General features: G+C 37.9%; 2 protein-coding genes across 2 annotated transcripts; one reads left to right on the top strand and one right to left on the bottom strand.

Annotated features, from left to right (window-relative positions):
• Window positions 1-13,957: 13,957 nt before the first annotated feature.
• Window positions 13,958-14,626, top strand: LOC145121568 (protein CANDIDATE G-PROTEIN COUPLED RECEPTOR 7-like). Its single transcript, XM_079057293.1, has one exon. The coding sequence runs from the start codon at window positions 13,958-13,960 to the stop codon at window positions 14,624-14,626; it is 669 nt and encodes a 222-aa protein (XP_078913419.1).
• Window positions 14,627-29,594: 14,968 nt separating this feature from the next.
• LOC145121374 (peptidase uncH-like) lies at window positions 29,595-42,959 on the bottom strand. The gene is made up of 19 exons (XM_079057130.1): window positions 42,657-42,959; window positions 42,285-42,571; window positions 42,145-42,216; window positions 41,973-42,068; window positions 37,288-37,339; window positions 37,068-37,150; window positions 36,896-36,951; window positions 36,691-36,821; window positions 36,517-36,607; window positions 36,367-36,432; window positions 31,441-31,663; window positions 31,257-31,358; window positions 31,082-31,167; window positions 30,852-30,974; window positions 30,650-30,719; window positions 30,451-30,542; window positions 30,264-30,368; window positions 30,066-30,181; window positions 29,595-29,984 (listed from the first exon to the last, which is right to left on the bottom strand). The coding sequence occupies exons 1-18, from the start codon at window positions 42,827-42,829 to the stop codon at window positions 30,068-30,070; spliced, it is 2,022 nt and encodes a 673-aa protein (XP_078913256.1). The 5' UTR covers window positions 42,830-42,959; the 3' UTR covers window positions 29,595-29,984; window positions 30,066-30,067.
• Between the last annotated feature and the right edge of the window lie 29,130 nt (window positions 42,960-72,089).

The following is a 72,089-nucleotide window of genomic DNA, read 5'->3' as shown; positions in this document are numbered from 1 at the left end:
GGATGAAGACGAATCGGGTGATATGTTCGATTTGTTTTCCGATGATTCCTCCATATTTCGCCGGAGATCCGAGTAACAGTATACAATGATAATCAGGAGTTGCAATGACAAAAAGCTAAAGGATATGTTGAATCACAAACGAGATAATTCGAGGAGGGATTAGACTTACCAGTTGACGATAATAGAAACAAAATAGCGATAATGACGAAAGCATTGCGAGAAGACGATGGAGAAATTTTCCGAAGCTTCTTCTTCAATTCTTCAGGGATTAGACGATTGAGACGACATGAAGGGAATATAATCGATCTGTCGATCCAAATCACATTGTCAGTCTGTTGTTTCTTCGACTCATCATCGACGAGCTGGACATTAAGGAATGTTCATGGTTGGAGGTGGGATGAAGGTAGGAGAGATGCGAGATGATGGGATAGAGAGAGAACGGGGGAAGGGGAAGGGCTTGATATTAGGTTATCTCTAAAATGCCCCCAATTCATGTGAAATAAGATGCCCCCGCCTCTTTTTTCCCCTAGTTATTTACAAAAATGCCATAAATCATCCTAACCTTCAATTATTTTGATCTAACGGCCTTCGTTTGGTTCTCGGGAAACTTTGAGTTCTCAAATGATCATTCCTCTCTCTCTCTCTCTATATATATATATATATATATATATATATATGTATATATATATATATATATATATATATATATATATATATATATATATATATATATATATATATATATATATATATATATATAGGGAGTGGTTCAAATGAGAACCAAAAAAAATTAAGAACTCTAAAAATCTCCATTTCATAGTTAATAAACATGTGAATTCATATTAAATATGTAAAACTCATGATTTGTTTTTGTCTTTTTGGTAAGAAAATTTTAAATTCATAATTTTTACAGTTTAATATTTTCATTTTTATTTTAACACAAAATATTTATTTATTACACAATTGAATACAACCCATTACAATTTAATACATAAAATTCACAATCTAATACATTCTATTTTACAATAATTCAAAAATTCAAAGAAGTTGAACTCAAACTCTACCACCACCACCAACTACAACACGCTGCTAACAACCACATGTGTCATCGTTGCAACCTCATTCCTTCCAAATCATATTTGTGTAGAAAATCGACATCTTAAATACTATATTCACAATTTAATAAACCTATTAATTCACTTATTTAGAGTTTAATGCAAAACAATTACAAAGCTACTACATTCTTAGATATTTGTACAACACAAAAAGTTTAATATTGTCAGTTCATGGACCTCATGAACCGCGTGTGCAGACCGATGCTGGATCGGTCTGTGATAGTTTTCATTGACGATATCTTGGTTTACTCCAAGACGCAGGAGCAGCATGAGGAGCACTTACGGGAGGTGTTGGATACCCTGAGGAGGGAGAGCTTGTACGCCAAGTTCTCCAAGTGCGAGTTTTGGTTGCGCGAGGTGCAATTTCTGGGGCACCTTGTCAACCAGAACGAGATTTTGGTTGACCCGGCCAAGGTAGAGGCCGTGATAAGATGTGAGGTTCCGAAGTCTCCATCTGAGACTCGGAGTTTCCTAGGGTTAACAGGCTATTACCGGAGATTCATTCAGGACTTCTCCAAGATAGCAGTACCCTTAACCCGGCTGACGAAGAAGGCCGTTGTATTTCGCTGGGGGCCTGAGTAGCAGACAACATTCGAGACGCTGAGGCAGAGGTTATGCGAGGCGCCGATCTTATCCCTGCCTGAGGGCGTGGAGGATGTCGTAGTATACTGCGATGCGTCCATTTCGGGATTGGGTGCAGTATTGATGCAGAGAGGGCACGTCATCGCCTATGCCTCAAGGCAGCTGAAGCCTCACGAGGCGAACTACCCGACGCACGATCTAGAGTTGGGGGCGGTTGTCTTCGCCCTCAAGATTTGGCGACATTACCTCTATGTGGTCCGTTGTACCATTTATACGGATCACAAGAGTCTGAGGTACCTCGTGGATCAACCGAATCTGAACATGAGGCAGGGTCGGTGGCTAGATGTGATGAAGGAATACGACTGTGAGATCCTCTACCACCCAAGGAAGGCTAATGTTGTGGCCGATGCTCTTAGCCGCAAGGCAGCCCAGATCAGAGATATTTGCTTGCCGATGACAGTAGTGACTCCGCTTCTGGAGCAGATCCGAGAGGCCCAGCAGGAGGCTATGAAGGAGGAACATTGGAAGAGTGAGCGTATTGTGGGTCAGATTTCCTCCTTCGACTATGATAGCCGTGGGTTGTTGACACTACACCGTAGAGTGTGGGTTCCATATCATGGAGGTGTGCGCCATGTTTTGATGGAGGAGGCGCACAAATCCAGGTTTTATATCCATCCCGGGGCGACGAAGATGTACAAAGATCTTCGTCCTGATTACTGGTGGCCCTGCATGAAGCGGGATGTAGCCTGGTACGTCGAGAGATGCCTGACCTGCAGGAAGGTCAAGGCCGAGCACCATAGGCCTCACGACAAGACACAGCCGTTGGATATCCCTACGTGGAAGTGGGAAGTGATGGGTTTTAAGCATAAGAACAATCCTATGTGCTCATACAAACCCTAATGCTTGGATCTAGGTTTCTCTATTGTACATGCTTTGAATCCAAGACTTGCAAACCCTAATCTAGCATACATAATATCAAAATAACATATAACATCAGATTTAGATGTTTACCTCTTCAATAGTAGCTTGAATCTTCTTTTCTTGAGCTTAGAATCACAATTGTAATTCCTCTAATGGATCACAAACACCACACAAGAAAGAAGGCAATTATGAGAGAGGAGAGATGATGCTAAAATTGGCCCTAGGGTTTCTCTTGGAAGCAAGTGGCCGAAAATTGGAGCCTTGTGGTCTTATTTATAGTGTAGGCTGCTAGGGTTTCAGTCTAAACCCTAATGGATACCTTAGCCACCAAGTAGCCCAAGGAACCTTCTGGAATAAGGCCCTTAGATGAAAATAGGATGATCCTTCATCATAATTTCGTTCCCCTTTAGTCCATTAGGTTTCCCAGCCCAAAACTCAACTATCACACATTTGACAGTTTATGCCCCTTTATTTAATTAATCTCTTTTAGTCACCAAATTAATTCCTAATTAATTTATGACTAATACTAATTAAATAAATATGATTTCTCCTTTAATATATTATTCTTATAATATATTAATAAACCATAATATCCTCTCTCTCATATCAAATTACCTTGTCAAGTTGCTTTGGTGAAGGCAACCCAAAAGGACCATGCATAACCGGGTCAAGTACATATCAAATATAGTTACGGGCTTAGACACTAATCCAACAGGAAGATATTACTATGGATTTCATCACAAATATTCCTAGGACCGCACGAGGGGTGGATTCGATTTGGATCATCGTAGATCGGTTGACCAAGAGTGCTCACTTCATACCGATCCAGGAGAGCATCTCGACCGAGAAGCTGGACGATATCTACATCAGAGAGGTAGTAGCTCGACACGGAGTGATAGTTTCCGTTATCTCTAACCGTGGCGTGCGATTCACTTCCAGATTTTGGAAGAAATTCAATGACAAGTTGGGTACTCATCTGCATTTTAGCATGGCTTTCCACCCTCAGACGGATGGTCAGAGTGAGCGGACCATCCAAACCTTGGAGGAAATGTTGTGAGCATGCGTATTAGACATCGGTGGTAGCTGGGATACCTACCTTCCCTTGGCAGAGTTTTCCTACAATAATAGCTACCACGCGAGTATTGACCGTCCTCCATTCGAGATGTTATACGGGAGAAAGTATAGAACCCCGATATGCTGGGGTGAGGTTGGACAGAGGGTCATGGGGAGTACCGAGGTGGTACTCAAGACGACAGAGAGGATCCAGCAGGTCCGGAGTAGGCTTCAGACTGCTCAGAGTCGGCAGAAGATCTATGCCGACAAGCGCCGATCGGACCTGGAGTTTCAGGTGGGAGATACGGTTCTCCTGAAGGTGTCACCTTGGAAAGGTGTCATCCAGTTCAGGAAGCGGGGCAAGTTAGGACCCAGATACATTGGTCCTTTCAGGGTTGCAGGCCGGGTGGGCAAGGTGGCGTATAGGCTAGATCTGCCAGCCGAGCTTAGTCAGATCCACAGTACCTTTCATGTCTCCCAGCTGCGGAAGTGTTTGGTAGATGACTTTATGGTGGTGCCTCTAGAGGATATTCAGGTTGATGACAGCCTGAACTACATCCAACGACCAGTATCCATCCTCGACAGGAAGGCGAAGGATCTGAGGAACAAGAAGGTCGATTTGGTGAAGGTGCAATGGCAACACCGCAAGGGCTCAGAATGGACTTGTGAGTCGGAGGACGAGATGAGGGAGCACTACCCCGAGCTTTTTCCGGATGCAGCAGCAGAATTCGAGGACGAAGTCTAAAATAAGTGGGGGAGATTTATAACGCCCGGTTCCTGGTATGTAATTTAAATAATAATTATTCATATTTGCAAAGGGACTCGACGAGTTGGAGGCCCCAAACTCGTCGAGTAGGGATTTGATATGTTGGACGCGGGACTTGAAGTCTACTCGACGAGTAGGCCTGCCAGAGTGAAACCCTAATTTTTAGGGTTTGCACCCTACTTAAAGGCCTTATCACTCCATTTTGGCTTCCCTCATCGCCTCCCTTAGTCTAGAAAACCTTAATTCGAAACCCTAACCCATTTTGAGTGTTCTTGAGCCATTGTTGTGTGTTTTGGTGGTTTTGAAGCTTGAGAAGGAAGAGGAAGCTTGGGAGTTCAAGAGGAAGCAAGTAGATGCAGAGGTTGTGTTCTATTTCCAGCTCATTTGAGATATAAAGTTTATAGCTTGTCCATTCATCTATTAGATCTCTTTTTTTAGTAGTTTAGGGCTTTAAGGAGCCATTTTTTGAACCATTCATGGATGCAAGCATGTTTTGGGGTTTTGACTTCAGATCCAGGGTCCTTGAGGGACTCCATGGCATAAAGGTGCCAACTTTATGGCCATGGGAGTCTCATGCATCCTATGAACCACTTTTTAGGGCTTTTGAGCTAAATAGCCCAAGCATGAGCGTAAAGTTTGTAACTTTACGTGTTATATCGACCCTAGGAGGCCAGATCTATGTTTTGGATGTGTTAAGCCCAACTAAAATCAACTGGATAGATTTGGATCATGGGGGACTCGACGAGTCGTTCTTAGGACTCGGCGAGTTGGGTCGTGGTTCCCTAACCTTCTCTATTACTTCGCAAACTTGTTGAGTCTAGAAGATGACTCAGCCAGTTAGACGTGTTTGTGGACTTAAAGGTCAGGAACTCGACGAGTCCAAGGATGAACTCGACAATTCAATGACCAAATGTCCCGAATGCATGAAGGGAAACTCGACGAGTTCAAATGGAAAGTCCTGATTCTGTCATAAGGAGAAAATCGACGAGTTAGAGGGTAACTCGACGAGTCAGATCGCGAATTCGAGATTCCCTGAATTATGGAACTCGACGAGTTGATGGACCAACTCGGCGAGTTGAGTCAATCATGATGTTGACCTTGAATTTGACTTGGCCATTATCCAATATTGACCCTTAACGGGTTATGAATATGAAAGAGTAACTGAAGGAGACTGTTATGTATAGGAGTTTGAGGATGGTTGATCCCAGCACCGAGGACAGTTCATTTGTTGCACGATATTGAGGTGAGTTACCTTCCACTAGAAGTGGGTCTAAGGCCACAATGTCGGCCCACTAGTAGGATTTATTTGTCAGATAATTGTCTTTGTAATAGTTATCTGGGTTTGACACTATCTTTTATGTTTATGTGCTAGCCTGGTATGATGTTATGTGATAGTGGTAGTAGGGGGGATAGTCCCCGTATCAGATCGAAAGGACAAAAGGGGTAGGCCAGGCACCCCGATTTGCCTAACATTATGTTTATGTTATGTTGTTATGTGGTAGTGGTAGGGGTGAAATAGTCCCCGTAACCGGTTGAGATACACCGAAGGGTAGGTCGGGCACCCAGATATGCCTGACATGGGGTAGGGTAGGCACCCCGGTATGCCTAGCAGGGGTAGATTGAGCACCCCGGTATGCTCAGCAGGGTAGGTCGGGCAACCAGATATGCCTGACAGTATGTTTATAGTATGGTATGTGGTATGATGGGGGAACTCATTAAGCTTTGTGCTTACGGTTTACAGTTTTGGTTTCAGGTACATCTTCTTCGAAGGGGAAGGAGACGGCATAACTGCAGGCATCACACACATGATTTTCCACACATGAGATTCTTGGGCTTTATACTCTGACATTGTTACTATTTGATGATATGGTTTTGGACACGTGAACTATGGTTTTATGAAATAAATTACTTGATGATGTTTTCTTACAAATTGTTTTATAAATCGTTATATTGAAAATGAAAATTTTGGTCTTAAATTTTGGGTTGTTACATTAGATATGGAGGCTAATGTTTCTTTTAAAGTTTAATTTACATAGTATTCACAGTTTAAATTTTATATAATTTATTTAAAGATAGAGAAAACCATATATATGTATAATGATTCTTTCTTCTCATATTTCAGAAGAAAACACAAAATTCTTAAAAAAAGAATCACAACTTAATACAATCAGTTCACAATTTAATATACAAAATTCTTCGTTTAATATAATAAATTCACAGTTTAATACACAAAATTCACAACTTAATACAGTTAATTTATAGCTTAATACAGTCAATTCACAACTTAATACAATCAATTCACAGTTTAATACATACAATTTAATACATATAAAATATACCTTAACAATCATATTCTCAGCTTAATAGACTAGCTTAAACACTAATTCACATCTTAAAAAATATAAAAACTCATGAATTCACAACTTAAAACTTATATTTTCTATATAATAATAATTAAAACTAACATTAACACAACTAAAAAATATTAACACATCAAAATTCACAACTTAAAAATACTGAAATTCACATTATTTGAGAAAAAACATTAACATAATAACACACATTCAAAATTCATTTCACAGCATAACAACTATAAAGCATAGTTTAAAACATTAAATTCATACCTTAGCAAATAAGAAAACAAACTAGGATTCACAATTTAATAGCATGTAAAACTAAGATGAAAGATATTATCTATATCTAAAATATGAGAAAGATGAAATGAATAAGTAAAATGAGTGGGTTTGTTTTTCTAATGTTCAATTTGAAATAGACAAAAAACCCTGAATGAAATTGGTTCTTCAATTGTTTTTAACATTTAGTGATTCTCATTTGATCTTTTTTACCTCTCTCTCTCTCTCTCTCTCTCTATATATATATATATATATATATATATATATATATATATATATATATATATATATATATATATATACACACAACAAGAAATATACGCTTTAGGGACGACACTTGACAATACCTGTTTTTGTCGTCGCTAAAGAATCATGTTGTCGCCAAAGGGTTTGATCGGCGATCCGTGTGAATGCCTCTGGATCAATTTTTGTCCCTACGATTGCATCCTGATCCAACGACTGGGGTGAGCTACTGTTCACACCAATAGGGATGACGCAATTTGTGACGACATTGTCGCCGTTAAAGGTCGCGAAAAATGGGCGCGTGAATTTTCCTCCAAATTGTCGTCTATAAAGATTCAAAAGGCGTCCCTAAAGGTGTTGTCCCTAAAGGATTCCACTTTTTGTTCCCCTCCAGGTCGCAGAACCTGATTACTCTTCCATTTGTCTCTCATTTTCCGGCGACAATAACTGAAGCGTTTTTCCGGTGACTTTGTAATTTCCATCGCAGAAACTGCCGACACATACCACTTCTTCCGCCGGAGGGATTCCAGCTTCTCACCGGCGTTCTAGTTGCTCCACCAGAGACTATCAGTACCTCAACTCGCCACCGTCTCCGACGAACTTCTCCACCGGCGAAGGTGTGTTTCCCTTTCTCATTTCCACCGTCTTTTCTCTTTGTCTTTCTGTTTCTTTTCTTTCTTTTCTAATTTTGCTGATTTTAGTGGTTTTAAGGAGATTCCTATAATCTCCGGCTATTAGAACCACCACATCACCGCCACTGTGTCTCCTGCCGCTTGTCTCTGTCTCCGGCGACGATCACCACCGCAACTCCACTGTTTTCAGCTATACAACCACATGTGTGTTCATTTTTTGTGTGTATGTGTATGTATGAATTTGATATATGTTTGTATGTGTATTTTGTATAAGGAATTTGATATATGTGTATGTGTATTAAAAATGTGTTTCAAGAAAATGTGTTTGATTATATGTTAATTTAGTATAATCAAAAGTATGTATATGTGTATATGTGTATTTGTATATGTGTAATTGGTATTTTGTATATGTGTATATGTATATGTCTGTTTGGAATTGGAATATATATGTGTATTTGGTCTATTTATATGTCTATTTGGTATGTGTATATGAGTATTTGGAATTTGAATGTATGTGTATTTGGTCTATGTATATGTCTATTTGGTATTTTGTATATGTGTATATATATATGTTTGTTTGGAATTGGAATATATATGTGTATTTGGTCTATGTATATGTCTATTTGGTATGTGTATATGTGTATTTGGAATTTGAATATATGTGTATTTGGTCTATGTATATGTCTATTTGGAATTTGTATGTGTATATGTATATGTCTGTTTGGAATTGGAATATATATGTGTATTTGGTCTATGTATATGTCTATTTGGTATGTGTATATGTGTATTTGGAATTTGAATATATGTGTATTTGGTCTATGTATATGTCTGTTTGGAATTAGAATATATATGTGTATTTGGTCTATAAATAGTTTGTTAAATTGTTAACGACTTAATGTGTTTGTGACTTAAATGTTAAGTAATAATAATTTGCTTTTTAGTTTGATATTTTAACTTATATACTTACTTTGTAGGATGTGAATGTTAACGCTTTTCTTCAAAACCCGACGTTTGTGACGGCAATTGGAGATATTATCCGCTCGTTTAAGAACCAAGTCAACAACGAGGAAAACAACGATGGGGATGACGAAGACGCCTAATATTTCTTGTTTTATGTTATGGATGATGTTATTTAGGATTTATTAGATAGTTTATGGATGGTATATTTGATGTTTATTTTGGAATTATTAGATAGTTTATGTAATATGGTATATTTGATGATTTATGTAATGTGGTATGTATTGTTTTATGTTATTTGATGTTTTATGTAATGTGGTATATATTGATTTTTGTATTTTTATCGAATATGCATTTTATAATATATAAACTAATATCATATATAAATTGTTTTAAAAAAAGCATTAGTGGTGATACCTTTAGGGACGGCATTCACCAATTGCGACGACTCCTTCCTTCGGGTAACCTTGCCGGAAAAACTTCGACCGGTGGCCGGAATATCAATAGAGACGACACTAATTGCGACGCCCGATACTTTTAGGAACGACAGTTATTAGAGACGACGTTAATTGGGACGACAAGTGAGTATTAGCTACGAGGTAATAGCGACGACCCTTTAGTGACGAGATGTCGTCGCTAAAAAGTAAGGTGTTTTGTTGTGATAATTTATTATACGTTAGAAATGCAAATTATCCCATCTTCTAATAAAAGACTCCTAAAAATGCCACTTGTCTTTATTTTAAACCCTCCATCTGCCACGTGTCATTTTCTACGCCCTCACTTTTATTTTTTCCCGCTCAAAGATATTCTGTAGATTAGAATTGGTTTTAATGTTTTGTTTACTATTACTATCGATCCCACAAAATTAGCAATCGTTCAACCTAATCGCGATAATGACGCCAAAACCAAAGATACACTCAACCTTCTCCACACTAATTGGAGATTCAAATTTTGAAAACCCTAAAAACGATACCCACTATCTTCATCATTGTCGTGGTCTCAACATGATCATTACAAGAGTGGAATACAGATGAAGACGAAGAGTTGATAGAGGTTGGCGATCGAGAATCGTTGAAACTGGTTAGCCATCTCTCTTATCTGTCGGAACTTCTTTGTCTAGCATACCGTAACTTCTTGCTTCTCTCCTAAAACCAAAAAACCATAGACGTTGGTTTTTGCTTCCTTATCTTTCAATTGGTAAGTAGTTTTTGTGTCTTTTTTGTTGGTTTCGTGATTCTTGGAACATTGGAGGAGTGGTTTGAATGGTTTGCTCTACATTATGTTGGTCCGGTTCCTCTGGATTGGTGGATCGATCAAGTGACAAGTATAGACAACCACCCTCTGTAATCACATTTTACGTAAGCAATTAATAAAATTTATCATTTTGATGCATAAGCTGATTATGAAAGTGCTTTACAATCATTTTTATGATTCACTTTGGATCACCTTTTTTATTTTGTTTAAATCAATTAACTATCTGACATTATTATTTCAACATCTTATTCCAGATTTCAATCAAAACATAGATTAGTTATCTTGGTCACAATGAAGGGGCTACTGGTTAATTAATGCCAAAATGGCTAAGGATGATAAGGAGGTTGTTCTACATACCGAAAGAAGAGGCTAAAACATGGAAAGATCATAACTGAGGGAAGGAGTCGATATGGCGAACTTCAAAAAATGTCATATTGACCCTTTGATCCCTTCTGGAATCATCTCCATGTAATTTACTTTCTTTACTCTTCCTTCCTCGCATCCACCATCTCGCCCTCCCCATAAATCATCATACTGTCATGAAAATGCTCCATCGATTGATTCTAGAGTTCAAAAGAAACATCAAATCCCTTCCCATTTGGTATGTTTATGTTTTATTTTTCCAATGGTTTGAAATTTATCGATTTGAAGCTTGGAAACCAAATCAAATCAACATTATGTTTAATTATGATTTTTTTATTATGTGGATGAGTTAAGTTTGTGTAAAGGCACATATAGTCAAGACAAGAGCATGACAAAATCTGAAAAAGAACTTCATGATGAGTTAAATGGAGCTTCGTCTTCACTGATGATGGTAAGCTCCTAGATATGAATCTATTATTTCATTTTTGTTGTGAATGTTGATGCTAATAATGGCAGTGTACTTTTAAGTTTGTTGCTATTATTATTTATTAGACCAAAAGGTTAATGTCTCATGAAAAAGATGGCTAAGGCTTTGTCTTTATAAGTTTCCTATTGCTTTGGTGATAATTATCATTCTAATGTTTGAATTCTGATGCTTTATCTTTAATGTCTGATGCTAAATTTCTAATTATACAGTTTACTTTTTTTGAAATATGATGCTTTTTTTAGTGTTTGATGATAAATTGTTGATTATCATTCTAATGCTTTTTTTAATGTCTTGATAAGTTTCCTAATGTTTGATTCTATTATCATTCGTTGCTATTATTTGAGTACCTGGTGTAAAAAAAACTTTCATTTTGTAATCAAAGTCTGAATCTGATGCTTTATGTCTTAGTTGAGGTATAAAAAAAACATCAGGTGGTTTGGTTTGATAAAAAATATTTTTTTCTTTTTAATCGAGGTCTGAATCTGATTGTTTATGTCTTAATTGAGGTTTAAAAAAAGAACATCAGATGGTTTGTTCTGATGCTTAATGTGTTAATGTCTGATGTAAAAAAATGTTTTTATTTGTTATTTTAAAGTCTGATGCTTAATGGTAGTTTAATGAAAGTGTACTTTTTTTTACAATGTTTGATGCTTAATAAAGATTTGAATTTGATGTCAAAAAATGTTATCTGATGTCTATTAATAGCATTCTACTTTCATGAAATGGCATGGTACTTATATAGTTATGTATAATTGTGATTTTTTCAGGACTTTGATAATATTTTGACAAAGGTTACCTCTCAAGCCGTGAAATCCAAACTAGAGTGTTACATAGAGTAGAGCCAATTGTTGAATGGGTGCAGATGAGAGCTAATGAAACTTGGATCAACCTAGCAAAAAATAGTAAAACATATAAATCTACTATTTGGATTATAATATGTTAGTTTTGAACATTTTATTTTGTTATTAGTAATAAATGTATTTTAATCCATTTTGCATTAATAATTATATATTTTATTTTTAACTTATTAATCTTTATTTTTTTGTTTAAGAAAAAAAACATATGAATAACTACCAATGTATTGAATTTAATTGATAACCAATAACAATAAAATAGTTTTACATACTTAGAGAAATAATAAATTATTAAAACGGAACAAATTTTGAAAAACCATTTTGGTTAAAACTCAAATCAAAGCGTAATAAAAAGAAAAAAAGATTAGTATTTAAGTGAAGCGTAATAAAAAGAAAAAAAAATATCAGTATTTAAGTGATATGATCACGAATTTTTAGAATTTAAATTTCAATTATTTAGAAAGTATGAAATTTTAAAATTTTAAGTTTTAGCTTGAAATCTAATTTTAAACGTTTACATTTTAATTTTGCGTATAATGATGATTTTCAGTTCTTTGTTGCCATATCTTTATTTCTGTTATTATTGTATTTCAAGGAACCAATAATTTCCTTTATGGAATTTCCCTTTGTCACATAATGATTTGGTCAATATAGCAACATACTTTTATTTATTTACCCACAATAACAACCTATTTTCGTTTTTAACCTATAATAACAATGTACTTTTATTTTTTTAACACAACATACATTGGTTTCTGTTATTATTATTATTATCTTTTTTTTGTAAAAAATATTTCATTAACTTATTAAAATGTCATATATGTTTTTTGACTTTTAACCATTTAATTTTGAATTCAATGACTTTTACTCTTCAATTGTAGTTTTCTTAGCCATAATTTCCCTCTTTTTAACAGAACAAATGGTATCTTTGACTACGAGACTGTGTCTATTAGTTTATTTGTCTTTATGTGGAAAATAAACAAAAGTCTTTAAGGTTATACCAATGATTATCAAAGTACAATACTTATGTTTATTATATCGTATATTTTTAATTTGTCCCATTTATTGCATTTAAACAAAAATTAGAGTGTTATTCTTTTGAGTGCAGATCTAAATTAACGATTATACAATTAAGGACAAAATTCTAACTATATTTTACACTTTTTAAAATTTAATATTGTTTTATTTGGTCAACCGTGTAGTACAGATGTTATAACCTAGTTACTATAATAAATAGAAAACAAAAAGTATATATATATTTTTTTGGTTCTTGACGGTAGCATTATGCAATCAACCAACCAAAAAAAAAAACTTTTTTTTCCCTTCATAATTGCTATTAGACGAGGGTAATTATAAAAAAAAATTATTTTGGTTTTTAAACTTATTCCATATCTTACGTACAAAACCATAATATATATAGGAGATTATGAACCCCAATCGATTACCTATACTAAAACCCTCGTCCATCACCTAGGTCACCACCGTTAGAATACAATGAGGGTTTTAGGAATAATTCTCCTCGCCGTGCTCCTCCTCTTCACTTCACCATCAACAGCGGAAATCCAATCACGGAATATCCGATGGAATGACCAATATTTGATATTATTTGAGGAGTTTGAGTTCACAAATACCGGTTTTGTCTCGGTTGCGATCTCCAACGTGTCGGTCATCACATCTCCCCCTATGATTTTGATCCTTCACGTATCGGTTTCTTCCTTGTCCGATCAGACTTGAAAGAACTCGCCCTCCAATTATTTAACCGTAAATTCTGCGCAATGAATTCCAGACTCATCTCACCTCTCTTTACGTTCCAAAATCTCTCATGTCCTTATTCTTCATTCAACATTACGTACCCTACGCCATATCCCAATATGTTATCCCTCTACTACGCCAATTGCAACAGCAAAACCTACGTTACCACGGACGTCCGCACAGAGCTCTACAACACAGTTAACGACACTACCAAGATCTATCTATCACTAACACAGCTCCCGTCGTTTTACTTCAAATTCTCTCTCGTTTATTTGTTTTTTTCTAGGGTTTTGGATCTTCTTGTGCTTCAAGAACAAAAAATCTATTCGCGAGGTTGATATACTAATGAGTGGGTTGCTTGTTGTGAGTGTGCTTCTATTGATTAGTAAGTCTATGGAAAAACACTATGTGGAGGTTACAGGTACTCCTCATGGATGGGATACCATGGTTTACACATTACAGTTTTTCAGGATTGTGTTCTTGTTCGCTGTGATCGCGTTGAACTCTACCGGATGGTCTTGCTTGGATGGTTATGAGGTATTCGTAATGTTGTTTTGCCTCGGGATTTTTCTATTTTTGACTTCGTTGTCTTATTTACCTTCCCTTATAATAGGGGATGACACCTCTTCTGAAGAATGGATCCCTTTCTGTCTTGAGATGATGATGCGCATCTTTGGTATTTTGTTCCCAATTTTCATGTCGATTAGGTCGTTGGACCATGCTTCTTATATGACTGACGATAAGGTTTTTAAGAGTTTGGCAGTGTTTTGGACGTGCTTTTTAATTGTGGCTACGGGATATTTGTTCTATTGGAGGATTCCTATTTTTGTAGTGAAGGTCTCTTTAGGTTACAAGTACTACCGGTGGGTGTCTATTGTGGGAGAAGAAATATGCAATCTTTTGTTTTATATGGTGATGTTTTACATGTTTAGTCGTTTGAGGAAGATGATAGAATACTTTGTTCTTGAAGCTAAAGATGAAGAAAACAAACATGATAGCTATCGGGGATGGTGATGATTTAGAGTTGAATTTCGAAATCAAGGATCATTCTTGTTTTGGTCATTCATTGTTCATATAGTTCGTTCTCAAAGTATAGGTACATATCGATGTGAGGTGTCCACTTAATCGTCAATTAGTTTTTTATTTGAGCGTTTAATTAAGTAGTTTTCTTGAACAATAGTGTTTTCTCATAAAGTTGGTTTCACATGATTATAATTGTTTGATTCTTATAAAAGATTAGTGTCACCTTCTTGATAAATAAGCAACAAACCATGTTGATTAGACATTTATTCATGTACATGCGCATCTTGTGTTTGGTTATCCTTGTTTTAATTGTTAAGATTTATGAGTCTTGAACAAATTGACAAGTTCCTGAGAGTTCAAGGGCCATAAATGTAACATTACATTTAACAATTGAATTATTCAATTGTTGTCGGCAAACGTTTGAATTAAATATTCAAATGGTCGGTGGACAATTATTTAATATTTGTTGGACGGCTAATGTGAATGACAAAATTTTCAAAGTCAATCTTTGCGGCAATCTTGTGCATATTGCGGCTCACAAATATACCTATATATATGCATGTATGTTTTGCATATTTTGTGTGCAAAAAACTTGAGAGAACATCAAGTGTAGAATGTCAAGCCAATTGTAATCTTGTGAGTTTTAATAAAATTCTCTAGTTGCAGCCCGTGGACGTAGGATTTGCACCGAATCCGAACCACGTAAAATCCTTGTGTTCTTCTTACTTTATTTTCGTGAGTTTGTGTGTGTGATAGTGTGTTTCCGCTGCGTGTACCCGGTCCGGTTCCTAACATTAATGCCTCAGTTTTTTTAAGCAATATGCTTGTGTTTATTTGATTTTGGTTAAAACTTTTAAGATCTTGGGATTGTATTACGAAAATTGGGATGGGACATAAGATGTTACATATCATAAAAATGTATTGTTGTGGAACATATGAATAGTTGAGCGTAATTTAAAAAAGAGAAATTCAATATCATTCTAGTGTGTAGTTCTTATAAGTTTTGGTACTGTTATAAAACAATGACTTATGAAATCTAATAATTCTCTCTCTGATTAATTCCGGCATTTGATTTTGATACTTATCTTAATGTAGAGAGTAGTAAAATAGACCGAAACATAAGGTAAAAAGATATTTATATATTTTTGTTATAAGTTTAAAAGTAAACCTAAAGATTCAGTTGTACAAATTGAAACCTACAACATCAAAATCATGAAGATATAAAACCAAACATGCAAATCCAAACCAAAATCATGTAAACCCAGTAAAAAAAATTTAAAGCTAATGAACCAAAACTCAAATCCAAAAGAAGAAAACCAAAACTGAAGAAAAATGGCAGGCGGTACCGTGGTAGGAGGGAGACGACACCCGATGGGAAAATCCACAAAAAGTGAGTTTTGTACGAGTAGAGAAAAGAGATTGATCATTGTAGGATAGGTTCGCTTTTATTTCTAAGTAATTAATTAAAACATTAATAAATAGAAAAAATAGAAATCCAATTGACAAAATTGCAAAAATGGTCCCTTTGGTATGCATATTTTCTGGGTTTTAGTCCAAACCTCGACTTTTTTGGGTTGGTGGTCCTTTTGAGCTAGTTTACATGCAGTTTTGATCCCTGTCCAAACTAAAAAGACTATTATACCCTTAATGAATTTAATTTTTATTTTTCTTTCAATTTTTAAAATTAAAATTATTATTATTATTATTAATATCAAATATAATCTGGACCCACATATCCACCCCATCTCTCTCTCTCTCTCTCTCTCTCTCTCTCTCTCTCTCTCTCTCTCTCTCTCTCTCTCTCTCTCTCCCCCCTAAAAAACCCACACAGTTCTACTTAGAAAACACACACAGGAATTCAAACTCGGAGTCGGACCCAAATCTTTCTTGACTGTGAATGCCACCGGAGTTTCCACCGGAGAGAGGTAGAAGACGAGACTACTTCACAAATTCCTTTGGCACATAATTAACCATCTTTGGTAGCAGCTACTGTACATCCCTCTCTCACCATTTTCATACCACAATCGGAGTTTCCACTGTAGCCGATCACCATAGTCGGATTGTCACCGACCCCGTTGCAACTTTTCCATCATTCTCTCTCACACGTCTGCTTAGATCTGTTTGTAACATGCCAACGGATGAACCCAATCAGATCTGTCTGTAACATCCCTTTCTCACCATTGTCGGACCGCCACTGTAATCAAACCCAGTAAAAGTCATTCACTGTTCCTCCTGATGAAGATCTGTTATATGCCAGCAAAGAATATGTCTTCAAGAGCGCCCATGATCAGATCACTTTCGAGATATCATGTAAGATATCGAGCTACAAAGCTGCTCTCGTATCCACTCCTACAATTGTAGATGTATCCTAAAACCCAGATCCTAACATAAATTGTACTTTAACTTGAACGAGCAAAACGGTAAGGGTGTTGCACATCCACATCCCAACAGTTCAAAGAAGAAAATACCCCGATCAAGAAAATTATTAGGGTCTAGTGGAGTCAAAATCGAGGAAAAAAATCATTCAACAACAGCCCTCTGCTCTAGATGTGGTAGAAGGGATTTCAAATTCTTCAAATTTCAATCCCTAACCTGGTTGAAGAAACTGTGAGGAGTTATTTACCATTGTTAAAGGATTTGCTCGACTCACAAAACATGGGTGGTGGCAATTTCAGGGGATTCAGCTCAAGAGGGATAAATTTTGATCCTTTTTCTCTTTTCGAACGATTTGTTGATGTCTTCATATTGATCTGAGTTTGAGTTTTCTCTATGGCTGTGATGGCAAATGTGCAAATAATTCCAAGGAGCAACTGGGTTTTTAGATTGGGTGGAGTTTAATGGAGATTGAGGTGTACTAAAATAAACGGAAGGGGAGAGAGAGAGAGAGAGAAGAGAGAGAAAGAGAGAGAGAGAGAGAGAGGGGGGGGGGGTGGGCCCCAAATTAGGTAATTATTTTATTTTTCATTTAAATTAAATAGAAAAAGCATAAAAAAATATATCAGAAGGGCAGAATAGTCTTTTCAGTTTGCTGAGGGACCAAAAACACAAAGAAACTAGCTCAAAAGGACCACCAATCCAAAAGAGTCGTGGTTTGGACTAAAACCCCAAAATTTTGCATACCACAGGGACCATTTTTGCAATTTTGTCAATCCAATTTGAAGTAATCTTTGGTTTCAAATATGATCAAAACACAAAATCCTTTCTAATAAATTAAGTTTTTTTTTTGTCACTTGTTACATTTTCATTAAATTTGCCAAATGTCATTTTGTAGTTATTTTGAATTAATTTTTTCCACATGTTATTTTATGAGTTTTTCTATTGTATTAAATTCCACATAATATTTTAATGTAAGAATTGCAATAAATGTAGTAATAAACGAATATTAATTTCACTAATAAACTTACATTTTAATTTCTAAATTCCAAAAATAAAAGCTCATTAGTTTCTTTTTTCTTTATTTAAATTATTTTTTTAAGAAAAAACATCATAAATGGTCCCTGTGTTTTCCCTAAATCTGAAGTTTAGTCCCTGTGGTTTAAAAACATCATAGATGGTCCATGTGCTATCAAAACTTTTGATGTTTGGTCCTTAAGCCTCACTCCGTTAAATTTTATCCGTTAACTAAAGGGTATTTTCATCATTTTACCACTACAGGGACCATTTATGAAGTTTTGTCTTATTTAGCATATATAAAGGGTCCCACCTCTCTCTCTATATATATATCTCTCTCAAAAAAGTCAAACCCCCACCTACTGCTTCTTCTTCCTCGGTTCAGATCCGATAACCACGCAGCACCTGCATCCAATTAAAAGGAAACCCAAATCAAATATATACTTATGGTTCTTGATTTATAATAAAAATGCCACAAAACCAAATTTGTCTATAGCTTGGCTGACTTGTTCATTATGTTTCTTTTTTTCCTTAAACCTCTGAATCTTTCAGGTTACACTATCTGTTGGTTTTACTTTTCTGGCCTGCCTTTTTTCTACTCCTATTTATGAATATTCAACCATGTAAAACAAATAAAGAAAGCTTTTTGATGAAAAACCCATATGAAATCTTGGCTTAGAAAGTGATTTTTCGTCAAAACTTTTAAAGGGTTTTAGAAGATGAAGAAGCTCTGTGATCCTGCTCAAGAAGATGATTAAATGGACATGACTCCAGGATTCCGATTTCATCCTACAGATGAAGAACTCATAACTCATTATCTTTCTAACAAAGTTATCGATAACACCTTCTTTGCAAAAGCAATCAGAGAAGTCGTCATGAAAAGAATCGAGTCATGGGAGTTACCTAGACAAATTAATGTCGCCAAAAACATAAACCAAATTAGGGAATCAACAATCAGCGAAAGAAGAGACGATTGGGAGATGAGTGAGTAGGCAATTCCTTAACCTGAGGTTTCCCAGGGACGACAGCAACACAATCCTTACAAGCTTGAAGCTTTTCATCTCCGATTAGAGGCCTTATGTGTACTGCTACTTTGACACAACAATCCTTCTGCAAACAACTACAGATTGATAGAACGAGAAAGTAATTTCACAGCAATGGTATCTTCAGTCGGTTCACCTCCACCGCCTTCAGCCGCCATTCAAGTTCAAAATCAAAATTTGATCTTCAGCCCGCTTGATGCAGGGTTTCGTGTTCATCCCCAAAATCAAGATTATTTTGAAAATGAAATAGAAAGTGAAAGGGACAGGATAAAAATGAAGAGAAAATGGAGATGGGACGATTGTAATTTGCAATGGGAATGTTGGAGATCTGGTCCTAATTGGAGTTTTGTTGTTCGCCGGAGATCTTAGTTACAAACGAAACACACACCCACCCACCCATGTTTTGCACTGGTCTATCGGGAATCACTGAAACACTGAATGTGGCGGTGGTAATGGGGTTTGATCTTCAGGAGGCTGAACAAAGGGGATGTCGACGATGGGTTGGGGATGCCGGAGATGTGGTGGGTACGAATATGTTACAAACGTGTGTATGTATATGCGTGTGTGTTTATGTGTGTGAGAGAGCCCTTTTGCATATTATTTTATTTTTTTCTTCTTTTAAAAAAAAATAATAAAAACTCATAAATGGTCCATGTGTAGTGAAATTACGAAAATGTCCTTCATTTAACGGCCAAAAGCTAACGGAGTTAGCAAAAAGGACCAAACATCAAAAGTTTTGAAAGCACAGGGACCATCTATGATGTTTTTAAACCACAGGGACTAAACTTCAGATTTGGGGAAAACACATGGACCATTTATGATGTTTTTTCTTTTTTTAAATTTAAAAGATAAAAAACATTTACATTATAATAAATCATTATTTTTCTTATTCTCTTATAAATTCAAAGTTCTTAAATATTTTAACCTTTATATTTAACATTTTTTTTAAATTAACTCATGTAATATATGGGTCTCACAACTAGTTGATATTAAACTAAGGACAAGAGTGTGTTCCTGATGGGAATATGGGAAAGTTTATCAAAGGAAGTCTAGAAGCATCTAGCATTTATCTTTATTATTAAGTCTTTATTTTAAATTAGGATAAAGTCTTTACATTTTTAGTATGAGTCAATCATTAGGAAAGATTTTTCTTTTTATTTATTATTTAAGGTTGTAAAAATCGTTCGACAGTAGCTCGGCAGTTGACTGATGATAAGCGATTAATCGGACATGGCAGAGATTAATCGGAGACCCTAAATTATTAATAAAATGTAAAAATTAAATATTTGAAAATTTAAAATTTTGAAATATTGAAGTTTTGAAAATTTTAGTATAATATTTTAAAATTTGAAAACTTACAAATTTGAAAATTTAAAATTTTGGTGTAATATTTGAAAATTAAAAATTTTGATTTTTTTTATATTTCTCTCCTATGACCGCCGAGGCCGCCAAGGACCGCCAAAATCGAGTTTGACCGTTTTTGACCAATTTCCGTCAAGCACCCTAATTGTAATCGGTTCAAGGCCGTCAAACGATTAATCGGCCGTCAATGCTGATTTCTGCAACACTGTTATTATTATTAAAGGAGGGGTCTGTTTTGGTGTGTTTAATCCCTATTCAAGGGCTAGTCGATTGAAATAAAAAACATACATGCTTTGAGTTTTTAAACTTAGTTTAGCTTCTCAGTTTTAATCAGTTTTATTTAAGATTGGTCTCCTAGAAGGGAGGCAAAGCTAGCTTAGATAATAGCACCTACAGGCTTTAACACTTACATTGGTCCAATCACAAGATCTTGATCTCAGGTCATAACAGGTTTGGTATCAGAGCCCCTCGTGATGTCCACTTGAACAGAAGATTTTGATGAAGAAACTAGAGGCGTTCATAATCCAGCAAACGCAAAACACTAATGAATTAAATGTTGTTGTTGAAACCTTGCAGACCAAGCAAACATCGTTGAAGGAAGGGTTGTTGACACAAAGACAAAAAATTGTGACAAACATGTTAGGTCAGAGGGGAATGAGGAGGAAAGCGTAGAATAGGAAGTTAACATGGAACGGTTTAAAGACCCCCACAAATAGGTCCGGGGAAGAGGAAGAGGGATAGGTCTTGGTGGCAATACAAACGCCAAGGGATAGACAACATCAATGGTAGGTGGTCGAGGCAATGGTTTTTTTGGGGAACCATCTTTCGAGGTAGGAAGAGGAACAAGGAAGAGTTACAACTTCTGGCGATTGAAGGAACCACAATCGTTCAAGCATAATTGGTACTCACCCAAATTTGAAGGATTCAATCATCAGGAACTGGAGCCACCCAAGATATGGGATGACTCCGAGGATTCAGGATACCGAGACAGCCGGGTACTGAGGTTTACTAAGATGGAATTTCCAACTTATGACGGGAAAGGTGACCTGATCGAATGGATCCAAAAGTGTGAAGATTTCTTTGAAGAACAACAAACCCCACCATATGCATGGGTGCAACAAGCCACCTTCTCTCTACAAGGGCAGGCCAGTTTGTGGTATCATAATCTCAGAAGAATGAGGACTCACCTAAGCTGGGGCGAATTCTCAGATTAAAATTAGGTTCGGGTCACCAATGAGCATGAACCCACTTGGAGAGTTAACCTGTTTGCGCCAGGAAGGAACTATAGAAGTCTATTGTGCAAATTTTAAGTCTCTTTTAGGCCAAACAACAGGAGTAACACACGAATAGAGCATTTGGCAATTTTTGTGTGGGTCTGCGTAGCGTTGTACGATATGAGATAGAGTTTGTGAGACCCATTACTCTTTTAGGCCAAATAGCAGGAGTAACACATGCGTTGGTTTTTTCGATGATACTCTAATCTATAGTCGATCTTTAACATAACATTTGATTCATTTGAAATCGGTTTTTACCCTCCTTCGGAACCATCACTTATTTTTTTTTAAATCAAAATGTTCTATTGGTCGTAAGGAAGTGGATTACTTAGGTCACATGATTAATAAAGGAGTGACAGTTGAGAAAAATAAGATTAGGATTGGCCAAAACCGCACAATGTTCGTACTCTACATAGGTTTCTGGGGTTGACCGGCTGCTACAGGAAGTTCATAAAGGATTACAAGATTATCAAAGGTCCAGTCATCAGTATGCTTCGCAAGAACGGTTTCGAATGGAATCCTGATTCAGAGGCGTCATTTGTAAACTTGAAACAAGCATTATCGGAGTCCCCGATATTGGCATTACCAGACTTCTCAGCCTTATTCATCGTAGAATGTGATGCTTTTGAAAATGGAATTGGTGTAATTCTTCAACAAAATGCACACCCCCATCGCATTTTTCAGCCATCAATTGGATGACCGCTACCATAAATTACCAGCTTACGAACGTGAATTAATTGGCTTAGCTAAAACCGTGGCTCATTGAAGATCGTACTTGTCGGGATGACATTTCTTAATAAAAATTGATCATTATAGTTTAAAATTTTTGCTATAAAAATGCCTCGCAACTTCTCCACAACAACATTGGGTAAGGAAACTATCGGGTTTTGACATCACGGTTGAATACCGAGCCAAAACTTTAAATCGGGCGGTTGATGCACTCTCTCGTCGGGATGAAGATCAACCATAAGGAAATTTGTTTATGAATTCAATAGTTAAAGCCGAAATTCTCAATGTATAACGCAACGAAATCAAACATGACGAGGCCTTACGCGAATTCAGAGAACGCATCACAAGTGGATGACCGTTGTCATAAATTACCAGCTTACGAACGTGAATTAATTGGCTTAGCTAAAGTCGTGGCTCATTGGAGACCATACTTGTCGGGATGACACTTGTTAATAAAAATTGATCATTATACTTAAAAATTTCTGCTATAACAATGCCTCACAACTTCTCCACAGCAGCACTGGGTAAGCAAACTATCGGTTTTTGACATCACGGTTTAATATCGAGTCGGAAGTTTAAACCGGGGGGCTGATGCACTCTCTCGTTGAGATGAAAATCAACCACAAGGCAATTTATTTTTGATTTCAACAGTTAAAGCCGAAATTCTCAATGTATTACGCAACGAAATCAAACATGACGAGGCCTTACGCGAATTCAGAGATCGCATCACAAGTGGGGGTAAGAGTGACAAGTGTCAGTTTCACAATGGTCTCATCTTGTATCATGGGAGAGTATATTTACAATCTGACTCAATCTTGGTGGAAACGGTAATTTCAAGTGTTCATGATATGGCCCACAAAGGTACTAAAAAAACCATGGTACGGGTTCGACACGATTTATACTAGAAGGTTTGGAAAACATCTATATAAGAATATGTGCGAAATCGTATGGTTTGTCAGCGAAATAAATAAGAAACACTATAGCCTGCTGGCTTGCTTCAGCCATTACCGATTCCCATCACGGTCTGGGTGGATATCTTTATGGATTTTGTTGAAGCCCTTCCCAAGGTATCAGGGAAGTCGGTTTTCTTGGTGGTTGTCGACCGGTTTTCCAAATATGTCGGTCGGGGGTGTGACAATCAACAAGATTAGTTTCTGTTACTTGAATATTAATTTTCATTAGCAATTTTGGTTTTTATGGTTATTATTCAAATAAATTTAAATACAAGTGTTGTTAACTAGTATTTAAAAGAGCTAATTGTTACTTGGAGGGTACATAATTTATTTGAAATGATTTATGGAGTAATAGAATAAATATAATCCATTTAATTAGTGTAAATGGTGTTGATGGACTAAAATGTCATAAATAGAAATTTTGGAATGTACATTTATTATGATTACGAGTGTTTAGGATTAAACCATAGGAGTATAGGGACTTTTTTGGAAAAGTGCATATAAACCCCCAATAGGTTGGATCAATGGGTTTTTAAGAAGAGTAAAGGATACGCTTGTTTTTATTGGTCACGATAACATTAAGGGTCGATCTCAAGTTTATCGGTTCATGTACGGCTTAAAAAGCTAATCCAATCAATCCTTGGGCTATTGATTTCGCTGATCAGCAAGGAAGAAAAAAACGAGAGATTACGAGGGAGGAAAGGCAACAAACCGAGAAGAAAATAGGGAGAGGGAAGAAGGGGCTGACATTGTTGATCATTCAAGGAGTTTTGGAGCTATGAAATCAATCCCAATCTTCGTAAAACCCTATACTTCTTCTTTTTCTGAGGTTTTCATATCAATTTATTGAGAATTGGTTGAGTTGGTGAAGTCAATTTGGTTTCTCTTTGGTGTTATTGATCATGCATCTTTCTACCTTCAAAACTTATGATTTTATATGATCAAATTTCAGCCACTTTGGTTGTGTTTTTAGTGGATTATGGTTGTCAAAATATTTTTAATAACACCTTCAAATGTGTGACTAATGATGTGTAAGAATTGCTCAAATCATGGAATCAACGTTTTCCTTTTTGTTTCCAGAATTCATGCTTCTTTCTATCTTAATTCGAGTGATTTCATGTGTGGAAAGGGCATTTTTTACAAAGGCGAGTCAGTCATTGTGGTTATTTTGAGTACTTGTTAGGAATTCAATATCTTAAAGGGATTGGAATGAACCTAGGTTATATAGGTTACATGTACCCAAATTATGAATGAAATGTTGATGTGAATGATGTTTCTCTCATGCTATACTTTTTATTTGCTATTTTGATGTAAGGGGTGTGATAGGTCCATGATAGAAAGAGGAATTTGTGTTGATTGTGTGTGATATTTTCATGCAATAATTTTTTGGTAATATTTGCTTATGTTGGCTAGGACAATGCATACTAGTTATATAATATGCCTTAATGATGAAGTGATAATATGAGCATGATTATATATAAGATGTAAAATACCTTAACTTGTAATACTTTGTTGCATGTTTACATATGTAACACCCCAAAAACATGGATAAAAATTTTCATTTTTTAATTAAACGAAAACCATCAAGTATTCATAATAATCTCAAACAAAGTATGTCAAATAAGAGTAATTATCAGAGTACAAATCCAAAATCACAAAGAAAATGCAGAACATGGGTAGATGGGCTGTAATCATGTCGTGCCCTTTCCTTTTGTACTGTAAGTACCTGAAACCATAAACATAACTGTAAGCACAAAGCTTAGTGAGCTTTCCCAAAATACCACATACAGTAAACATACACATATAATAGCACTGTAACGTCCTAAAATTTCAAGGTAAAAATTTCGTTTTTAATTTAACCATAACACCAATTATCTTTTATCCAAACATTCAAAAGTATTTTATAATAAAACAATTATCAAAGTACAATCCCACGATCATAAAATTGCGAAAACATAGGTGGATGCAGTACAGTCATGCCGGGCCCTTCCATTTTGTACAAGAAGTAACTGAAACCATAAACAATAAGCCGTAAGCACAAAGCTTAGTGAGTTCCCAAAATACCACATACCATACATACAATAGAGAATGCTATGTGCCAACCATAGTCTTGCCATCATGCCACAAGTCGTATCATGGTCTTTCCTTGCCAGGCCGGTGGCCAATACCCTGGGTCTTACGGACAAGTGCCAGGATCCACCTCCTAGTCTTCCATGCAAGTATCACAAAAACAACTAGCATACTACCTATACACACATACATACAAATCTACCTATCTGCCAGGGTTCATTCCCTACTCTTGCATACAATTTGTCAGGAGCCATCTCCGGTTCTTTCATACATATGCCAAGGACCACCCCATGGTCTTCCTAAAATACATAAGCGAATGGGCCGGCATTGGTTTCTTCGACCCATAGTATAGTGAGAAGACTCACCCCAAGCTGTCAAATATCTAATATAAAAGCTCGGACTACCGAACCGGAAAATCCCCGCGCTAACATCATCAATAATACCAAAATAATAACTGGTCCACAACCCATAGCTGGAATCCAAGTCCGATTGTCCAACACTCAGTGTAAAAGTCCATTTTACCCTTTCCTCTCTTGGCTCAAAATCCGAGGCCCAAACCAATAGCATCAAAAGTCCAATATGGCCCAACTTCCTAATTGGGCCCAAAACCGATCATGGGCCTAATCCAAGAAGGGCTAAATTCCTAAAAGACACCCGAAGCTCCAAATAGGCCCAAGCACAAGAAGGCCCAAAAGCCCAAAATCATATCTCACGTCGTGACCAGTCCTTGGTCACATTGTGAGAGCTCACTCGATCAGATCTCAACTCATCCCGACTCAACCTAACCAACTCATTCAATGAATAACATCTGAGGCGACCTCACGACGTGAACACATATCCTCATGTCTTGACCCTCAACAAGCTCATCAGAAACGGGACCAAACGCTCCTCACATCGTGAGACCTTGTGTCTCATGTTGTGAGAACATTCTGAGGCTAAAAGTCCAACTTTTAAGTCCTTAATCCATTAAGCCTTTGACCTTAATTCTTCCATAGGCTAAAGAGGGATCCAAAGGCCCATAAAAATGATTACTTGATGGACATGCATGCCCCATGCATGTCCTAAACCCATCTAAAGTCAAAATGACTAGAAATGGCCCTATACTCATGCAAGATTCATATATCACAACTAAACTTTAGATCCATAAGATATGATGCTCAAAAGACCCTCAAAGGCCATCAAGTTGCCAACTTTATGGATTTCCTCCATGCAAAATTTCATAATCATGAAGGAAATGAATCTTGGACACCTACAATGGTCTAAAATGTGCACACAATGTTGATGATAAAGCCTATTTGTTGGACCAACACTCTAGAACACCTTCTTCTTCTTCTTCTAGCCACTAAAACACCAAGATGGATCCAAACCCACCAAGAAGGATGAGGCTTAGGATTTTTCTGAGTTGGAGGGAAGTGGAGGCTGAGAAATGAACCCTAAAACCGAATTAAGGGGGCTTAAATATGTGGGAAACACTAAAAGTTTGTGGGCTTCGGCTGTAGCAATCCTCACGTCGTGGGCTCCTATTGCTCACGTCGTGAGCTCAGTCCCTGACAGAAATCTTCATGCATCCCATCTCACGTCGTGAGCGCTTATGTCTCACGTCGTAAGGCTCCTTTTTCTCCAAAACTCAAACTTTTGACTCCTTGAAGCCCCAAATCGATTCGTCCAAGAAAACGGGTGTTACAAGCACATGGTTGTGTCAGGTCCGAATCAACACCATATGACAGCATGTAGTTGTGTCGGGTCCATATCAACCCCCGGTCCGTATCAACCCCCGACTCTATAATGACTCCGAGCCCATATTGGCTCTCTCTCTCTCTCTCTCTATATATATATATATATATATATATATATATATATATATATATATATATCAAACATGTTCACATAATCACACACATCCAACACATGTAAATAAGTCGGCCGGCATTGGTGCCATCGACCCACTAGTGCAGCAAGAAGACTCGCCTTCAAAAGAAGATGACTAAACCGAACACTCGAGCTACTGCTAACACGGCTCCTCATACTAATCATATTCCAAAAAATAACCCTAATTAATTATTAGGGTTCTAACCCATAATAAAAAGTCTAAGTATTCTAATATCCAAATTAAGGGCAAAAGGTCATTTTGCCCTCCCCATTCGGCCCATCCTAAAAGGCCCAACTCATAACGGTCCAAAGCCCAAAAGAAAGTCCCAAATGTTGAATCTGAGTAGTACAACCCATGTACCACCTTGTACGCCCCACGTATAAGCGCCTGATGTGGAAGGAGGGGCGGGGTTGATGTGCAATACGCGCAGCGTACTCCCAACTGTGTCCGACGTACGCACCGATGATCAAGTTCTACTATTAAGACCTTAATGCCTTAAGACCTAACGTCCAAATTCAGATATGAGCTTAATAAAACACCTAAGGCCATAAAGTTGCAAGCTTTATGCCTTTGCATGGCTATAAGGAACCCAACATCAAAAACCTAACTCATTCAACCATCTACCAGTCCATAACTCTTGCATGGAAGCAAACCAAGATCCAAGCTTGCATTTTTATGACATAAAATACCCTAAAATGTCTGAAAGGACAGCTTAAAGGTTTTGGAGTATTTCATACTCACAAAGGTCTAGGTTTTGAAACAAAAAGAGTAAAAATCTAAGTTTAACTAAGATCTAGAGAGAAATGAATGAAGGTTAGAGCTTTATACCTCCAAAAGGTGCGCAATGAAGAGAAAAGGATGGATCCAAGTACTTGGGAGCAACACCACTTCTTTGATGATCTTCCTTCACAAACAAGAATGTACACAACACACTCAAAAGCTCAAATATGCTCTAAAATGGTTAGGGTTTGCAAGGGGATCGATGTGAGGGGTAGAGACTGATAAGAGGAAATGTTTTCAGGCTATAAGGGTATTTAAATAATGAACAAACCCCGAATATTAGGGTTTAGTCCAAGCCACGTACGCCTAGCGTACTAGTGTACGCCCAGCATACTCGAGCAAGCCCAGGTATGCCCAGCGTACCGGCATGTACGCCCATCATACACATGTTGCCCCCATAAATACAAAAATGCCATTATGGACCACTTTACAAACAATTCGAATACCAAGATGGTAAAAGGTAACTATCTGGAAGGACAAGATGTTACAACATATTGTAAAGTATGGAAGTAATATGACATATAATATTATTAATAGAAATTGAGTATGATTACTTAAAGAGGCTTGTAGTGTAATCCTTATGTGAGGAATTAATAATATAGTATTAATTAAAAAAGAGGAATACACTAACTGGAGCATAAATGGTAGCAACCTAAACTTAGGGGTGTGTACCCTATCTGAATATTTGTGAGGGCCTTATAGGTTGAATGACACCTAAAAGGAAAGCGCTTAAGCCAATAATGATGCCGAGTGATTTTTTTAGACCACCATTCGGGACATGGTCCATAGTTGCAAGGACTGGAGTGATATTGACATAGTGATGACACTTGATAAAATATCATATTTGGGTGGGAAGTTTATAGTGAAAGAAAATAATGAAAAGTACCACTCTCAAACGGCAACACACATACTTTTATTTGCATTGCCAGAGTAGCAAATGCAATACATTAGGGACAATGTTACGGGTGAGAGTCGCGCCTCACTTAGAACATTAGGTCGAGTCGGTCACTTTAGTAGTGAATGAGGTATCTATCTCTTGGGTTAGTGATGGGCCATATATACCTGAGTTGGCATGAAGATGTGATGTCGCTCCGGAGTCTATATACCAATCTACATCTTCTCGGTCTTGTAGAGTCATGGTGCTAAAGGCTTGTTGAAGAGTCGTCTCTTTGATCATTTGTGCCCGGGAACAGAAACCACAGCCATGAATTGGGCTATCCAATGGGTGGAAGCCATTAAAACTTTATGAAAATGGGTTGCATTAACTGAATTGGGCCAAAGGGATTACTGCCGAACGAAATCATTTTGCTGATTGGGCTAATAGGGCCACGTTTGGTGTAGGAAGAAGCCTAACAACATTGTTACAGATTATTTTCCCAAGAATAAACCATCAATATTTAATTACAACATAAGGAAAAGAGCTAGCACAATGTGGGCTAAGTATGCAATGGGCCACAGAACATAATACATCATAAATACTAAATACTCTAAAAAACGATAAATATTTCAAATAAATATAGATAAATAGGTAATTGTTGGAAAACAAGCTTCCGTATTGAAGATGATATTTATAGATGTATTTTTTCCCTCCAAATGAAGTCACTAGCAATCCTACATGGCAAAAATAATAAACCATAAAAATGGATAAGCATTTTGTTTGCTCTGATTTTTGTTATGGTGAAAATATGATATTCTTCTCCGATCTGATTGTCGAGTTGACACATGTGGCAAGAAGTTTGAACAAGTTACAAACAAAAAGCTAATTAACCATTGAAGAGACACTCTTAGACCATGTTTAGTGGTGAATACCAAGTACCAACAACCTTTAACCAAATTCATCCAACAATACCTACCAACAACCGAATTCACTAGTGGGACCTGTTTTAAAAAAATGTCAATCATATTAATACACGTGGCTAACCAATAGATCACAAAAAGTATAAAAATACAAATGCAAACCTCTAGTCGAAGTTATCAATTTTTATGGGTGTGAATTCGTCAGCCACCTTAAAATGTCCCACCAAACGTGAGAAAAACACCATTTGTTGTTCAAGTGTAAATTTAATATTTTCAGCCTGCATGTCACAAGTTAAAAAAAAAATGATGTAATTCATGATTTTTAAAACAATTTTATGATCATTATTTTTTTTAATCTACCATGCGAAAACCATGTTGTTCTCCTTCATATTCCACAAGTGCAACAGGCAATCCTTTTGATTTCAAGGCTTTGTAGATTTTCTTTGCTTGCTCTGGGGATACAACCTACAACACAAATTATATGGAAAAAATAATAATATCCTAAATTTTTTTACAAAAATAAATTCAGAAATGCATTGGATATTACCTTGTCTTCTAATCCTTGAAAGAGTATGATAGGGCAAGAAAACTGATCAACATAATTAATAGGAGAGCTCTCAAAGAAATCTTTTTCACTCCCTGTTGCAATTTAGTAGATATTCAATTTATATAACTCTTGTACAAAAGTATATATATATTTTTTTTACCAAATGTGCACAAATGCTTTTATAAGTTTAGATATTTACCAACAAGATTATCTATGTAGTAGGATTCAAACTTGGGAATTTCTTCTTTCAACGACTTCAAGTCAGCTATCTGTTTGTGACCATAACATGACTTTTAGTAATAATACGATGAAATTAAGGTAGAAAGCTATAATAAATCAATAAATGAAAGTTTTTTGCATTTAACCCTATAACATAAATACATAATGACATGAATACTTACACCATACAAAGAAGATCCAGCCTTGAATGTATTCTTGAAAGCAAGTGTAGCCAATGTTGTGTAACCACCAGCAGACTCCCCCGTGATGCAAAGTCTTTCACCATCTACCTTTCCATTGTCTACCTGTAAAAAAGAAATACAAACAATACAAAAAAATATATATATCAGAAAAATTAACACGTATGACTTATAAATAATATATTTATTAACTTATGGGAGAAAAAAATCACCAAAAATTGAGCACAACTGCAAGAGTCGTTGACATCAACTATACCCCATTGCTTCAAAAGTCTTTCACGAAACTTTCGACCATAACCTTCAAATCAATGATCATTTACATTTTAGGGTTTAAGGTTTAGGGTTTAGGGATTAGGGATTAGGGTTTAGGGTTAAGTTAAAACATACCGGTGCTTCCACCATAATTCACATCTACAAAAGCCCAACCACGACTAGTCCAAAATTGAATATTTAGATTCAAGATTCCATGTGCTTCATCTGTAGGTCCTCCTGTTGCAGAATTTGAAATATAAAACCGTATATACATATATGACAATATGATTGTAAGAAAAAAAAAGAATATAATAATTACCATGAGTCTGCAATAGCAATGGTGGTTTTTCTTCTTGACTCGCTTGATACTTTGGATTTGTGGGGGGATAATAGTACGCATACGCCTTCTCACCAGAAAATTGTGTTGGAAATTCAATAAACTCTGGAGTGCTAAAATAGGACTTGTAATTTGAACTTGTAGGTGAAGAAGACCAAACAATCTTGAAATCCACGACTTTTGATGCTTGATCATCTAAAGTCACCTGTCACACGTAATAAAATTTTGTTTAGGATCAAATTTGAATATGATATTTAATAGTATTAATTAGTTTGCCATTGTTGACGCATGAGACCTTTTGTGTCCCCACATTTAGTTCTTCATCTGTTTTAACTCTTTCATTTAAAGTTTTGCATCAGTTAAAAAGATGTTAGGTTGTAAGAGACCTCTGAAATACTTCACATCGACTATAAATATTGTTCCTGTTCAGTTTGGTGTTATCATCATTTCATGAAATAAAAAGAACAAAGCTTTCCTCTCTGTTTTTACCCTTCTTAGAATTATCTATTTCTAACAAGTGATATCAGAGCAACAAGGATCTTAAGGACCAGAAAATCAATCCAGTTTGCAAGAATGGCCGGTACATCTGCAATAACATTCTCTACACCAGCACCTCCTGTCTTTGATGGAGAAAATTATGAATACTGGTGCATTAAAATGAAGCTCTTCTTAAAAGCGAACGCACTATGGGAGATAGTGGAAACTGGCTTTCAACAAAAAGCTGAAGGAGTCCAGTATACAGAAGCTCAATTACAGCAGTTGAAGGAAGATGAGCTTAAAGACGCCAAAGCTTTGTCCTATATACTTAACGCTGTCACACACACCATATTTCCCAGAATTATACGAGCATTATCTGCAAAATCAGCATGACAATCCCTTGAGGAGGAGTTTCAAGGGGATGAGAGAGTAAGAACCGCTCGCCTAAATTATCTAAGAAAAGATTTTGAAAATATGAAAATGAAGGAGAATGAAGATACAAAGGTTTACACTTCTAGATTACTTGAAGTTGTAAACCAAATGAAAACTTACGGAGAAGACATCTCTGATGCAAGAATTGTGCAAAAAATTCTTGCGACATTGACCAACAGGTACAATACAATCGCCGCTATAATTGAAGAATCAAAGGATTTATCCCAACTAAGCGTTACAGAGCTGATGAGTTCTTTGCAACTACACGATCAAAAACTCAAAAAAGCAACAGAAAGTTCATCCGAAGAAGTCTTCCGGTCCAATGATAAACAAAAGCAATCAGGTCCTAAAAACAACTCTTGGAAGAAGAAAAGTTATGGAGATTCCAGCGAAAATCATAAAAAACAAGCTCCACAATCAAAAGGAAAATTTCCTCCTTGTGGAACTTGTAAGAAGACAAATCATGCAGAAAAAGATTGCTATTTCAAAGGGAAACCTCAATGTCGACATTGCATGAAATATGGTCATGTCGAAAAAGATTGTAGACAAAAGCAAAAGGAGTCCAAGGCAGAAGCGCAATTCTCAAGTACCAACATGGATGAAGATTATTTGTTTTGTGCGCGCCAAGCATCAGCCTCGAGCAACAAGGAAATTTGGTTTATCGACAGCGGCTGCACTAATCATATGACAAATAATTCAAGCATCTTCTGCATGTTGGATTACTCTGTCAAAGTACCGGTGCGTATGGGGAATGGAGTTGTTTCTAAGTCCTTAGGCAAGGGTACTATTGATGTGGAAACAAATGAAGGTACGAAATATATCAATGATGGTCTTCTTGTTCCGGATCTTGCTGAGAATTTTCTTAGCGTGGCTCAAATGATTAAGAACGGATACTCAGTTCTCTTTAAGGATGACCGTTGCACTATAAAAGATCCTGCAAAGAAAAAGATTGTTGAAGTTGTGGTGGAGAATAAAAGCTTCCCCTTGATATGGAAATATCCTTCAGAGAAATTAAACAGAGCTAATATGGAAAGTACCTGGTTGTGGCATAGAAGATATGGGCACTTCAATGTACGTGCATTAAATTACCTACATAAGAAGGGTATGGTTAGGGACTTTCCCTCGATCCATGTTTCAAAAGATGTTTGTGAGCCTTGCCAACTCGGGAAGCAACATAAACTACCATTTCAGAAAGGACAAGCTTGGAGAGCAAAGGGAAAGTTAGACCTCGTGCATACAGATGTATGTGGTCCCCAAAGAACAACATCTCTTAATGGGAACAAATATTTCATCTTGTTCATTGATGATTTCAGTCGGATGACTTGGGTGTATTTCATGAAGGAAAAATCAGAAGTTTTTAGCATTTTCAAGAAGTTTAGAATTCTTGCTGAAACTCAAAGTGGTTGCAAGTTGAAAATGTTGAGATCTGATCGAGGAAAGGAGTATACTGCGGTGGAATTTGATAGATTTTGTGAAGATGAAGGCGTCGAACGACAACTTACAGTCGCGTACACGCCTCAGCAAAATGGAGTTTCCGAAAGAAAGAACAGAACCGTCATGGAAATGGCCAGATGCATACTCGCAGAAAAGAAAATGCCAAAGAAATTTTGGGCGGATGCTGTTTACACAGCCGTATATCTGCTAAATAGACTACCTACTAAGGCGGTTCATGAGAAAACTCCAATTGAAGCCTGGAATGGGAAAATGCCAACAACAAAACATTTAAAAGTATTTGGTTCAGTTTGCTACGTTCACATCCCGTCCCAGAAAAGAAGCAAGCTTGATGAAAAGTCAGAAAAAGGAATCTTTATCTGTTATGACTCAAAGTCAAAAGGTTACAGGATTTATAACCTAAACACCGAGAAGGTCATCGTGAATAGAGACGTGGAAGTGGATGAAGATGCAATCTGGAATTGGGAAGAGGGAAAGCTTGAAAGGAAAATGAATGTAGTCTATGATCCTCCTCATCAACAAAAACCTCAAGAATCATATGAGGTTAACAACAATGATGTGCATTCTGATTCTCATACGCCTCCGTCATCTCCTACACATGCAGACTCACCAACATCGGGTTCAAACTCAAAAAATGCCACAGGTCCTAGAGGTAAAAGATCACTTTCTGATGTATATGAAGACTGTCCAATTATTCACTTAGATGTTGAACAGTGTGAGAGGTGTTTCTTTGCTACTGATGTGCCACACGATTATTCTGAAGCCTCAAAACACAAACAATGGCAAGATGCTATGGAGAACGAAATGAAAATGATAGAGAAAAATGAAACATGGGAGTTGGTCGATAGGCCAAGCGATCGAAAGGTGATTGGCGTGAAATGGGTCTACAAAACTAAGTTAAACCCTGATGGAACTATCAGCAAACACAAGGCTAGATTGGTCGTTAAGGGATACTCACAACAAGCCGGTATAGACTATGGAGACACTTTCGCTCCTGTGGCTAGACATGACACCATAAGGACACTAATTGCATTAGCAGCTCAAGAAAGGTGGAAAATATTTCAACTTGATGTTAAATCTGCATTTCAAAATGGCGAACTTGAGGAAGATATTTACGTCGAGCAACCATATGGATTCATTGTTGAAGGGAAAGAAGAGAAGGTGTGCAAACTGAAAAAAGCTCTCTATGGCCTAAAACAGGCCCCGCGCGCTTGGTACAGTAAAATAGACTCTTATCTCGTTGAGCAAGGCTTTGAGAGAAGCAAAAATGAGCACACTTTGTACATAAAGAAGCAAGGAAAAAATGATTTGCTTATTATATCCCTCTATGTCGATGATCTTCTTGTTACAGGAAATAATTCAAAGATGATCCTTACATTCAAGGAGGAGATGAAGAAGAAGTTCGAGATGACTGACTTGGTTTTAATGAATTACTCTTTTGGCATGGAGGTTCAACAATCAGAAGATGTGATTTTTATTTCCCAAACCAAGTATGCAGAAGATATCCTCAAGAAGTTCAAAATGCAGTGTTCCAAAGCAGTAGCAACACCCCTTGTGGTAAATGAAAAGTTTTCTAGAAATGATGGAAGCAAAAAGATTGATCCTAGACAGTACAGGAGCTTAGTTGGAAGCTTGTTATACTTGACAGCAACACGACCAGATTTAATGTTTTCTGCAAGCATATTGTCAAGGTTTATGAATGAGCCAAGTGAAATTCATATGGGTGCTGCAAAAAGGACTCTAAGATATTTGCGGGGTACTACTGATCATGGAATTCTTTATCAACCATGTTCTGATCCGAAGTTAATTGCTTATTCTGATAGTGACTGGGGTGGTTCCCAAGATGACATGAAAAGCACCTCAGGTTATGCCTTCTCATTTGGCTCGGGAGTGTTTTCGTGGATTTCCAAGAAACAAGAAGTTGTAGCTCAGTCCACTGCAGAGGCTGAATATATTGCAGCTTCAGCTACTGCTAATCAAGTTGTATGGTTGAGGAAGATCTTTGCAGACATGGGATTCAAGCAAGATTATGCTACTGATGTGTTCGTTGACAATAAATCAGCCATTTCCATTTCAAAAAATCCAGTTTGTTTCAGCAAGACAAAACACATGAAGGTCAAGTTCTATGCACTTCGAGATGATCAACAGGAAAAACTTGTGAAGCTTGTCCATTGCCCCTCAGAGTTTCAACTTGCAGATATTCTAACCAAAGCCTTGCCAAAAGGGAAGTTTGAGTTCCTTCGATCCAAACTTGGTGTTACAGCAAAAGTCTCAAGGAGGAGTGTTGACGCATGAGACCTTTTGTGTCCCCACATTTAGTTCTTCACCTGTTTTAACTCTTTCATTTAAAGTTTTGCATCAGTTAAGAAGATGTTAGGTTGTAAGAGACCTCTGAAATACTTCACATCGACTATAAATATTGTTCCTGTTCAGTTTGGTGTTATCATCCTTTCATGAAATAAAAAGAACAAAGCTTTCCTCTCTGTTTTCACCCTTCTTAGAATTATCTATTTCTAACAGCCATTAATTAAAATAATAAAATTCAACCTTAGCTATCGACAATGGATGAACAGCGGATGCCCCCTCAACATATAGGCAGTGTACACCACAAGTCTACAAAAGATATTCAAAATTTAATATTGTATAAATTAAGTAACAAAATTTTGTTAAACTGGAAGGAGAGAATATTTCATTTACAATATTTGTTAGATCTGTGAAAGGAGTTTGAATAACGGATAATGTGTTCTTATTTTTGTCCAAAACTCCAAGATATGACTTTCCTTTCTGCCTGTGGATCACGAATAAATGATTAAATTAACAAGATGTTATTAATTATTATTTATTAATATTTAATATCAATATTATAGTTACTTGTAACTGCATGCAATTAAGTTTTTTTGGTCGTTAATTATCTCATAAGAATTTATTCCAAAAACCCATGATGGTCTTGTGAATTCAGCATCTAATGAATATAAAGGTAACACTGTGTTATCAGATTCAACCTGTTACCAAAAGATAAAGTTAATATTTTAATTTCTATAGACTAAATCCATGATGGAAATCCTATGGAGATTACCCATTTGTGAAGATTCCAAAATCCAAGATTCCTATCAGTGACAAAGAATAATTCTCCTGTAGTAAAACATATGCAACATATGTTAAAAACCCAAAAGTGTAACGAAGCCTATTTCAAATATATAAAATATTTAAAATATATAATAATATTTAAAGAGATATGATTTGCTCACCTTCAGATGACCACTTTGGTTCAGTTGGAGATTCTATTATGGTTGGATCACCCCCCGCTACACATACACGTTTGTACACGTCTCTGCATAATGTCTTTAATTAATATAAGGGAAAATTATGGAAAATAGCAATGTACTTTATTCTTTTTACCAATATAATCAATATTCTTTACTTTTTATCCATAATTAAAAAAAAATTGTAATTACAATATTTTTTTACCCATTTTCGGAGATGTATCCCACCCAAAGTTGGGACCTATCCCATGGCATATATTAGGAAATAATTATCCTTTATGGAAAATATATCCCTGTTGTAATTCTCTCAATATTTCTCTTTTATATCTCCATATTGTTAGGAGATTATTTATGTATTTAAACCATTGTACGTATTGTTTTTCTGCAATCAATAAATTATCCACGGTTCACATGGTATCAGCCTAACTATTCGGTCCTTCCCCTCCCTAACCCTCTTCTGCGATTTCTCCTTGCCGCCATGACCGGTTCTTCTTCTTCTTCTTCTTCTTCTGTTTCCGATGGATCCACCCTCCCTCTTAATACTCTTTTACACATGATTAACATTAAACTTTCTTCCAACAATTATCTATTATGGAAGAACCAGATGATACCCATTTTTTCTTACCAGCACCTCCTCGACCATGTAGATTGCACTCTTCTGCCACCGCCTGAGACTACCACCATTGGTGAAAAATCAATTCCAAACCCTGATTTTTTGGCTTGGAAGGATGCTGATCAGCGTGTTTTGCTTCTCCTTCAGTCTTCCCTAACCGAAGAATCAATGGCTGAGACTCTCGGTCTCTCAACTGCTAGACAGGTATGGTGTGCACTTCAATCTGCCTATCAACACTCTTCTGTGGAACGTATGCATACACTACGTGACTCTCTTCGTCAGCTTCAAAAGGGTTCATCCTCTGTTTCAGAATATGGTCGTAAGTTTAAAGCTCTCTGTGATCAACTTGCTGCTATCGGACATCCGATTAGTGATGATGATAAGTGTCATTGGTTTCTTTGTGGTTTGGGTTCACCGTTTGAGACTTTTTTCACTGCTACAAGGGTTGTCCATCCCCGGTCTACTTTTCAGGATCTTTTATCACAAGAAGAAAGTCATGATCTGTTTCTGCAATCTATTCACAGTGCACCAGCCTCACAAGCTGCTTTTCTTGCTGATAGTCACCGCTCTTCTACCGGCCCTTCACGTGGTTCTCGAGGCAAATCACGTGGTGGTTCTACTTCTGGCGGTCGTGGTCGTAATCGTCGACCACCCCATTGCCAATTATGCAGGAAAGAAGGTCACTACGCATCTTCATGTCCAAATCTGTCTACTTTTGCACAACGTGGACCTGTTTTAGATGCTAACCTAGCATAAGCTTTTTACTCTCAATGCCATGTATCTGAAAACTCTCCGGACTGGTATGTTGACTCTGGGGCAACTGCTCATATGACATCTACTCCAAATGGCCTTTCATCCTCCACACCATACTGAGGTCCTGATCGGGTTATATTCGGCAATGGTAACTCTTTACCAGTTTTATATACTGGAAAATCTTCTATTAATAATAGACTACCTCTTTTAGATGTTTTGGTGGTTCCACATCTCACCAAAAATCTTCTCTCAATAAGTAAACTCACATCCGATTCTCCCGTTGACATATTATTTTCTAGTACGTTCTTTGAAATCCAGGATCGTCAAACTCGGGAGGCATTAGCAAGGGGTAAATGTGAGAATGGCCTTTATATTCTTCAACAAGGGCAAAAGGCATTTATGGCAGCTGTCAATTCACACCATCTTCGAGCTTCATATGAACGATGGCACGGACGTTTGTGTCATGTTTCGTTTGATATTATTTCTTTGTTAAATAAACTTGGACATCTAGTTGTTACTTCTTTATTACCAAAACCAAGTGTTTGTTCATCTTGCCAGTTGTCTAAAACTCATAAATTACCTTTTATGAAAAATCCCAAACGTTCTTCAGATGTCTTGGATATGATTCATTGTGATTTATGGGGACCAGCCCCTATTATCTCAACTGATGGCTACTTATATTATGTGGTATTTATTGATGATTTCTCAAGATTTAGTTGGTTTTATCCTCTTAAGGCCAAGTCAAATTTCTATAATGTATTAGTTGCCTTCTTAACCTTTGTGCATACACAATTCTCTTCCAAGGTTAAATGTTTACAAAGTGATGGTGGTACAGAATTTACTAATCATCGTGTTCAAAAGGTATTACTCGACAATGGCATCAATCATCGCCTTTCTTGTCCGCATACGCCTCAACAAAATGGACGGGCCGAGCGCAAGCGCCGTCATGTGAATGAAACTGGTCTTGCAATGCTTTTTAATGCACATGCACCTGCTTCCTTATGGGTTGATGCATTTACGTCCGCCACATACATCATCAATCGTCTCCCAACACCATTGCTTTCAAAAAAGTCTCCATATGAGATTTTATTCAATCAGGTGCCTTCATATGCAACTTTTCGAACTTTTGGTTGTCGAGTATTCCCTTATCTTCGTAATTATACACGCCACAAACTTTCCCCTGGAAGCGCCTCATGTATCTTTATTGGATATAGTCCAAAATATAAAGGATATCGTTGCCTTGATCCATCTACAAATCGGGTTTATGTTACTCGTCATGCTTAATTTGATGAAGATGTTTTTCCCTTCAGTGGAATTATTCCTCCGGTTGATGACGGTAAGCTTTTATTCTCCAACTTTGATGATTTTTCATTCAAAAACTCCTCACCACTAGAAGTTATAGCTCAGCCCACTCCACCAACCTGTAAACATAAAAAATCCAGCCCATGCACACTTTGTATCCAACCTTCTACCCAACCTAATGTGTCACCCTCCAATCCATCCCATAATTACTCCCCTACCACTCCCTTCCGACACATCTATACTCGTCGTTCTCGCCAAGATGAACCCCAACCACAGCCTGTTGTCGCTACCATACCTGACAACCAACCATCCCCAGTTTCTACTATAGTTCCTAACCCAGCCGACTCTACCACCAACCAGCCTGAATCTGTTATCAGTCCACCTCCTTCATCTGAATCCGTTGCACATTCTTCTTTGCATCCGATGATAACTCGATCACGTGCTGGTATACACAAACCACGACACATTGCAGATATTGCCATCCTTACTTCCAGTCCTTTACATCACGCATTATTTGCTTCAAAAGATCCTAAGGGTTTTAAAACAGCATCTAAACATTCAGAGTGGATAACTGCAATGCGTGAAGAAATGGATGCTTTGCATAATAATCACATGTGGGATCTTGTGCCTCGCCCTAAGAATTCAAATGTCGTGGGATCTAAATGGGTTTATAGGACAAAATATAAATCTGATGGTTCAGTTGATCGTTACAAGGCTCGGTTGGTTGCACAAGGATTTACTCAGGTTCCGGGGTTAGATTATTCCCTCACTTTCAGTCCCGTTGTCAAGGCTTCCACTGTTCGAATCGTTTTGGCTTTAGCTACTATCCATCAATGGCATCTACATCAGTTAGATGTCAAAAATGCCTTCTTAAATGGAGATCATACTGAAACCGTTTTTATGGAACAGCCCCCAGGTTTCATTAACTCTCGTGTTCATGACTATGTATGTTGTCTTAAAAAAGCTTTATACGGCCTAAAACAAGCACCACGTGCTTGGTTTCTAAGACTTAGCAATTTTCTTGTTCACATTGGTTTCACATGTAGCCGTGCAGACCCATCTTTATTCGTCTACAAGCGCGAATCATGTCTCATCTATCTCCTCGTTTATGTAGATGATATCATTCTCACCGGGAATCACGAGTCAACCATTAAACAATTTATCACTCGTCTTCACAGAGAGTTTGCTATCAAAGATTTGGGACAACTTAACTACTTCTTGGGACTTGAAGTGACCTACACCGACTCTGGTCTTTTTCTAAGTCAAGCAAAGTATGCCCATGATGTTCTTGCTAGAGCAGAGCTCCTTGATGCCAAACCTGTTGGCACACCGTTGACACTTGGCGATATCTTTAACTCTCAAGGCACTCTATTCCACGACCCTACTCTTTATAGGTCTCTTGTTGGAGCTCTTCAGTATCTCACGATTACCAGACCGGACATTTCCTACGCGGTTAATCAGGCAAGTCAGTTTCTACAATCTCCAACTACCTCTCACTTTCAATTAGTGAAACGCATCCTTCGTTATGTGAAAGGTACTCTATCCTACGGGCTTACCTTTGATAAGCCATCTACCACCAGGTTGGTGGGATATTCGGACGCAGATTGGGCACGATGTATAGAAACTCGTCGATCTACCTATGGCTATTCAATTTATTTGGGTGGAAATCTTGTTTCTTGGAGTGCAAAGAAACAGCCCACAGTCTCACGTTCTAGTTGTGAATCAGAATATCGGGCAATGGCAAACACCGCCGCTGAAATCATTTGGATTACTCACCTTCTTCGTGAACTTCATGCTCTGCCACCCGATCGTCCGACTATTCTTTGTGACAACAAAAGTGCTCTCTTTCTTAGTCAAAATCCGGTGTCCCACAAACGAGCCAAGCACATCGATATTGACTATCATTTTATTCGTGAACTTGTCTCATCAGGGAAATTATACACTAAGTTCGTGCCAACCAAGCTCTAGGTTGCGGATATCTTCACCAAGGGATTATCTCGCCCTCTGTTTGAATTCTTTCGTGGAAGACTACGAGTTGGTCCCCCACCTGTTCGCTTGAAGGGGGTATTAGGAAATAATTCTCCTTTATGGAAAATATATCCCTGTTGTAATTCTCTCAATATTTCCCTTTTATATCTCCATATTGTTAGGAGATTATTTATGTATTTAAACCGTTGTACGTTTTTCTGCAATCAATAAATTATCCACGGTTCATAGCATATTAGGGTGGCTCCACTCAATCCACGCTATTCTTTTTCCCTCATGATCTAATCTGGGAAATGCATAGAAATCATTTCCACCTACTAATACTATTGGATCTGCATATCACATGATGGAAACCATTGTTAATGTCTAAATGAGTTTATAAATTGAAAATGCATACATCAACTATACCTCGAATAGTTTCATCATTGAGTTCAAGTGATACAATAGTTGCTACAGAGTTTTTGCTACTTTCTCTTCGATCTGCCATGAAGCCAGAATTCATAAAGATGACCAATGATTGATAAAATTACATGGCAATAATGAAGTACCTTCTCTAATGGTGACATAGCGATTAAACCTTTTGTCAAAAACTCCATCCGCATAGCAGACTAGAGGTTCGCCATAATCAGGGGTAAGTGCTACAGGTGAAGAAGGAGAACGAATAGATTGCTTGTAGAGTCTTTGATCTTTGTAATTCGAGAAAATTACAGTATCGCCTGAAACAGAGAAATCACCACCACCATAATCTTGAGCAACTGTGCGAACTGAGAAGTCAATCGGCGTTATATCGGAAGCTTCATCTTCATCAGCACCTCCTCTAACTATAACCGAGCGACTGAAACGAAGAAGACTAAATGGAATCAAAAAGGGGTTTGTGTTAAATTAAACTTACTGTCTTACTGATGAACTTGATAATATACCCGGATTCAGTGGGGCGTGATTCGAGCCAGAAGAGGTGGCCGAGAGAGTCGACGGCGGTGCCTCCGAGAGTCTTGCCAGCGCCGGAAACGATGTCGGAGGTGATAGGGGACGACCAGGAACCGTAGGGTGCGGTGAGTTTTTGCTGCGGTGGTGGAGCTGAAGAAGCCGACATTGATGTGTTCTAGCAGAGTAAGGGGGGCAGTAAAGTTGACCGATGAGAATGGTTGTGGACCAAATGCGGCGGCGAGTGGTGGCAGATGATGCAGGAGAAATCAAGGCGCAGTCGTACGGATATCTACCGTTCTATCCTTTTAAAGTATATTAAACACCACTTACTTCCCACGTGCATCAAACTTTGTAAATGTCTTTAAAACTAATTAAACATTTACTATTAAATTATATCAAGTGGGTGTTTGGTTACATCGAGGGTAAGGATTTATTTACGAGAAAAATATAAAAATGATTAATTTCTCAATGTGATTTTTAAGTTTAGGCGATAAGTTTATATTAAAATAGCCACCAATTATGTCATACCTAGTTACCTACTAAATCATGTAATGGGCCGATGAATGGTCAAACATACATGCGATACTAGGAAAAATGGGGCAATTGTCCGGTACTGTGTTCCATTCTCTCTTTTAAGTTGAAAAAAAATTCATTTGTCATTTTTAATGTATAAATTTATGTTATTGTAGATAAATTTTTAATAAATATGGTTGAAGACGTATTGTAAGTTTTTATTTAATGTATTTTTATGCGTTTTAAAAGTTTTCTTTTGCATTATATTATGATTACCAGAGAAAACTACATGCAAAAAAAAGAAGTTTCACATGTGGCGCCTCAAAAAAAAATGTCAGACTACGAAAAAAAAATGGTCCGGTTTTTTTTACCGGTCTGGCCCGGCCGGTTCCTGGTAAAACCGGTTTTGGACTGGCTTATTTTAAGAAAAAATTGTATACTGTAAAATTTTTTAAACAAGCACATCTCATTAGTTTTAAATCGGATTGACATGCTGTTTTTTCCAACGTGTAATTTAGAGTTGATAGATGATTTTAGACTATAATTTTGTTGTTTTTGGTGTTATATTCAATGATTTACAATCCTTCAAAGATGAGATATCAAAGCTGAAATATTTGAGTTTTTCATAAAAAATTTAAACTTTTGTATTCTGTGAAGTTCTTTAAACAAGCATATCTCATTCATTTTAAGTCGGATTGACATGCAGTTTTTTTCAATGTGTAATTTAGAATTTGTAGATGATTTTAGACTATAATTTTGTTGTTTTTTGTGTTATATTAGATGAGTTACAATCCTTCAAAGATTAGATATTAAAGCTAAAATATTTCAGCTTTTCAACAAGAAATTTAAATTTTTATATTCTGTGAATTTTTTTTTAAAAAAATATCTCATTCGTTTTAAGTCGAATTGGCATTCGGTTTTTTACAACATGTAATTTAGAATTTGTGGATGATTTTAAACTATAATCTTGTTGTTTTTGGTGTTATATTCGATGAGTTACAATTTTTCAAACATGAGATATCAAAGCTGAAACATTTCAGCTTTTCAGCAAAAAATTTTAACTTTTATATTCTGTGAAATTTTTTAAACAAGCATATATCTTATTTGTTTTAAGTCGAATTGACATGTAGTTTTTTCCAGCATGTAATTTATAGTTGGTAGATGAGTTTAGACTATAGTTTTGTTGTTTTTTGTGTTATATTCAATGAATTACAATCCTTCAAACAAATGGTATAAAGTATAAACAATCAAAGTTTGGCCGGTCCAAATGGCACAAGAAACGAAAACATATTCATTTTTACAAGTTGTACCGCATCAAACCCAAAAAATATTCATTTTAACGAGTTGTAACGTATCAAACCCAGCATCATTGAAACATCCGTCACTTAAGGTATTATTTATTTTAAATATTTATTATTTGTTGTTGGGCTATGAATTGGATAATGGATTATTGAGTTGGACCTTAGTAAGTGGGCCGTGAAGTTGGGTCGCCCAGAAGACGTATGTTGGGCGTACGCGGGGCGTAGAGGAGCTTTGGATTCGGGAGGCGCATGCACGTACGCGCAACATACCAAGGAGTACGCGCAGCGTACATGAGCAGACTCCAAACCCTAATTTTTAGGGTTTAAGCCATATAAATAGAACATTATGACTCAAACCCTAGCCTCCTAACCAGCCTCTCAACCTCAGAAACCCTAGATACCTTCTCATACTCTATTCTTGTGTGTGTTTGGCCTTTTGGAGCTTGTTTTGAAGATTTGGAGCTTGGAAGAAGAAATGAGGAGTTAGAAAAGAAGAACTTGAGTATCTTGAGCTCAAGGATCTGAGATTACCTCACCATTTGGCACTCATTGGAGGTATAAAGCTTTCAACTTTCCTCATGTATGCTTAGATCTAGTATAGAGATGTTTTGGGATCTTTTTAGTCCCAAGAATGGACCTTTATGACTCAAATTCGTTTGTAGGTCTATGGTTGCCACCATTAGTGACATATGAGTCCCATAAGCAGTAAAGTTTCAATCTTTAAGGTCCATTTGTGACCATGCATGAGATCTAACCATTTCCATGGAAGTTAGTTGTTATATTCCAAGTTTGGGTTCATTTTGTGGGTTGCAAGCCACCAAGTAGTCGGCTTTATGAGTTAAGACATGCTAAGGGACTCAAATCTGTAACATGGGCTTAAGGTCTTAATGGAAAAAGCACTTTTGAAGTTTATGGCTTAACAGGGTAGTACGTTCGGTGTACAAGCCAGTATGCGCAACGTACAATCCATGCAGCAGTAGGCTTAGCGTACAGAGGAGTACGCCCCGCGTACTCTCAAGTTTTGGGCTTGCGATGTTTGGGCCTCGGTTTGGGCCAATCTTTGGACTTAGCAATTATTGGGCCTTAATGGGCCATCAGAAGTCAGAAATGGACTAAGGACATGTTTGGGCTTAAGGGAAGGTCCATTTGAGGAATTGGCCCAATTTAGAAAATTGGGCCATTAATGGGCCTTTAGTGGACCATTAGAGGGCTTGGAGAGATTAGATGGAATTGGACCTTGGTTATGGCCCAAATTAGACCAAGGGGTAAAATGGTCATTTTACCCTAAGAAGAAGTATGGATTTGGACTAAGTGTTGTTATGATAATGATAGTCGGGGAGTCGTTGGAGCAGCCACTAGAGATTTCCTCACTGTGAGATTCAGCAGTCAGCTTTACGAGGTGAGTTTTCCTCTAGTAGGAACGGGTCGAAGGCACCAATGTCGACTCGTTTATGTATGTTAGCGTATGTCGGACTTAGGTCCGATTCCGGGGTTAGCCCGATGTAGGTTATATGATTCCAGACTTCGGTCCGATGCCGGGGAAAGCCTGAGGAATGTTTGTATGCTTGATGTCTTCGTGATTTTTGCATGTGTTTGTTTATATGTGCCGGACTTCGGTCTGATGTTGGGGCAAGCCCGAGGAATGTTTACATTCTTATGATATGTGTTTATGTTATATGCTTTGTTTATATGTTTATATGTATTCCATACTTCGGTCCGATGCCGGGCGGGGCTCGATGCCGAACTTCAGTCTGATGTCGGGCGGGGCCCGATGCCGGGTAGGGCCCAATGTCGGATTTAGGTACGATGCCAGGCGGGGCCCGATGTAGTGGGCAAGGACCAGTGTATGTTATTATGTGATTATGTATAGTTTGGGGAGACTCACTAAGCTTCGTACTTACAGTTTTCAGTTTTGGTTTCAGGTACTACCGATAGCAAGGGGAAGAGCTCGGGATGATTGTAGTGCACACACCATTTGTTTAGCCTGGGATGTTATACTCTGATATATGTTTAACAGATGTTATGATATTTTGTGATACACTACTTATGATTTTATATGATGTTTGATGACTATGGTTTTCTTAATAATTAAAAACGAAATTTTTGGAGTGTGTTTTTGGGATGTTTCATGTTGGTATCAGAGCCTTGGTTTGAGGGATTCGGGCACACTCTCAGGTGTGTCTGAACTTAAACTGAGGATTTGGTATGGAAATTTTCAAAAGAAAAACATTTTTATAAAAGGAATCTTGAAAAGTGAAAGGAATTTTGAAAAGAGAAAAGGGTGTGGTGCAAGCAATCAGCCGAGCTCAAGTGAGTACTCCCAAATTACTCATACAAGTTTATGTTATGATATTCTTATGAGAACTGCATGCTAGATTAGGGCTAAGGATCTATAAAGGATGTCTTATGTGCCTGTTATATGTGTATCAGCTTTATGAACTGCATGCTAGTATAGATTAGTCGGTGATATGATGGCCTAATTAGGACATGCTTGATTATGTGTACTCAATGCTCGAATGTTGCTTGCTTTGTACTTTTAGGATTTCTATTTATCTCTAACTAACTAGTAAACTAATATGTTAAGTTACATATTGCGAGGACTAAATAATTTCATAAGGTTAGGTTTAGCCTTATTTCGCAACTCTTGTTTGAGTCTAACCGTTGTAGGGTAGGACCTCTCATTCGAAGAATTATCTAGTCTAAGGGATATGTAATGGTATTCGCGAGCTATTTAGGGGGAGGTAGCAGGGACTTCTTCTGCACCTGATGGCGGAAAGTGGGTTGGTGATTACCCTAGGGGAAGCCTAGGATGAGATTATTGTGAGAACAGCAGTAGCAGTAAAAGGTACTTGGTGTAGTCAAGGCAGTTCTTGAGGAAAGTATGGATATATGTGGAAGGTAGTATGGGCCCGTACTACTGAAAGCAGAGGATCCGTACTCGAATCAAGGAAGGCTGAGATGAACCCATGAAACTTGTAGTATGTGAGATCCCTCGAGTTATGATGTGTATACTGACATTTTTTATGGTATATTTTCAGTATGGTGACGCTACGCACTAGGCCAGTCGGCAGTTCGGGTGCCGGTGAGGGATCAGGATCGGGCTATGGAGCCGGGTAGCTAGATGACCAGACGAGGGAGTTCATCTCATATGAGATCACGCGCAACATTTTAGACCAGACTCCTGTGATCTTCGGTACGATCAAGGAGGACATCTTGGAGATTTTGGATGAGAGACTGAATGCATTCCGTACTGAGGTGTCGGCCATGTTGGGGTCGCGCACACTGACATTCAGGGAGTTCCGAGCTTGCAGAGCTCCAGACTACCATGGGGCTTGGTACCCTATTTCTAGCAGCAGATGGTTGGCTGATGTTGCCAATGCTTTCCGTACGAGTCGATGTCCCGAGGGGGAAAAGGTACGACTTGCTTCCTGTCTTCTGAAGGACAGGGCACGTGACTGGTGGGAGGAGTTCGGATGATCCATTGGAGATGATTCAGTTCTAGATGCAATGACCTGGAGTGATTTTTCGGCCAGGTTCAGGGCCGAGTTTGCACCTGTGATCGAGGTGTAACAGCTTTCTAGGGAGTTCCAGGATCTTCAGCAGACGATTGAGACGGTGAATGAGATCACCGCCATGTTCATGAGATGCTGCGGAGTGATATCCGCCAGTTTGTGAGCCGATCCAGCTGCAAGACGCTGGAGGATATGATTGCTAGGGCTCGAGAGAGATAGTTGGATTTGGAGATGGAGAAGAAGAGGAAACTAGAGGAGGGTCAGTCATGTAGTGCGGGCAAGAAGCCCATGGTATCAGATCACCGATCGAGGAGCCAACAGGGCCGCAACCGCTGTGGCAAGTGCGGCAAGTTGCACGAGGGGGTGTGCAGGTGTAACACCCTGACTCCCAGGTACAAATTTTACAGCTTTATATTCAGATTTAAAGGCATACTCGACGAGTTGGGTTCCCCAACTTGTCGTGTAGAAACGGATATATCCGCGTGACTTAAGGGAGATACTCGACGAGTTGGAGCTGGAATGTGAAACCCTAATTTCCAGGGCTTTGCACCCTATTTAAAGGCTCATTAGCCACCCTCTGCCTCTCTTATCGCCTCCCTTGAACTCAGAAAACCCTAATCATGTATTTATCCCCATTGTGTGTGTGTAAAGGCTTGGAAGGTGGTTTTAGTGTAAGGAACTTTAAGACTCAAGAGCTTGGATCAAGGAGAAGCTTGTAGATCCAGTACCTACTCCATTTTGGCTTCCATTTGAAGGTAACAAGTTGTTACCTTGATCATTCTAGTGTTAGATCTCCTCGTTCAAGGTTGTAAAGCCATTTCTAGCATGTTTGTGGGTCATTTCTGGTGTTAAGCATGATCTGAAGTTGTAACTACAGATCTGGACTCCTTTAAGCCCTCATAGTCATAAAGTTATCGAATTTATCATGCTTTGGCCCTCCTCTTTGGCTTAAACCTCTTCCTTAGCTTGGTTTTGGCATTCAAGGCCTTACATGCACGTAAAGTTTACAACTTTACGAGGTAACTATGCCCTAGGAGGCTAGATCTACAATTTGGAGCCTTGGTCTTGCTTAAATGCGTCTGAATAAGAAAATGACTGAAGGGACTCGATGAGTTGCATGGTCAACTCGACGAGTCAGATGAAGATTGTATGTTTTTGGTTCTGCATGGGCTCAGCGAGTTAGTAAGATGACTCGACGAGATGGTTGGGGTTTTCCCACTTTTGGACACTGCATGAACTCGACGAGTTGTTGGGAAATTCGGCGAGTTGGCTCGGGTTTTCGGTCTCAGAGTTCTAAAGGAACTCGACGAGTTGCTAGGTGCACTCGAAGAGTTGGGTCAACAAGGACTGTTGACTTTGACCAAGGTTGACCAAGTTTAACCTCAAGGGCATTTTGGTAATTTGGGCTTTATAGAATTGGTTACATGCTAGCTGTAGGTGTGTGAGTTGGAGCTGTATTTGGGGAGTTGACATTATCATCCAGAGCTACCTGTGAGGTGAGTTCTCCTCACTATACTCAATGGTCTAAGGCACCAAGCCGTCCCTTTGGATTGTTATCCTGTATTTTTACTGTTATGATTTGTTAGATCGATATCCTAGCAGATAGAATGTTTCTATGTGATTATGATCCGTTAGATCGGTATCCTGGTAGATAGGATGTTGTTATGCTTAGTAATCTGTAGATCGACTTGACTGTCTGTAGACTGTTATGTGGTTATTTGATATGTGTGCACATGTTTGATTGGTGGTTGAGGCATCTGCTTGAGCATGAGCCAACAGACCTGGGCATTCCAACCCGATGGTTGTGAGCCGAGAGTATACCATCCCGAGGATGATTGGACTCTTAGTATGTGGGCATTCCAACCCGATGGTTGTGGGCCGAGGGTATACCATCCTGAGGATGATTGGACCCATAGTATGTTGGCATTCCAACCCGATGGTTGAGGGCCTGGGGCATTCCAACCCGATGGTTGATTGGGCCCATAGTATGCTGTTATTGTACATGTATTATATATTGTGCGGGTATTTTGGGGGAAACTCACTAAGCTTCGGGCTTACAGTTGTTGATTTTGTTGCAGGTACATCAGATGATCACGGGAAGGCAAAGGCGTGATCGTGCACATCCTCCTATTTTTGTGATTTGATTTCTGGAATACTCTGACATGAAACTATTTTGAAAACACTTTGTAATAATTAATGGTTTTTTAATGATTTAAAAAGTTTAAATTGGCTTGAATTTTATGGATGTTACAGCAGGGCAGGTAGTTCGGGCTGCTTTAAGTGCGGCCGAACTGGGCATGTGAGCAGGGATTATACTGCTGCTTCTACCACCACCACAGTATCATATCTGATTTGCTTCCAGTGCAATCAGAAGAGACACAAGCAATTCCATTGCCCGAGTTTACCAGCAGCAAGACGGGTGGCGGTACCCGCCCCTGCTATATTGAGGATTACGGATGGCCGACAGGGCCGGGCTCAGACGCCAGTGGCGAAGAGCAGAGCCTTGCAGTTGACAACAGAGGAGGCACGTGCAGCTCCCAATGTGGTGACGAGTATGTATCTTCTCCTTATCTCTTTACTTATATTGATTATTGCTTATGTTTATGTGTTTCATTATAGGATCGTTCCTTGTGAACGGTATATCTTCTCTGGTATTGTTTGATTCGGGGACTACCCGATCTTTTGTGTCGCTCGCTCTCAGCAATCGATTCGTAGGGCTCCAGGGAGCTGGATTGCCCACTTGATGTAGAGATAGTAGATGATAGGACCGTTCAGGTCGCAAGGGTTCACCGAGGATGTACACTGCAGTTGTTTGATGAGTAGGTTTCCGTGGATCTAGTCCCTATGCGAGGGAATAAGGTTATAGTTGGTATGGATTGGTTGAGCCCCAATGGGGAAGTGATCGACTGCGAGCAGCAGCTAGTGAGAGTTCGGACTCCTAGTGGGGGAGGGTTAGTGATTCAGGGTGAGAGGCCGTAGGGTGGACCGACTCTATGTTCAGCAACGAGAGCGAGGTGCTACCTTCAGTAGGGTTGCACAGACTATGTCGCCTATGTCATGGATACCCGGGATAAGGGTAAGGCGACAGTGGAGGACGTACCGATCGTGCGAGAGTACTCGGACGTATTCCCATAGGATCTGCATGGGATACCTCCAGAGAGACAGGTTGAGTTCAGGATTGACCTAGTCCCTGGTGCGGCTCCGATAGCCAAGGCACCATATCGGTTGGCTCCTCCCGAGATGCAGGAGTTGTTTACGCAACTGCAAGAGCTGCTAGACAATGGATTTATCAGGCTGAGTAGTTCGCCATGGGGAGCCGATCCTGTTTGTGAAAAAGAAGGACGGGTCATATCGAATGTGCATAGACTACCGGGAGCTGAATAAGGTAACAGTGAAGAACAATTATCCCCTCCCGAGGATTGATGATTTGTTTAACCAGCTATAGGGTGCATCTTGGTTCTCCAAGATTGATCTGCGATCAGGTTATCACCAGATGCGAGTCAGAGATGAGGATGTGCAGAAGACAACTTTTAGGACTCTCTATGGTTACTATGAGTTTGTGGTGATGCCGTTTGGGATCACCAATGCTCCATCTGTGTTCATGGACTTCATAAACAGTGTGTGCAGACCGATGCTGGACCGTTCTGTGATAGTCTTCATCGATGACATCTTGGTTTACTCCAAGACTCAGCAACAGCATGAGGAGCACTTGAGAGAGGTGCTGGAGACACTAAGGAGGGAGAGACTTTTCACAAAGTTCTCCAAGTGTGAGTTCTAGTTGCGCGAGGTGCAGTTTCTGGGGTACCTTGTCAACTAGAAGGGTATTCTGGTCGATCCGGCCAAGATAGAGGTCGTGATGCAGTGGGAGGTTCCGAGGTCTCCAACTGAGATTCGGGGTTTTCTTGGTCTAGCGGGTTATTAGCGGAGATTCATACAGGATTTCTCCAAGATCGATGTTCCTTTTACCCGACTGACCAAGAAGTCGGTGACATTCTGCTGGGGGCCTGAGTAGCATGCAGCCTTCGAGACTCTCAGACAGCGGTTATGCGAGGAACCAATTCTGACTTTGCCAGAGGGCGTCGACGACTTCGTGGTTTATTGTGACGCTTCGATCACGGGCATGGGTGCAGTGTTGATGCAGCGGGATCACATGATAGCTTACGCTTCGAGGCAGTTGAAGCCTCACGAGGCGAACTATCCGACGCATGATTTAGAGCTAGGGGATGTGGTTTTCGCCCTCAAGATTTGGCGGCATTACCTCTATGGGGTCCGATGTACCATTTACACGAACCATAAGAGCTTGAGGTACCTCATGGATCAGTCGAATCTGAACATGAGGCAACATTGGTGGTTAGATGTGGTGAAGGATTACAATTGTGAGATCCTTTACCACCCAGGCAAGGCCAATATGGTGGCCTATGCCCTTAGCCGCAATGCATTGTCGACTCCAATTCGAGACATATGTCTGAGGATGACAATGATTAATCCACTGCAGGAGCAGATCCGAGAGGTGCAGGTCGAGGGTATGAAGGAGGAGCGTCAGAAGTGTGAGCGGATCATAGGCCAGGTGGCCTCATTTTACTATGACAGCCATGGGTTGTTCACCCTGCATGGGAGGGTCTGGGTTCCGTACTGGGGCAGAGTACGACAGGTTCTGATGGATGAGGCCCACAAGTCGAGGTTCTCCATCCATCCAGTGGCGACAAAGATGTATCGGGATCTTCGCCCTGATTACTGGTGGCCCTGCATGAAGCGGGACGTAGCATGGTATGTAGAGCGGTGCTTGACCTACAGGAAGGCCAAGGCTGAGCATCAACGACCACACGTCAAGATGCAGCCGTTGGACATTCCTGTGTGGAAATGGGAAGATATCACCATGGATTTCATCACCAAGCTTCCCAGGACCGCACGTGGAGTAGATTCGATATGGGTCATCATGGATCGCTTGACCAAGAGTGCTCATTTTATCCCGATCCAAGATAGTATATCGGCTGAGAAGCTGGACGAGATCTACGTGCGTGAGGTAGTGGCACATCATGGAGTTCTTGTCTCAGTAGTGTCAGACCGAGATGTTCGTTTTGTTGGGTTTTGAGCATTCTAACACTCCTAAGTGTACATGCAACCCTAAATACCTTGGATCTATGTTTTCTCTATTATACATGCAAATATGATTATTCCAAGGTATTACCCTATCTAGCATACATTCTTTGATACTTGGGTAATAAAACAAGTTAGAAGACATACCTTTTTATGTAGCTTGATTCCTTGATGCTTAAGAGCCGAGTGCCCCAAGTGTGACACCTCAAATGGTTCACACAACATCAAATGCACTTGGAATAACTTAGAGAGAAATGAACACTTCATGAAATCAGCTAGCCCTCACCATTTCTTCATAGCCTCACATGGTTGCTCATGGTGGCCGATTTTGACAAGAATAAGATGTTTATATAGTTTGTCACAATTAGGTTACACCATGTAAACCCTAATTGTCATGGCCTTTCATTTCCATGATCCATGGGTACAAAAACACCATGGAGCATCCATGGAGCATCCTATGGGTTTTAGCCCAACTTGATAATCCATGGAGCATTAGCCCACTATATAAGTATGGATGATTTACACAAGCAACCCATATATTTAATTAGTCTCCTTTTGATCACTTAATTAATTCCAAATTAATTCTTGATCAATACTAATTAAATTAATCTTATTAATATATTAGAACTTATAATATATTACCAAACCTTAAGTGTTATTTCTCTCATTTTAGTCTATCCAAATACATGATGCCATGCAACCCAAATGGACCATGCCGAGTCAGGTCAAGTATATACCAAATATAGTTATGGACTTAGACACTAAACCAACAGTCTCCCACTTGGATAAATCTAAAACTATTATTGAGTATGACTTCAAGAACCGACTGGAAATCGTAGCTCTTTAAGCCGCTATCGAACTCTGACGTTGTAACTGAACTATGATCTCGTCAATGACTTGTCCATTAGATAAGGGATCATATATTCCTCCATTCTAGATATCATATGGACTGAGACATGGATTATAAATCATTCTCTCTGTCCATTTGTTGTTTCCCGATTTCCGATTTATGACGACTGACTAATTGAACAAATCAAATCAGTCCAGGCCCGGCCGAGCACTTACATTTGTCATCACTAAATCATCGAGGGGCCCACATATATCACTTTTATCCTGAAGGTAAAAGGAATGGATAAAGTTCGACTAATATGGCTTGTTCTACTACTTGTTGAATCATACACAAAAGCACGTTTTATAACATCGAGTTACCAATGCGTTTTCACGCAATCAATGTACAACCAACTCATAGTAACAACTCATATCTCTAGGTTTGAAGAATATAAGATATTATCGTCTCATGATCACTCGTGATAAAATCCATGAATTGATTCAAATGAGCGCGGGTTGAATCCAATACTCAGAACTTATGAGCACTCATGAGTGTTGTAGCACCTCTTTTCTATGTCCAACATCTTAGACATCTACAAGCCAACTCATGACAGTCTTGATTCATATCTACTTCCAACATATGACCGACTGTGGATGGTTTGAATAACTTAGTCATTCGGGAGGAATGACCTAGTTTATTCTGGAAGTCAAAACATGCAAAATGAAACACAAGAATAATTGAATCTAGTATGGTATCAAAACCTATGAATATAAATAGAACACTTTTTATTTATCACCATACTGATTACTCATTATTCATTTTTTCGGTTTTATCAACTTTATACTTCAATTAATAACACTAGTTGTCCCATGCTCCAAGCATGTACACTATGTTTTTTCTAAACAATAGCTTTGCCATACACCAAGTAAGCACTCTATGTTTGTCTATGATCTTTACTTTGTGAACTAGATAGATTGAACGTAATTTCAATGATCCTCTTTTCACACTCCCAAATCCTTATCGAAAATGTAAGAATTCCAAATTCCTATCATTTACCGAAATCTGTTAGATTTTAAACTTATATGCATTGATCCTCTTGTAATGATTATGCACAAAGTCACAAAGACTTGTCAACAGACATTACGGAGTATTCCAATGGAGATCAGCTCCATGGAAACATCCTTCTTGCAATAAGTTTTTTTTTCTAATCTCACACAGATTGAATAACTTCCAACTATGAAAGATTTTCATATTCTCATTTTGACTGTCACTTCTGAACAAGAGTTGCCTCCTTTCAGAGTATGTCAATATGGTCCTTCCAAAATTTAACACGATACTTCCAACTGTCCCTGAGCAACCAATCTTTGGTAAACCTTAGATTGTTCTCGACAATTGCTTAATCATTTTAGTCATATCCAATTCTAGATTTTTCCCCTTAATGCCCAGAGCATTTTGAAAATTTAGAAATGATGAATATTATAGCACATGCAATCGATCCTATATCTGAAGCATATGAGACACGATTCATGATACCTCACATAAAGACATGATACTAGACCAGTCTTTTTGCTACAATATTTCTATTTGCCAAGTTCTCATAATTCAAATTATGAAAAGGGATGCCGTAATCATAATCGATTTTTAGAACGCAAATAATGGACCCATATATAGAATTTTATTATGTTGAGCAATTCCAACACAAAATTCATATATATCCTTGACTAAATATGATTAAAACCTCAATCTAAGCTTTTAGAATTGAAATGAAGTATAATTTTCTCTCCCTTAATTATAGCAAAACAACTTTTCAACCCTTGCAATTTCACCAATTGAAACTTTTGTTTTTCTATAATTAACATTGTTGTCTTGCAATACTAATCATAATTATCATGCTCCCACTAACATGAGAATTATTAGCATAACACTTATGCTCCCACTAGCCTTGACATGTACTCAGAAATCAGCTGGACTTCTAGAAATCAAAACTGTATTGACTTTCTTACCAAAGTTCAAATTTCTGATACGAGATGCTTTGATAAAACTTTATCAGGATCATACACCTTTCCTTAGATAGCACACATGTGTGTTTAAACAATTTCAGGACTATGAAAAGGGGTGTCGTAATCATAGTCTCAATTGTTCAGACCTTTGCCATTCCTCACAAGTCCATGTTAGTGTGCCGGTTAACCACACACGCTCCACTAACGACTTTGAGAATGCAAATATCACACTTGCTATCTACCTAAAATCTACTTAGTGAAAGCGTTTCCTCACCATCATTTTCATGAATCGGAGAAAAACCTTATGACACTTAGATTGTTTATGGTGTAAGTGTTCTTATCCAAACCCATATGGACTGAACTCAATCTTACTTTCTTGCCATCTGGCTGCACAGGGGCCTGCCATTGCTTCCAAGTTGTTATGCAACCAATTGAGAACTCTCAGAACTCATATGCAAAGCCAACTTTGACTAGAATGGGCACAAAAATAGGAATATGTCAACACGATAGGTTATAAACCTCAAGTCGTGTGCTACAGGTTTTATTCTTGATTAAATCTTGAAGTTTTTTCAAGATCTCTAAGACTCCCACTGTCCTCTTGACATATAAGACTCACTTGTCAAATATTCAAGAGATTGTGCGGACTTTTTTATCAAGACAAACACTTCACACAATTGACCTAAGTTGGTCTTTGTTTTATCCAAAACATCACAACTTACCAATTTCAAATGTACAAGAGTAGGACACTTTTACTCTTACAATTGACAAGTGTTTTAAACCTTTCTTTAAGATATGTCACTCAACTTACAGTCTTGGAGTATGACTCTAAGACTTGTTTTGGAACGAAGTATGAATCATCTTCTTGAGTTAACCATTTCCACAATTCTTGATTTCTCTTCTTAGCCATAGGAATGCATTAAGATGTCCTTAGAGGACTAATTGTGACATGATTTTTAAATCATTAAGATGATCACAAAACCTGATACTAAAGTACTCTCCCATCTTTTCAGATTTGAGAAACTTTTATCTTTCTGCCTAACTTGATTCTGCTCATTCGTTCTGCCATACATCGAAACTTTTCCAATGCTATAGAATTATACTTAAACTTGTAAGTATAACCATATTTACTAAACTTTAGTAAATCATGATGAATAGTCTTATCGATCTTTTGTGGTGGACTTGATCAGTGCACCAGAATGTGTACTTGATCCCTTAGTCCTTCACTTGACTCACATATACATGTGAACAAGGAATTAGTATTAATTTTCCAAAGATGAAAATTCTCATTCATCATAATATACAACTCGCATGATTTCCAAGTTTCCATCCAACTGAAACCTTGAGTGATGAGAATCTTTCCTTATTTGGTAAAATTAGACACTACCACAGATGAAAGAAACAAATCCATTTTCCATTATTGCTATCAATGGAATAATATAAGCAACAATTTTTTCACAAATGCCATTGTAAGGATACTTAGAATAAATAAAATCAAAATTTTCCTTTTAATTTTAAAACTTAGCGGAAAAACTTATCCTTACAGTGCAAAAGCATATGAAAGACTTGTTGTTATCTATTCCTAAGTAGTATATCATAACTCCTAAGTAACAGCTCAAAATTCTGATCACTGAACCATGCAATCGAGATCCATCTTTGTGATCAGAATCAGCATACACTTCCTTTTAAGTTTCTTCACTTTACTTTGATTCTTAAAACATCAACATGTGACCCAGTCACATCATGTAACAAGAATCTCAGAATAGAAACTTAACAGAGTTAGATAGTGGACTTTACCTGAAGTAGAGTCAAACTTCTTGACTTGATCAACCTTATGATCTTTTAGGTAAATAGGAAGCTTTGCAATCAATGCCCCTTACTTTGGCAATAGATACATATGGACCCTTTGGTAGGACTATCTCAGACTTAGCCATTCTCTTTACCATTTGGTCAACCGAGTTGACTATGGCCGATCCCTTTCCATTGGGAAGAGAAAGCTTTTACTGGATATCTAATGTTACCATTTTTCAAAATCCATGGAAGTTTGGAAAGTTGATCTTCTAATCAAATTTGCTCTATCAGTCCCCAAATCATTTCTGATTCAGCAGCACAAAACAAATAGATAAGATCATTAAGGGTCATGTCATAGTCTATTTCATAGTAATCTCAAAGGAACTAACTATGTGACTTAGAAAGTGATTGAACATCGGACTTTCTTAAGACTTTGACACCCAACTCTCCCGGCTTGTCAATATTTGACTTCATCTCCAGGATACGATCACACATAGACCTTGCATGCCAATAGGGCTTGAGTGATCTTGAACTTGTGGGTTAGGGAGAATAATTGGAGGAGGTGGAGAAAGTAAAGTTCCAAGAGATTTGGGAAGATCACAGATGTCTGAACTAGACATCTTTTGGGAGATATTCAAGAAAGTTGATTCAAGGTCCTTAATATAACACCCATATGAAATATTAAGGCTAGGACCCAACACAATATTTTATAACTTGGAAGAGGGATGCCGTAATCCAAGCTATAGAATATTTGAAGGTAGGTGAATGACGATTCACCAATTTCCACCATGAAAACGAAATAATTTATTAGGTTTTAATTGGATTTGAAACTCCTAGATCTTTTGAGATTCATTGAACTTTTCAATGGCATGTTTCAATCTCGAGTGTGCCCTTCAGGTTTTGTGACTGGGATGCCGAGGATCACAAAACAAGGTGTGAAGTAACCATGCAAATTACTTGGTACTCTTAAATGTTTATCACCCAACTGATGTGCCGGTTAACCACACACGCTCCACCAGCCTATGATAAACTTTAAGAAACCCTTTGCCTACCTTGTTAAATTAAGCTAGTGTGCCAGTTAACCACACACGCTCCACTAACCGACTTAAGCAAAGTGCAAAGTGTAATTTCATGGGTTAGCACCTTATTCATATTTTCCTAAGTAATTAAGATTGGGAATTTATAAGTGTTTAGTTACTTAGTATTTATCATTAATAATTTTAATGAAGGGAGAATTATAGTCCTTGTCCTACCCGTTCAGCTAACGACCCTCCACCAGTCAAGGAAGCGGTGGGTGAGAGTGTACACCCATTAAACTGCCATTTTATAGGCAGTAACCTTATACCCTCCTTATAGACCGACTTCGTGAATGAGGCCTAGTAACAGTAAGACTGATTTGCTCTTTTATATATATATATATATATATATATATATATATATATATATATATATATATATATATATATATTAAACAGGCCTGGAAAAAGAGGTAAGGTCTCGCTTTCCTTTTCCACTCAAGTGTACGGCATCTGCCGTGCTTAGGCCCCTTCTTCCCTTCCCTAATAAAAGAGTCCACCGCCTGCCTTAGTAGTCTCAAATAAGGCGTGCGGGCCTGCCCCTTTTTTTAGTAACTTATAATACTATAAAGTATAAGAGTCGAATTTTAACTTTTTAAAATTCTAAGGGCTTAACTTGGAATTAAAGTATTTATAAGGGAAAACTTTACAAATTCCAAAACTTGAGGGCAAGTTTTGAAACTATTCAATTCCATAACTTATGTGTTTAAAGTAGTTTTAATTAAAAAAACTCTTCAAGTTCCATAACTTGAGGACAAGTTATGGAAGACATTAAACCATTAAAAGAATGTGACTCTTCCTTATTCATAACTTATGGCAAACTTTATGAGTTTTATGAATCTTAAATGTGACTTTTCAAATAACTTGAGGACAAGTTACAAAAACACCTTTTAGAATCAACTTCTTAGATTAATTTGGATTAAAAACATATTATCACATAATTTTTCTAATAATCTAAGCAACTCATAAGAAAAAGATAATTCAAATCAAACTTTTTCATGAAATTAGCCTAATCATTAAACTAATACAAAACATGAGTCTATTGATAATTATCTTTGAAATTAGATTATCATGAACATTACCACATCAAAAACAGGTTTACAAGTCCAAAAACAGCTTAGGATAATGTTCCTAGTCCAATTCCAGCCAAAACAGTCGAAGATATGCTGTCTGGGGGTCCAACTCGTCGAGTGCACGAACCAACTCGGCGAGTTGGATGAGTTTTGCCTTGGACTCGTCGAGTCCCTTTATGGACTCGGCGAGTCTGCTGTTCAGACAGCAAAAAACTTCGATTTTTCAGCAATTTTAGCAAGTATAACAAGAAAACAAGCCTAGGCTCTGATACCACTGTTGGGTTTTGAGCATTCTAACACTCCTAAGTGTACATGCAACCCTAAATACCTTGGATCTATGTTTTCTCTATTATACATGCAAATATGATTATTCCAAGGTATTACCCTATCTAGCATACAATCTTTGATACTTGGGTAATAAAACAAGTTAGAAGACATACCTTTTTATGTAGCTTGATTCCTTGATGCTTAAGAGCCGAGTGCCCCAAGTGTGACACCTCAAATGGTTCACACAACATCAAATGCATTTGGAATAACTTAGAGAGAAATGAACACTTCATGAAATCAGCTAGCCCTCACCATTTCTTCATAGCCTCACATGGTTGCTCATGGTGGCCGATTTTGACAAGAATAAGATGTTTATATAGTTTGTCACAATTAGGTTACACCATGTAAACCCTAATTGTCATGGCCTTTCATTTCCATGATCCATGGGTACAAAAACACCATGGAGCATCCTATGGGTTTTAGCCCAACTTGATAATCCATGGAGCATTAGCCCACTATATAAGTATGGATGATTTACACAAGCAACCCATATATTTAATTAGTCTCCTTTTGATCACTTAATTAATTCCAAATTAATTCTTGATCAATACAAATGAAATTAATCTTATTAATATATTAGAACTTATAATATATTACCAAACCTTAAGTGTTATTTCTCTCATTTTAGTCTATCCAAATGCATGATGCCATGCAACCCAAATGGACCATGCCGAGTCAGGTCAAGTATATACCAAATATAGTTATGGACTTAGACACTAATCCAACACATTTCACTTCCGGATTTTAGAAGCAGCTCCACGACGAGATGGGTACTCGTCTCCACTTCAGCACCGCTTTCCACCCTCAGACGGATAGGCAGAGTGAGAGGACGATTCAGACTCTCGAGGACATGCTACGCGCATGTGTATTGGATTTCGGTGGTTGTTGGGATACGTATCTTCCGTTAGCGGAATTTTCGTATAACAACAGCTACCACACTAGCATAGATCGACCTCCCTTCGAGATGATCTATAGGAGAAAGTGTAGGACCCCAATCTGTTGGGGCAAGGTCGGTCAGAGGGTCATGGGGAGTACTGAGGTAGTACTCAAGACCATTGAGAGGATCCAGCAGGTCCGGAGCAGGCTTCAGACTGCTCAGATTCGGCAGAAAAGCTATGTCGACAAGCGCCGTTCGGACCTGGAGTTTCAGATGGGCTACATGGTTCTCCTGAAGGTGTCACCCTGGAAAGGTGTCATCCAGTTCAGGAAGCGAAGAAAGCTTGGCCCTAGGTACATCGGTCCTTTAAGGGTTATAACACGGGTGGGAAAGGTGGCATATCGATTGGATCTTCCAGCAGAGCTTAGCCAGATCCACAACACTTTTCATGTTTCCCAGCTGCGGAAGTGCTTAGTGGATGACTCCATAGTTGTGCTTCTAGAGGATATACATGTTGATGACATCCAGAACTACATAGAGATACCAGTAGATATTCTCGACAAGAAGACGAAGGAGTTGAGGAACAAGAGGGTTCAGCTGGTGAAGGTGCAGTGACAGCACTGCAAGGGCTCGGAATAGACCTGGGAGCCCGAGGAGGAGATGAGGGAGCACTACCCAGAGTTATTTCTAGATGCAACGGACTTCAAGGACGAAGTCTGATTCAAGTGGGGGAGAATTGTAACATTCGTCACTTGAGGTATTATTTATTTTAAATTATTTGTTGTTAGGCTATGAATTGGATAGTGGATTATTGAGTTGGACCTTAGCAAGTGGGCCATGTAGTTGGGTCGCCCAGAAGACGTACGTTGAGCGTAAGTTTGGCGTACGCGGGGAACATAGGAGCTTTGGATTTGGGAGGCACATGCACGGACGCACAACGTACCCAGGAGTACCCGCAGCGTACGTGAGTAGACTCCAAACCCTAATTTTTAGGGTTTAATCCATATAAATAGAACATTATGACTCAAACGCTAGCCTCCATACCAGCCTCTCAACCTCAGAAACCCTAGATACCTTCTCATACTCTATTATTGTGTGTGTTTGGCCTTTTGGAGCTTGTTTTGAAGATTTAGAGCTTGGAAGAAGAAAAGAGGAGTTAGAGAAGAAGAACTTGAGTATCTTGAGCTCAAGGATCTGAGATTACCTCACCATTTGGCACTCATTGGAGGTATAAAGTTTTCAACTTTCCTCATCTATGTTTAGATCTACTGTAGATATGTTTTGGGATCTTTTTAGTCCCAAGAATGGACCTTTATGACTCAAACTCGTTTCTAGGTCTAGGATTACCACCATTAGTGACATATGAGTCCCATAAGCAGTAAAGTTTCAATCTTTAAGGTCCATTTGTGACCATGCATGAGATCTATCCATTTCCATGGAAGTTAGTTGCTATATTCCAAGTTTGGGTTCATTTGGTGGGTTGCAAGCCACCAAGTAGCCGACTTTATGAGTTAAGACATGCTAAGGGACTCAGATCTTTAACAGGGGCTTAAGGTCTTAATGGAATAAGCACTTTTGAAGTTTATGACTTAACAGGGTAGTACGTTGGGCGTACAAGCCAGTACGCGCAACATACAAGCCATGCAACAGTACGCTTAACGTATAGAAGAGTACGCCCCGCATACTCTCAAGTTTTGGGCTTGCGATGTTTGGGCCTCCGTTTGGGCCAATCTTTGGACTTAGTACTTATTGGGCCTTAATGGGCCATCAGACGTCAAAAAATAGACTAAGGACATGTTTGGGCTTAAAGGAAGGCTCATTTGTGGAGTTGGGCCCAATTTAGAAAATTGGGCCATTAGTAGGCCTTTAGTGGACCATTTGAGGGATTGGAGAGATTAGATGGGATTGGACCTTGGTTATGGCCCAAATTAGACCAAGGAGTAAAATGGTCATTTTTACCCTAAGAAGAATTATGGATTTTGACTAAGTGTTGTTATGATAATGATAGCCGGGGAGTTGTTAGAGCAGCCACTAGAGATTTCCTCACTGTGAGATTCAGCAGTCAGCTTTGCGAGGTGAGTTTTCCTTCAGTAGGAACGGGTCGAAGGCACCAATGTCGGCCTGTTGTATGTTAGCATATGTCGGACTTAGGTCCGATGCCGGGGTTATCCTGATGTAGGTTATATGATTCCGGACTTCGATCTGATGCTGGGGAAAGCCCGATGAATGTTTGTATGCTTGATGTCTTCGTAATTCTTGCATGTGTTTGTTTATATGTGTCGGACTTCAGTCCGATGCCGGGGCAAACCCGAGGAATGTTTACATGCTTATGTTATGTGTTTATGTTATATTCTTTGTTTATATGTTTATATGTATTCCGGAATTCGGTCCGATGCCGGGCGGGGCTTGATGTCGGACTTCGGTCCGATGTCGGATTTCAGTCTGATGTCGGGCGGGGCCCGATGTAGTGGGTAAGGCCCAGTGTATGTTATTATGTGATTATGTGTATGGTATGTGGTAGTTTGGGGAGACTCACTAAGCTTCGTGCTTACAATTTTCAGTTTTGGTTTCAGGTACTACCTGTAGCAAGGGGAAGAGCTCGGGATGATTGCAGTGCACACACCATTTGTTTAGCCTGGGATGTTATACTCTGATATATGTTTGAAAGATGTTATGATATTTTGTGATACACTACTTATGATTTTATATGACGTTCGATGACTATGGTTTTCTTAATAATTAAAAATGAAATTTTTGGACTGTGTTATTGGACTGTTTTCTTGGTGTGTTTTTGAAATTGTAACATCTGTCATTTCAGGTATTATTTATTTTAAATATTCTTTTGGGCTATGAATTAGATAGTGGATTATTGAGTTGCACCTTAGCAAGTGGGTCGTGCAGTTGGGCCGCCCAGAAGACGTACGCTGGGCGTAGAGGAGCTTTGGATTCGGGAGGCGCATGCACGTACGCACAACGTACGTGAGCAGGCTCCAAATCCTAATTTTTAGGGTTTAGGCCATATAAATAGAACATTATAACTCAAACCCTAGCCTCCTTACCAGCCTCTCAACCTCAAAAACCCTAGATACCTTCCCATAATCTATTCTTGTGTGTGTTTGGCCTTTTGGAGCTTGTTTTGAATATTTGGAGCTTGGAAGAAGAAAGGAGGAGTTAGAGAAGAAGAGCGTGAGTATCTTGAGCTCAAGGATCTGAGATTACCTCACCATTTGGCACTCATTGGAGGTATAAAGCTTTCAACTTTCCTCATGTATGATTAGATCTAGTGTAGAGATGTTTTGGGATCTTTTGAGTCCCAAGAATGGACCTTTATGACTCAAACTCGTTTCTAGGTCTAGTGTTGCCACCATAGTGACATATGAGTCCCATAAGCAGTAAAGTTTCAATCTTTAAGGTCAATTTGTGACCATGCATGAGATCTAGCCATTTCCATGGAAGTTAGTGTTGGGTTATGAGCATAACATCATTCCTATGGTGTTCATGCAACCCTAATTGCTTTGATATAGGTTTTTCTAAGTAAACATACAACATTGAATACCAAAGCAATAAACCCTAATTGACTAGCATACAAATCTAGAAAAACACATATGATTAGGGTTAGGAAGTTTACCTTGATTATTATGTAGCAATAACAATCACAATCCTTCTTGATCTTGACTTCTGAAAACCTAGTGCCTCAAATGTTGCACCTCTAATGGAATCACAAACACTCAATGCAACAAGATGACTTGGAGAGGGAAGGATTTCAGCTAGGGTTTCTTATAGAACACATTGGGGCCGAAAATCCTATGTAAAGGGTTCCTTATATAGCTGTTTGGGCTGCTAGGGTTTCTGAAGAAAACCCTAATTCCTGCTTAAGGCCTAAGCAGCCCATGGACTCCTTCCTTAGAGCCCTTGGACGAAATCTTATGGGCTTCCCCATAAATTTCGTCCACTCCATTTTATGGAGTCCATCAGCCCAACTAGGAACTAACAGTTAATGGCAATATCAGTCCCCTTTATTTAATTAGTCTCTTTTGATCACCAAATTAATTTTTGATCAATACTAATTAAATAATATGATTTCCAAATAATATATTAAACTTGTAATATATTAATAAAACCATTTTCGAGTACCAATTTATTATTCATATAATAAATTCTACTCTCTCTCCTTTTGTCATCCTATCAAGTTGCATGAGTGAAGACAACCCAAAAGGACCATGCTCATAATCGGGTCAAGTACATACCAAAATAGTTATGGGCTTAGACACCTAATCCAACAGTCTCCCACTTGGATAAGTCTAATAACTATTTTGCAAATACGACTTCAGAACCTGATCAGCAATCGTAGCTTTCAAAAGCCGCTGTCAACCCTGATCTTATCAGAAACGCGTCCTTTAGATAAGGGATCATATATTCCTCCAATCTAGATATCGTATAAACTGAGACATGGATTTTAATCATACTGTCTGTTCATGTGTTGTTTCCCAATTTCCGATTTATGACGACTAACAACGGACTACAATTGAACACATCAACTTAGTCCAGGCTTGGCCAAGCGCTTAGGGTGTCATCACTAAATCATCGATGGGCCCACATATATCACTTTTATCCCTCTTAGGGTAAAAGGAACGGATAAACTTCGACTCAAATGCTCGCTTGTACCTACTCATCAAATCACACACAACAATATGTTTTATAACACCAAGTTACTGGTGTGTTTACATATTATCAGTGTGCAACCCACTTGTAAATTACAACTCACATGTCTCGGATTCAAGAATATAAGATATTATCGTCTCACTAATCACCCGTGATAAAATCCATGAAGTGATTCAAGTGAGCGTGGGTTTATTCCAATACTTAAATCTTATTTCAGGAGTACTCATGAACACTGCAGCAGACTTTTGCTATGTCTAAAATGCTTCAGACAATCTATAGTCGGATTCATGACAGTCTAGCTTCAATACCTACTTCCAAAGTATTTATCGAATGTGGATGGTTTGGATAATCTTATTATTTGGGAAGTCAAAACATGCAAAGTGAAACACAAGAATAATACTAATCCTATATGGCCCCAAACTTTTGAGTATAAATAAAACACCTTTATTTAATCACCATATTGATTACTCATTATTCATTGTATATTCGGATAATCAACTTAATACTTGAATGATAACAATAGTTGTCCCATGCTCCAAGCATGCACACTCTGCTTACCTATGGTCCATACTTTGTGAAATAGATCAATTGAACACATTTCCAATGATACCCATTTCACAACTCCTAATCCTTGTCATAAGTGTAAGAATACCAAATTCTTGCCACTATTAGAATATGTTAGATTCTAACATTTTATGCAACGATCCTTTCGTAATGTCACAACACCAAAGCCATCGAGACTTTGTCAATGATACTACAAAGTGCTCTATTGGAGATTGTTACAAGGCAATTCCATAGATATGAAGTCTCACATTCAAAGTACATTCCTTTGAACATCCTTCTTGCATAAAAGTTTCTAATCTAGACATAGATTCTTAACGTCCAACTCTCAATATGGAAACATTTCCATATTTGCCATATGACAACTCATTATTAATAGAATCATATCTAATCATAATAATGTCATTATGGTCCATACGTTACTATACTTCCAACTGCCTACAAGTGACCAATCCTTGGTGAACCTTAGATTGTCCTTGATAGTCGTTTAATTATTTTATTCAAATCCGGTTCTAGTTCTTTCCCTCTTAATGCCCTAGGCATTTGGAAACTTTAGAACGTTCGAATATTACAGCATATGCAATCGATCGTATACCCGAAGCGTTTGGGACACGATTCATAATGAAAATCGTGATACTTTACCCGTTTCTTGCTATAATATTGCCATATATAGAATTCTTTTAAGTTGAACCTTGTCAATATAACATCCATATATGTCCTTTGACTAAATTTAATCAAAATTTCGCGATCCAAGCTTTTAGATTTGAAATAAATTATAATATTCTCTCCCTTAATTATAACAAAACAACTTTTTAACCCCTGCAACTTTGCAAAGTGAAACTTTTGTTTTCTATAATTAATATTGCTAACTTGCAACACATAAAATAATAATCATGCTCCCACTAACATGATAATTATATCCATACCAGCATAACATTTATGCTCCCACTAGCTTTCACACGTATTCAGAAAACAGTTGGACTTCTAGAAATCAATACTTATTGACTTCCAAAGGTCAGTGGGATTTCTAGAAATCAATACTCATACACCTTTCCATAGATAGCCCATATGTGTGTCTAAACAATTTCAGCACTTATAGCAATAAGTCTTAAATGTTTAAACTAATTGGCAAATCTCACAATTCGAACTATGAAGAGGGATGTCGTAATCATAATCGAATTTGAGAACGCAAATATCACAATTGCTATCTCGTTAAAAACTCTCTTAGTGAAAGCGTTTCCTCACAATCATTTTCATGAAGCGGAAAGAAACCTTATCACTTACATTTTATGGTGTATGTGTTCCTATCCATGTGAATTTGTCATAACCATAATCATAAGACAAGTTTTAAGACAAATCCAAACTCTTATGGACAGAACTTGTTCATTATTAATTTCTTGCCCTCAAGGGTCCCACCATTGCTTCCAAGTTATTGAATAGCTCACTCCTACATATCAATGTACTTTCCATTGATCAAGGTGCTTTTCCTTATGCAATCTATTGAGAACTCGTAGAACTCATGTGCATAAGTAACTTTACTTGGAATGGCACATAAACAAGAATGTGTCAACACGATAGGTTACAAACCTCAAGTCGTGTGCTAGTGTTTAACAATAGGTTTACTCTTTATTAGTTCTTGAAACTTTTCAAGATCATTTAGAATCCCACTGACCTCTTGACATATAAGACTCTCTTGTCGAGAAACATTTCTTGACAAACAAATATTCAAGAGTTAGTGCGGATTCTTATCAAGAAAAACACTACACACAATTGGTCTTAGTTGGTCTTTGTCTTATCCAAGACATCGCAACTTACCAATTTCAAACGTGCAAGACTAAGAAAAACATTTTTCTACTCCACATTTGATGAATGTGTTAAAACTTCTTAAGATGTGTCACTCAAGTCATAATCTTGGAGTTTAACTCTAAGACTTGATTTTGGAACGAAGTATGATTCACCTTTCGACTTAACCATTTCAACAATTTCTGATTCCTCTTCTTAGCCATACTAGTGCACTAAGGTGTCCTTAGAGGATCAATTGTGATATGGTTTCATAATCAACAAGATGATCATAAAACATGATACTACAGTACTTTCCCATCTTTTCAGATTGGAGAAACTTTTATCTTTCTGCCCAATTGATTCTTCTTATTCGTTCTGCCATTCATTGAAACTTTTCAATGATTCAGAATTACACTTAATCTTGTAAGCATAACCACATTTACTAGACGTTTAGTAAATCATGATGAATAATCTTATTGTTCTTTGTGGCGGACTTGACCTAGTGCACAACAATGCGTACCAGATTCTTTATTCCTTCACTTGACTCACATACTTATGTGAACAAGGAATTAGTCTTAATTTCCTAAGTACCAAGATTTCCATACATCACGTGACTCAAATCATATGATTCCAAGCTTTTGTCCAATTGAAACTTGGGCGATGGGAATCTTTCCTTACTTAGAAAATTACGACACTACCATAAATAACATAACTAAGAATCACATCCACTTAATATTTCTTATAATAGTAACACACAAGCATCAATTTTCACAAATGACATTGCAATGAGATATAAATAAGACAAAAACAAAATTTATTTTATTTATAAAAAAAATGCGGAAAATCTTGTCCTTACAATCATTAAAATGAAAAACTATGCTATTACATATTCCTAAGCAATCTATCATAACTCTAAGCAGCAACTCAAAAATCCGATCATCGAATCATGCGATCGAAATCCATTTCTTCGCGATCAGACTTAGCTCACTTCTTCCTTTTAGCTTCCTTTCTTTTCTTCGATCCTACAAAACATCAAAATGTAATCTTATCACATCATGTATTAAGAATTTGAAATAAAAAACTTAATAGAGTTAGATAGTGGATTTTACCTGAAGTAGAGTCATACATCTTGACTCTCCCATCTCTTAGATCTCTGAGGTAGTTTGGGCAGCTTCGTAACCAATGCCCCCTCTTTTGGCAGTAGAAACATATGGATTCTTTTGGAATGGTACACAGGACTATCTCAGATTCAGCCTTTCTCTTGCGTAGAGAAAACTTTTCTGGACTTCCAATGTTGTCATTACCCATAGAAGGTTGGGATATTGATTTACCAGACAAATTTTCTCGACTAGTGCGCCAAATCATTGCTGATTCAGCAGCAATAAGCAAATAAGTCAAATCAATGAGGGTCACGTCGTGGTCCATCATATAGTACTCTCTAATGAAATCACCATATGATTTGGGAAGTGACTGAAGAACCAAGTCAACAGCCAATTTCCTTGAGACATCGACACCCAACATTCCCAATTTATCAATACGCAACTTCATATCCAAGACATGAGCACATACAGACTTTCCATCTTCGTGTCTTTTTGCCAATAGGGCTTGAGTGACTTTGAACTTTTCAAGTCTTCGAACACGTGGGTCAGGGAGAATTATTGGAGGAGGTGGAGGAAGTAAAGCATGATTTCCATTTCCATAATCCAATCGTGGAACACCATCTTCAAGTGGAAAACTTTTTCCAACGGATTTAGGAAGATCATAGTGGATAGACTTTGACATCTACAAAATGGGAGAAATTCAAGTTAGTTGATAAAATCCTCAATATAGCACCCAAATGAAATATTGAGGCTAGGATCCAACACAATATTCTACAATTTGGAAGTGGGATGTCGTAATCCAAATTGCAGAACATTTGAAGGTAGGTAAATGATGATTTACCAATTTCCTGTTGGGTTATGAGCATTCTAACACTCCTAAGTGTACATGCAACCCTAAATACCTTGGATCTATGTTTTCTCTATTATACATACAATTATGAACATCCAAGGTATTATCCTAATCTAGCATACAAAATAATAAATATAACAAGATAGAATACATACCTCTTTGATGTAGAATGTCTTCATGAAGCTTGAGTGCCTAGTGCCCCAAGTGTGACACCTCAAATGGTTCACACAACACCAAATACACTTGGAATAACTTGAGAGAAACTTGAACACTCCTTGAAATCGTCTAGCCCTCACACTCACACATTAGTGCACGATTTCTTGAGCCATGGGATTCTTTTATATGGTGGCTATTAGGGTTACACCATGTAACTCATAACTTTACCCATTCCTTATGCTCCATGGATTTTAACCTCCATGGAGTATCCATGGGTCACCCCATGGACTTAGTCCAACATAAGGAATCTTGGATCACAAGCCCACATATATAAGAATGAATGATTTACACAATCAACCCATATATTTAATTAGTCTCCTTTTGATCACTTAATTAATTCCAAATTAATTATTGATCAATACTAATTAAATAACCTTATTAATATATTAGAACTTATAATATATTAACCAACCTTAAGTGTTATTTCTCTCATTATAGTCTATCCAAATGCATGATGCCATGCAACCCAAATGGACCATGCCGGGTCGGGTCAAGTCTTACCAATTATAGTTATGGACTTAGACATTAATCCAACAGTCTCCCACTTGGATAAGTCTAAAACTATTATTGCGTATGACTTCAGGAACCGATCAGCAATCGTAGCTCTCAAAAGCTTCTATCGAACTTTGACCTTGTCGATGAACTCTGACCTTTGTCAATGACTTGTCCATTAGATAAAGGATCATATATTCCTCCATTCTAGATATCATATGGACTGAGACATGGATTATCAATCATTCTCTCTGTCCATTTGTTGTTTCCCGATTTCCGATTCATGATGACTGACTGATTGAACAAATCAAATCATTCCTGGCTTGGCCAAGCACTCACATGTATCATCTTTAAATCATCGAGGGGCCCACAGATATCGCTTTTATCCCGAAGGTAAAAGGAATGGATAAACTTCGACTCATATGGCTTGTTCTACTACTTGTTGAATCATACACAAAAGCACGTTTTATAACATCGAGTTACCAATGCGTTTTCGTGCAATCAATGTATAACCAACTCATAGTAACAACTCATATCTCTAGGTTTGAAGAATATAAGATATTATCGTCTCATGATCACTCGTGATAAAATCCATGAAGTGATTCAAATGAGCGCGGGTTGAATCCAATACTCAGAACTTATGAGCACTCATGAGTGTTGTAGCACCACTTTGTCCACCAACTTGGACCTCTACAAACCAACCCATGACAGTCTTGATTCATATCTACTTCTAACATATGACCGACTGTGGATGGTTTGAATAACTTAATCATTCAGGAAGAGCGACTTAGTTATTATGGAAGTCAAAACATGCAAAGTGAAACACAAGAATAAATGAATCAAATATGGTATCAAACCCTATGAATATAAATAAACACTTTTATTTATCACCATACTGATTACTCATTATTCATTGTTTCGGTTTTATCAACTTTATACTTGAATTTAAAACAATAGTTGTCCCATGCTCCAAGCATGTACACTATGTTTTCTAAACACTAGTCATGCCATACACCAAGTATGCATACTATGTTTGTCTATGATCTTTACTTTGTAAAATAGATCAATTGAACATCACTCCAATGATCCTCTTTTCACAGTCCCAAATCCTTACTGCAAATGCAAGAATTCCAAATTCATGCCATTTACTGAAATCTGTTAGATTCTAAACTTATATGCATTGATCCTCTTAATGATTATGCACGAAGTCAGAAAGACTTGACAACAATCATTACAGAGCATTCCAAAGGAGATCAGCTCCTTAGAAACATCCTTCTTTCATTAAGTTTCCTAATCTTACACAGATTGAATAATTTCTAACTTTGAAACATTTCCATATTCCATTTTGACTATCACTTCTGAACAAGAGT

This window comes from Lactuca virosa, chromosome 6, assembly GCF_052849685.1.
Source record: "Lactuca virosa cultivar CGN04683 chromosome 6, Lactuca_virosa_CGN04683_v6, whole genome shotgun sequence".
NCBI classification, from domain to species: Eukaryota; Viridiplantae; Streptophyta; class Magnoliopsida; order Asterales; family Asteraceae; genus Lactuca; species Lactuca virosa.
Note: the sequence above shows the minus strand (reverse complement) of the source record. Positions and strands in the feature narration are given on the sequence as shown.

Excerpts from the sequence above, each read along its gene's own strand:
- LOC145121568 (XM_079057293.1), top strand. The coding sequence starts at position 13,958 with ATGAGTGGGTTGCTTGTTGTGAGTGTGCTTCTATTGATTAGTAAGTCT.
- LOC145121374 (XM_079057130.1), bottom strand. The coding sequence starts at position 42,829 with ATGTCGGCTTCTTCAGCTCCACCACCGCAGCAAAAACTCACCGCACCC. Across the intron at positions 36,952-37,067 it reads ACCAAAGTGGTCATCTGAAG|GAGAATTATTCTTTGTCACT; the intron begins GTGAGCAAATCA and ends GTTTTACTACAG. Across the intron at positions 30,182-30,263 it reads AACAACATGGTTTTCGCATG|GCTGAAAATATTAAATTTAC; the intron begins GTAGATTAAAAA and ends TGTGACATGCAG.